Raw genomic sequence first — 72,089 nt, 5'->3', positions numbered from 1 at the left:
CCAACTGGCATTTTGTGATGAGTTACCATCCACCGATTGTTTGACGGTGCCGACACTCTGGTGGTGCTTTTTGTGTCGTGTTACCAAGTATGTCTAGATTCATTGAACCTAGGAAATTGGATTGTAAACCTATTGGACTGACATGAAATCAGATTCCTTTATAAGGACATCATGTCTAGGGTTTTAGGTGGTTGCTAGGGTTTTGAGGTGGTTGATGAGTTTTTGTAAGTACGATCTTAACTGAGAAGATCAAGTTTGTGAGTTGTAACAGAGTGATAGTTACTGAAGACTGAAGTAAAGCTTAAATGCATTAACTATGAGCCATAGTGGATCTAATCAAGCAACCTATGCCATTTGTTAGATCATTCACTTGTTGATTACTCACATCTTTACAAGTTTGAAGCCCTTAACCGGGTAGGCTCAGAGAAGCCTTTGTAAAATCCTCTAACAAGGTGGTTCACATCTATGGATCTAAAATCCTCTAGCAAGGTAGTCTTTGATCAAACTTATCTCCTAATAGAGATTGAGATTCCTAACAAGATCTGTTATGGTAAAGAACAGTGTATGACCTTAACCGGTCTAGTTCCTATTCTACAAATAGTTACTTGTGAGTTTCATCTCACCATGGTTTTTCCCATTTGGGTTTCCACATCAAATATCTTGTGTTATGGTGTTATTTCTCTTATGGGTGAATGTCTTATTTTCTATTTGGTTTGCATTTGTATTAACCGGTTTGTTTATTAAATTGTTTTACTGGTTTATTACTAGACTGTTCAAGTGTTTAAATATAGTGTTTTTCGGTATACTAATTCACCCCCCCCTGCCCCACTCTTATTATTCATCAATAGAAATGTATGGAAGACGGGTCTGGGTCCAAAACTACAGTAGAAGTTTCTCACACATTGTCTACATATGAGAAAGAAATAGAAAGAATAAGAAAAGAAAAAGAAGACCTACAAAGGGAATTAGAGAAAGCTGAATTAGAAGCAGCCAATCAAGAGGTTAAATGGAAAATTAATTATCTAAAGGCTCCTCCTATAATTTTTCCTTCAACAGACTTAAGTAAACCTTTACCTCAGCCTACTTCACTCCTTCCAGTAAAGATTCAATCAACCTTACCTGTGAGCACTCTTCCAGCTAATCAAGTTCCTATTACTAATCAAGGTAGCCAAATCCCTCTGACTCATTGTTCCAATGTGAGAATGAATATGGGTAATAACTCTAATGCTAATCAGTTCTAGAGAAGACCCATTAACTTGGAATTATATATACAACTCTTTTTTGATGGAATCCCAGGGTATCCTAACCATGTTCCTATTGAATTAAGGGATAGGCTTCATAAATTTGCTGGTAATAATACAATCAGTGTAGAAGAGCATATAAAATCATTTGGTGACCTGATAAATGATTATGAAATTGTAGATGAAGATATCATCATGAAACTATTTGTATAATCTTTGGTAGATGATGCAAGGGATTGGTATAGAGGTATGCCTGTGAATAGCATTGTCTCTTGGGAGGATTTTAAGAATTGCTTCCAGGAACAATATGGTGATAAAATAAATATGAGCTTCATGCTCAATGAGTTCAATAACATTAGAAAGTCTGACAATGATATTGTCATAGATTTCAATGCTAGATTTCAGAAAGCAATGCATAGACTTTACCAAGTGATGAGATTAGATAATAATATGTGTCTGAACACTTATTATAATGCTTTTGATTCAAAAATGGCTTACATTTTGAGAGATAAAAACCCACACAGTCTGGGAGATGCTTTTAGAATTGCCATAAATGTGAAAAGTAATAGGAAAGCATCTGGAAAGGTAGGAAGGAGTATCGATGGAAGGTTGTGGCAAGAATCAAAATAGCAGCCTAATAAAGTTGCCAAGGAAGATGACAAAATAGAGAATTTGATGACTGCCATGAAAGATCTTACTACTAAGGTAGGTAAAAATGATAAGCCTCACTACAATTGGCAAGGTATGCCTCCTAGATTACATGACATGCCTTACAACACTACTTGGAAGGATGGCAAACCTCAAAATGATAAGCCAGAAAACACTCAGAGCCAAGATACCCCAGATCCTTTTAAAGGAGGAAATGTTCATAATATGGAAAATACTCCCTGGTGCATGGCTTGTGATGGACCACATTCTCCTCATCAATGTGTTGTAGCTCAAGCCCTTGAAGAATCTATGAGAAAAGAAGGTGAGCCTGATATTAACATGTTTGAAACTATTATTGGCAATGATGATGAGTCTTCACAAAGTGAGTATACTAAGTGTGATGTGCTAAATAGTCATAAATGTTACCAAGGATAGTTGACACTTGATTGACATCCTACTTTGAATGTGGTACCTATTGAAGATGAAGAAGTTCATCTTCAAAGACCCAGTGATGAAGAGGTAAGAAATCTTACTAAGGCTGCCATAGCCAAAGCCAAGCATAATTACAACTTGAGAAGTAGTAAAAAGGATGAAGATCAAGGTGATCCTGGCTCAATGTTCATAAAGGAAGTATCTTAGAAGAGGAAAACAAGTAATGGCACCTTGCCTCAAGATGGTCAGGCAAAGAGTGACCAATTTAAAGATGTAGCCAAGAGTGTGGATAATAATGTTGTTGGTGATATACAAGGGATTGCCACAATGAAGAAGGCAAGTCAGCCTAAGGCAGAGAAATCTAAAACTAATACTAACTTAATTAATAATTCCACTTTTGATATGACTCAAGCTCTGACCCAGATGAAGGTTACAATCCCATTGGTAGAATTACTAAAAATAAAAGAACATAGAGAAGTTGTTGTATCTTTATTTTCTAAAATATTTGATAGTAGTACAACTTTGCCTTCATGTAAAATAAAGGATGAAAAGGATCTTGAGCTGCAAACCCCTGAGGTATATGTTGGAACAACTATTACACAAGAGCCTTCACAGGTTGATCATTTTTATGTAACTTTGTTAGTGAATAACCAGTTAATTAAGAACTATATGATAGACTTGGGTGAAGCTGCAAATGTGATGTCGTATGGTGTCATGAAAGAATTAGGACTTTTAGTAAGTACTGTGTATGGAAAGTGTTATGCTATGGATAATAGAGAAGTACTTGTAATAGGTACAATGAAATATGTGGAGGTAAAAATAGTAGCGTTTCCTGAAGAAACATATAAGATGGATGCCATAGTAATTGACACAAAACCTCATTATGGCATGCTATTATCCAGACAATGGGCTGCAACAGTAGGTGGGAATGTTCAGTTGGATATGTCATATGCTACAATCCCAATCAATGGAAGACAAGTTAAATTGTATAGAGAACCACATGCCCCTAGGGTAATTAAGAAAATAGACCCCAGTATGTTGAACTGCATGATTGATGTAGATTTTGATAATTTTAGAATGCAACCAATTTTACCTCAGTTAAAAAATACTGATTCTATTGTGACTGAATTAGAATCTCAACAAAAAGGTTTGTGGTACATGTACTTTGATGGAGCTTGTTCTAAAGAAGGATCTAGAGTAGGAGTTCTTTTTGTGTCTCCATCAGGTATAACTTTCAAATACTCTTTTTTGCTAGCCTTCCAATGTACAAATAACACTGTTGAATATGAAGCCTTGTTATTGGGGCTTGAAATCACTAAAAGGCATGGAATTCAGTTGTTAAGAGTGTTTGGGGATTCAGATTTGGTTGTTTCTTAGGTAAGGTATAAGTACACATCTAAGAATGATCGTCTAAAAAGGTATGAACATGTTGTTTGGGATGTGATTGAACATTTTTGTGCTTTCTCTATTAACTAGATAGAAAGATCAAAAAACATCATGGCTGATTTCTTAGCAAATGTCGCACTAAAGAATGATGATGTAACACTAACTGGTGTATCCACAATTGAGATAAAAGCTAGGCCTGCTATTCCTGATAATGTATATAATTGGCAAGTGTTTGTGGATGATGAAGATATTCTCAGATTCATACAATGCATTGATGACTATGATGGACAGAAAATTGATTGCAACGCATTGGTAGAAGTGGTGGAAGATAGAGAAACAGTGTTTGGAAATGACATGGTTCAATTGGAAACTAATGAAATACCCAAAGGATTAGTAGGATTGGAAGGTATGTTCAGTCATAGTGACAATCATTTGCATCAGAAGTCAACCACCAACTTAGATCAATTGGAGGATGTGAACTTGGGAACAAAACCATCCCCTAAGTGAGTATATATTGGAAAAAACTTTTCTCTTCACATTAGAGTTAACCTTATTAATTTATTGAAAAAATATAAGCATGTTTTTTCTTGGTGTTATGAAGACCTGAAGGCATATAGACAAGATTTGTTTCAGCATCAAGTCCGTTTTCTTTCAGATGCTAAGCCTTTTTGACATAAACAAAGACCTATCAACCCCCTTTTGGAAAGTAAAATGCAACAAGAGTTAACCAAGTTGAGGGAAGGGGGGATCATTAAGCCTATAAGGCATTCATCATGGGTGTCTAATTTGGTCCCAGTTAGAAAGAAAATGGGGACATAAGGCTCTATGTTGATTTTAGAAACTTAAATGATGCTTATTTAAAAGACAATTATTCTTCTCCCAATATGGAAGCAATGTTGCAAAGAGTAACTGGTTGTGACCTGTTGTCTATGATGGATGGCTTTTCAAGATATAACTAGGTATTAGTGAAAGAATTTGAATAGTTCAAGACTATTTTTACCACCCCTTGGGGAACATATGTATATGTAAGAATGCCTTTTGGTTTAAAAAATGTTGGAGCTACTTTCCAGAGAGCAATGGATGTAGCTTTCAAGGAATTCATTAACATTATCATGGTTTTGTACCAAGACAATTTAACGTGTTTCTCCAAAAGGGCGGATGACCAATGTGGGCACTTGAAAAAAGTTTTCAATAAAGCTTTGGAATTTGGTCTCTTTAAATCCAAAAAAGTGTCATTTTGTTGTCACTGAAGGAAAGCTTATTGGGCATATTGTCTCCAACGAAGGAGTTAGAATAGACCCTGAAAGAATTGAAGCTATAAACAATGTACGTAAGCCAAAGAGTGTCAAAGGTATCTAGTCTTTCTTGGGCAAGGTAAATTTTGTTAGAAGGTTCATTGCAAATTTTGCAGATATAGTTAAGCCTATTTTTAGATTGCTCAAGAAAGATACAAATTTTTCCTGGGATGAAGAAGCTTTAAAGTCTTTTGGTGAAATTAAAAGGGCTATTCAGGAGGCTGTTACTACTTATCAAATTGCCATTAGTTTTATATCCAAAGTCATACTATATATTCTAGTTGGTTAGTATTACTGAATCATGCAGTCGGTACACACAGAGAAGTCGGTATGAATAGTCTAGTTGGTTACAGAAGAAAGCAGTCACAGAATGCAGTATTCACCGAGCTGTTTACCGAGTATTGTTTCATGGCTACCGAGTTGATAATCACTGAGTGAAACATTTTACTAGATACATTGAACCTGGACATGTACATGAAAATGTGTTACAAGATCGAGGCACATCTAACCATTTTTACATTGGAAATTGCACTAGAAGATTATGTTTGATTGCAAGGTCAATCTAACCAATGAAATATTTTGTTTAGTTATTCATTTGAGGAATCTTTTTGTAAGATCGAAGCAATGAACTAGATCACCGCTATAAGAGATCTATTTATACAGCATGATTTTAGGGTTAGATATAAGAGATGTGAGATATGTGTGTGTATGCATGAAGGAAGACTGTTACAGAGACACAGAGAGGTCACCAAGAAGGTTATCAGTGAACAATTGAAGAACAGAGTAAATAGAAGGGTTTACTAAGTTACAATATGGGTTACCGAGGTATGCTACAAGCTAGGTAATCTTATTCTGAGCACATAGAATCTGCTATAGCATTTTAGATGTAAAGTTGCAGATATTTATAAAGTCTTATTGTAATATTTTGAAGTTGTAAGAGAAAAATTTAACAGGGTAAAAGACTCTAACCAAGTCTATAAATTGTAAATCCTCTAACCAAGTGCAGCATTTATATAGTGTTGTAAAATCCTTTAGTAAGGTAGATCTAACAGATCTTGATACTCCTAATAGGGTAAGCTATTAGAAATAGCTAAATGTAGCTCTAACCGAGCAATCTTTATTATTGTAGTAGTTAAGTTGTGGGTGCCATCCCCATCACAGTTTTTCTCTCCAACCAAGAGTTTCTGCGTGACCAAAATATATGTGTTATGGAGTGAATCATGTATGATTGTTATCTATTTGTTTTAACTTTATTTTATGTTACTGCACTATTTTGTTTATGCATAACAGTAAGGTTATTATTGAAGAAAGGTTTTGAATTACTTATTCACCCCTCCCCTCTCAATAAATTAGCTTTCCATAGTGGGCCTAACAATTGGTATTAGAGCTTGAATCTTGGAAAAGGGTTTAACTACCTAAAGAAAAAGATCTTATCAATGGAAGGCTACAAACAATCTCGGAGGATTGTGTATCTACAAGAAGAGATGGATAATGCAAATCAAGTGATTGCAGACATGCAGAGGCAAATGCAAAAATCTCTGAAATTAAGGAGAAGATTATCGGATGACTTGTAGGATTCTCAAGAGCTAGTGGAACAAATCAAGACATCATCTGAGAACAGTATATCTGAAGAGACTGAAGAAATGATTGGAATATTGAAAGAAAAGAACAAAACATTGGCTGATGAACTAAAAGCAATGAAAAGAGAACATGAACATTTCAGTACACAGATGACTAAAAATCTAGATGCATTAAGGATAGCTGAGGATAAAGCAAGAGATCTACAAAGAGAGAAACAATAACTTGAAGCTCTAGTATCTGATAAGGATAATGAAATCATAAGGTTAACTGGTATTCAACAAAATATGACAGATCAACTAGGGTATGTACATCATGAAGCAATTCTAAAGAATGATGAAAATCAATCATTGAAACTTGACGTATCAAGGTTGATTGGTGAACTTGAAACAGAGAAGAAATCCAAAGAATCATTAGAGAAAAGTTATGAAGCATCAAAAATGTTGGATGAGGAACTGAATACAAGAAGACCCTACAAAGATGGAGGACTCAGTTACAAAGGAAAAGAATCAACCGAGAAAGGAATTCATACTATCGAGAGAGGAGAATCATCAAAGCAAGCTGGAAATAGGAATAACATCAAAAGGAAAAATCCTATTTGCTACTACTGTGGAAATCAAGGTCATACTGCCAACATATGCCAGATCAGAAAAGGTAAGCAACCAAATTTCACTAAGTCCAATGGATATTGTTACAATTGCAATAAATATGGTCACACATCTAATCAATGTAGGACAAAGTCTGTTAACAACTATCAGAAGGCAAAATTCAAAGGATTTTGTAGAAACTGCAATAGATATGGACATAGTACCGAGAAGTGCTGGTCTAAGCAAAAGAACTACATGCGGTATCCACACTGAGCAAACACTAGAGGTTACCAATCTCACATAGATCCTTACCGACAATATGTAGCAGTACCATGGGATTACAATACAAGGATATGGTGTGAATGTTGTGGAAGATATGGACATATTAGTGCCAACTATTTTATAAGGTTTGGAATGAACAACCGGAGATCATGGAGAAATCCTGGTATGGCATGTTTTCATTGTCACAAAGCTGGACATTTAGCTGGAGATTGTAGAGATCAACCTAGAAAAGACACTGAAGAAGAAAAATTCAAGATGATTTGGAAAAAGAAGGAAATTATGTCAGATGAAGAAAGCACCTTACCTACCGAGTTAGGTGCACCTATTTCAAATTAGTCAGGAAAAGGTATGAAGGGACTGCATTCTCTAAAGGTTAAATCATAACAGTTCCTATTCTATTATGTACAAAATTCAGAATCTGCATAGTTAAGATGCAATTAGTCAGTTTATATAATATACAGGAAACCTATCAAGTTGGTGTATATAGGAAACCTGTCAAGTCAGTTAATAAAGGAAATTTGGCTACTCGGTTAAAACAAAAAAGGGAGTAAATCGGTAAAAGGTGAACCGAGTGCATTTAATGTCTTGACCTAACTTGCACGGAGCCCGATGAGGTATTTTTGAGTACTTAAAAGTGTTTTCGTGGTCATTTTCGTTCACCAAGTTTTCGAGAAGCAGAGAAAAGCGAATCAAAGCAATCAAACTTCATTCAAAATGAATTTAGAGGTATTTACATCAAATCTATTCACTGTTAAGCTGGTTTCCGATCTAGTCAAATTGCTATTGTCTATCGAGTGTGAAGCGTCATTCATTTGTAAACCCTAAGGATAATTTGTCAAATCTTACCTGAAACCTACCATGGCGCCCAAGATCCAAGATCCCGTAGTTGTCCAAAATGTGGAGAAGCCCTCGCTAAAATATTCTTTATATCCCAAAGTTGCCTCAGAACCAGATGACAAAACTGCATTTTCACTCATCCCAGATCGAGTCTTGTTAGTAGAAGATGTCAGATTCTTCACCAAATGCCATGTTGAGGAACTCGGTCATGTAGAGATTAGTAGCACATATGATGAACTTTGCATTGATGGCAAACTGGATAGCAAATTTGAGCATATCAAAATCAAGGGATTAACTGAAGCCCTAGTCTATCCCCATGTGTTCAAACCCTAGTGGGTTAAGTTTGTCTTGAGCAGAGTACATGATGATTTCATGTGGCTAGAAGAGTAACCGTTCAAGATCACTAAGGAAGGCATTCACCTGATCACTAGGTATCCCATCTATGATCATGCACGTGCACAGAAAATGATATCACAAAAGGAGCTAATCAGTCTAACCGGAGTAGAATCTGATTACCGAGGATTGAAATTGAATAATGTCACTGATGCAGAACTCAAGTTTGCAATTAGAGTTATTGGTTACTGTTTCTTCCAATCTGCAAGGGAAAACAATGTACCATGTGCTGCAGTTGACTTGGCCTACAAAATAGTGAAGAAGGGAATGAAAGTAGACTTGTGTAAAGTACTAATGAAGAACTTGTTTGAGAATCTAAACACAATAAGGAAGCCAAAGAAGAACAACTCGGCAAATCAACTAAAGTTCGGTTCATTACTTCTATGTATGTTTTTCTACTTTGAGAAGTTCTTTCCCTCAGTCGATAAAGTAGTATGGGAGCTACACCAACCCATTACCCATCAGATCAATGACTTCATCAAGAAGTTAGGAGATAACTTTAATGATATCATGGATGATTACTTCAGCAAATTCCAAGAGAAAATGCACAACAGGTACATGATTCCACCACAGCTGGTAGAAAAATACAAGGACAATATATGTTTTGAGGTTGACACTGATTATTGTTATGTAAATATTGTTGAACCAAGAACTCAATCATTGCAACCAATGGGCTATGAGATTGATTATGATATAACACAACAACAAATTGATGCCTATTTATCATTGCCAAGGCATGCAACTGAACTAAGGTATGGAACCTATGAAGAGGTGAAGGACAAAGTAAAAATGAGCATTGTAGTACCTAAGGCTACAAGAAAAGCTACAGAGATGATAAAGGTTTTATCTGAGAAATTTGGAGAAGAATCCTCCTCTACACCTGTCAAAGGAAATCTTGCCATTACAGAAGAGGAATCAAAAGCTCAAGAGGTTGCAATAACATTGAGCACAGAGTTGCCAAAGGGTAAAGTCCTAAAAAGAAAGAAACTGAACATCTCACAAGCCCTACCGACTCCACCAACAAAGAGACCCAACACTAGAGCATCAGCTGCATCACCGAGTAAGAAACAGAAGAGTGTTACTGCACCCAAGGTAACCAAGACTTATAAGAAATCTACTCGGAGACTCATTTTGGCAAAAGAGTCTAGTGATACAGAGTCTAATGATGCAAATAAATTCCAGATTGTGAAAAGAAAAAAGGTAAATATTCACAGTGTTGGAAATTTTTATGCCAATCTTAAAGAATACGGTGGATTTGCAGGATTTAGATATGTTAACTATGAGACTAGGAATAATGATGAGAAGCGACAGATTGAAGAAGCTGTCATCTATACACTTCTAAAGTTTCGGCTAGCACCATTGGAACTAGCAAAGTCACTTCTGAGTGAACTATACTTACATATTGATAACAGATGGAAATATGCAATGGACTCAGAGACACAAATAAGAGAAAGAAGTCTAGTTCATCTATTTCCTGACATGTCCGTGGTAGAAATCAAGGAGCATTTGACCACATACAATTCTAAATTTCTTGTGAAGCAGAGAGCCTTAAAATTGATGAATGGGCTATACATTGATGTTGAGAATGAGACAAAAGCCAAGTGGCAAGAGATCTTCAAACAAAAGGATGTCAGTGAACAATCTCAAATTGAAATTGTTGATGTCACTGAGCAAGATCCAGATGTCACCGAGCAAGGTCCAGACCCAGTTGACACTATACAAATTGATGAAGATGTAATGGATGAAGCAGCACCAGAGTAGGAGATGATTGAAGGCACTACCTATGCAAAACTTGTCTCTAGTGAATCTATCTTAGAACAAGTTCAGCATTATCCACCGGTGAAGCCACCTGTCTCAACCGAAGCTCCCAAGGACATCGAGCAAGGCACCGAAGGTACCAAATCTGAAGCAGCAGATGATACAACCAAAGATCAGATGTCTCAAGCACAGAAAAGCACTACAAATGTTAAAGCTGAGACCCCTAGCACCGAGACACCAAAGGACACTACAACAGCTATAGGAACCAACCAAAGTGTTGCATCTACTGAGCAACCTATCGAGCATCAGTAAGCCTCACAAGCACTTGTCTTAGTGCCTCTGACCAAAGGAAAAGAGAAGAAGGTGAGAAAGCATGGTTTCAAATTTGACTTGTCTAAACCGATCGTGTTGCCCAATGTAGACATCTCCAAATTGAAAGGGAAAGCACTCATTGAATTCGGTGAACTAAACAAAGCAAAGGCCAAACAGGAGAAGCAACTGGTCATATAGAAGAAGAATAAAGTACTTCAGAAGGTTAGGACACTACTCACAGAAATACTATCTTCAGCAAAAGTGTCAACCGATGCAGCCATCCATATTCAATTGGATGAACTCCTAAATTAGATTGAAACATCTAGATTTGATGCATCCAAGTACTTAAGCAAGCTCAAGGATAAAGAGCTAACTGCTAAAATGATAGAGGAAGTACAGAAATCCATTGCTGTTGGCAAGGTAAAACTTGTCAAATTCATTGCTGAGTTGTCCCCTCAACTCAAACATATTCTTTATTTATTCCAGAAATTGTGTACATTTTCCTTATTCATTAAAGATGTCAAAAATAAAACTGATGCAATTGAGAAAGAGATCACCGATCTCTCAACTAAGTTGACCACCGAGCCAAATTCAATTCAGAATTTTTATACAAAGCTTCAACAGCTCATGGCTCAATAGTTAGAACTGAGGAATGAAGAGCATAAAATCAGGATGGATATAATGACCCTTCAGACATTATTCCTTCCTCATCTCTCATCAGTACAGGAACAAATCAACCAAGCTACATGCTTATCAACTACATAAGAGGGAAGCACTCTTGATTGCTTAATATCACTCCTAGCTGATATTCAAGCACAAAATTCACTAATGGAAAGTGTAAAGGATTCACTCTCAATCGCCCTCACCAATGCCCAGACCAAGTATAAGTCTATTTTTGATCAGTTACCGCCTCCAGATGGAAATTAAGTTTTTGATGTTTGTCAAAAAGGGGGAGTAATATTATGATACTACATAGAGGAAAGTAATACCTAGCAAAGGGGGAGTAATGCTATATTTGGAGAGTGATACAATTTTGATAATACAATTTTGAGTATTGTATACAAGGGGAGTATACCGAGCAGAATATACAGAGCATTCAGAGCACACAAGCACAGAACAGAACTGAACATGCAAAATTCAGAGTTATGTATAGAATAATGATAAGGGGAGTATATCTCCATATATTATTTCATTGACTATTGTATATATTTTCAAGTATAGTCATTTTGCAAGTATATAGTTTTTGAGTTATGACTTTGACAGTAGTTTTTGTCAAACATCTCAACTAATGTCAAAAGGGGAGATTGTTACTACTTATCAAACTGCCATTAGTTTTATATCCAAAGTCATACTATATATTCTAGTCGGTTAGTATTACTAAATCATGTAGTCAGTATGAACAGTCTAGTCGGTTACAGAAGAAAGTAGTCACAGAACGCAGTATTCATCGAGCTGTTTATCGAGTATTTTTTCATGGCTACTGAGAAGTAAAGTTAACTCACCAAGTTGATAATCATCGAGTGAAACGTTTTACCAAATACATTAAACTTGGACATGCACATGAAAACGTGTTACAAGATCGAGGCACATCTAACCGTTTTTACATTGGAAATTGCACTAGAAGATTATGTTTGATTGCAAGGTCAATCTAACCAATGAAATATTTTGTTTAGTTATTCATTCGAGGAATCTTTTTGTAAGATCGAAGCAATGAACTAGATCACCGTTGTAAGAGATCTATTTATACAGCATGATTTTAGGGTTAGATATAAGAGATGTGAGATATGTGTGTATATGCATGAAGGAAGACTGTTACAGAGACACAAAGAGGTCAACGAGAAGGTTATCACTGAATAGTTGAAGAACAGAGTAAACAAAAAGGTTTACTGAGTTACAATATGGGTTACCGAGGTATGCTACAAGCTAGGTAATCTTATTCTAAGCACATAGAATCTGCTATAGCATTTTAGATGTAAAGTTGCAGATATTTTTAAAGTCTTATTGTAATATTTTAAAGTTGTAAGAGAAACCTTTAATAGGGTAAAAGACTCTAACCAAGTCTATAAATTGTAAGTCCTCTAACTAGATGCAACATTTATATAGTGCTGTAAAATCCTTTAGTAAGGTAGATCTAACAGATCTTGATACTCCTAACAGGGTAAGCTATCAGAAATAGCTAAATGTAGCTCTAACCGAGCAATCTTTATTATTGCAGTAGTGAAGTTGTGGGTGCCATCCCCACCACAGTTTTTCTCTCTAACCAAAATTTTTTGCATGACCAAAATATATGTGTTATGGAGTGAATCATGTATGATTGTTAACTGTTTGTTTTAACTTTATTTTATGTTACTGCACTATTTTGTTTATGCATAATAGTAAGGTTATTATTGAAGAAAGGTTTTGAATTACTGATTCACCCCTCCCCTCTCAGTAAATTAGCTTTCCATATTGGGCCTAATAGAGGCACGAGTGTTGAAGTCCCCTAGTTACAATAGGCCCTTTTCTTTGTTTTCTTTTTCTTCTTATCATACAGTGGTTACAGTTCTTCTACAAAAGGATAATGAAGGACATGAACACCCTATAGCTTTTTATAGTAAATTTGTACAAGTTGCAGAGCTAAAATATGAAATCATGGAGAAGCAAGCATATGCTTGGGTTAAAGTTGTAAAAGCATTTAAGCTATATCTTATGAATGCACAAGTAATTGCTTATGTCCCACATGCAGTTGTCAAGGACATTTATCCTAGTCTGAGGTCACTGGTAAAAGGTGTAGATGGATAACTAGAATTAAAGAGTTTGATCTAGAGATTAAAATTACTAAATTGGTAAGAGTTTTAGGTCTTGCTAAGCTAATGGTTGAATCCAACCTTCTTGATGTTGAGGTGAATAATGTTGAAATTAAGAATATCCTAGTCACAAGTATTGAGACACAACCCTGGTACTCAGAGATAGTACATTTTTTAAGGGATGCAACATTTCAAAAGGGATGACTCACGACTAGAGAAGGACATTGAGACTAAAATCTCAAAAGTATGTCCTTATTCAAGGTGATCTATACTAGAAAAATAGAGATGGGGCATTGTCGATGTTCTTAGACAAATCCCAAGCTAAAAGAATGTTAATTGAAATGCATGATGGGGTATGTGGAGGTCACTACTCTGCTAAGACCATAGCTGGTAAGATAGTCCGGGTTGGATACTATTGGCCTACTTTGTTCAAAGATGCCCATGAACATGTTCGAAAATGTGACTCATGCCAAAACATTTCTTCCAAATTGAAGTATGAGGGAGCTTTACCCCTCAACCTAGTTATAGTGGAAGCCCCTTTTGTCCAATGGGGCTTTGATTTTAATGGGGAGATAGTTAAGAAATTAGGAAGAGGTCACAAGTGGATCATAATAGCCACTGATTACTTCACTAAGTGGATTGAGGCTATACCTACTAGAAGAGCCACTAGTAAAGTTGTTATTCATTTCCTGATGGATAATGATATAACTAGATTTGGTGTTCCTATAAAACTGGTAATGGATAATGCCATGAGCTTCAGATTAGAGGAGTTCTCTGAATTTTGCACCAGTCATGGAATGATTATGTCTTGTTCTTCACCATATCATCCTCAGGGTAATGGGCAAGCTAAATCAAGCAATAAGAGCCTTGTGAATATTATTAAGAAAATCCTTGAGGAGAACAAAAGGTCTTAGGACCAGAAATTGAAATTGGCCCTATGACAGGCAAGATTACTATCAAGAAAGCAATTGGTGTGTCACTATTTGAATTGGTTTACAACATGCAATCTAGGGTGCTGGTCAACAACCTTCTTCCTATATACAATTTCCTACAAGCTGAGGATATGGAGTTGTCAGAACCTATGGAAGGCAGGATGATTCAAATGGTGGAAATGGAGGAAATTAGGAATTTGGCCCATAAGAGAAATCTGAAAATTCAGTTGCATTCCAAATATTTATTTGAAGAAATAACCTCATTAAGAAAGTTTCAAATTGGTGACATGGGTCTTCAATAGAATGTGAGAGGGAAAGATAAGGGAAAACACAAAAAAATTGAGTCACTATGGATGGGCCCTTCTATTGTTTATGATCTTAATAGAAAATATTCATATTTTTTGTAGACAATGAGCGACGAGGCACAGGAATTTCTAGTGCATGGACAATTCTCGAAGCATTACTTCTCTTGAGTCCATGCACACTAGGTTTTAGTCTATACATAATTAGGTTTGTTTCTATTGGTCATTTTTGGGCTTGTTTTTGGTCTATTCTCTAGAGTTTTCTATATTCTTGTGTTGATCTTGTGATCAACCTGTTGGCATTTTTGTTTTTTATGTTGTGATTGTCATTGATGGACACAACTTGTATTGAGATCCCCTTTATATGTATGAGCTCATGCTCAACCGGTATTTGTTCCAATCGGTATGTTGTATACTAGTCTCTAGACTAGTGATTTTGCAGAATGTGTTTCCTGGTCTGAAGCGGCTTGTCGACCCCAAGTGGTTCGTAGATCCCAAGCGGTATGAGGGAGAAAAGTGGCACAACACATTCTTACCAGTCTTCATTTTTGTCAAACCAGCAACTGGTATTTTGTATGAACCGGTAATACTCTATGATTAGTAACCAACCGGCATTTTGTGATGAGTTACCAATCCACCGATTGTTTGACAGTGCCGACACATTGATGGTTCTTTTTGTGTCATGTTACTAAGTATGTCTAGATTCATTGAACATAGGAAATTGTAATGTAATCCTATTAGACCGACATGAAATCAGATTCCTTTAAAAGGACATCATGTCTAGGGTTTTAAGTTGTTGCTAAAAGGGTTAATGTTGAGCTAGGGTTTAAGGTAGAAGTTGAGAATGATCTTATCGGAGAAGATCAAGTTGTAACTGTGAGAGAGAGAGAGAAGACTGAAGTAATGTTGGAATGCATTAGCTGTGAGCAATACTAGATCTAACCAAGCATTTTGTGCTATTAGATAGATCAAACACTTGTTGATTACTCACATCTTTGACAAGTTTGTAGCCCTTAACTGGGTAGGCCTCAAAGCCTTTATAAAATCCTCTAACAAGGTGGTTCACACATGTGGATCGAAAATCCTCTAACAAGGTAGTCTTTAATCGAACTTATCTCCTAATAGAGATTGAGATTCCTAATAGGATCTGTTCTGGTGAAGAACATTGTAAGACCTTAACCGGTCTAGTTTCTATTATGCAGATAGTGACTTGTGAGTTCCATCTCATCGTGGTTTTTCCCAGTTGGGTTTCCACGTCAAATATCTTGTGTTATGGTTGTATTGTTTTTGTGGGTGAATTCTTTATTCACATTTTGGTTTGCATGTGTGGTAACCGGTTTGACTGTCAGACTACTTTACCAGTTTATCTTTAGACTGTGTAAGTGTTTTAGTGTAGTAATTTTTGGCATACTAATTCACCCCCCCTCTTAGTATTCATCAATTGGTATTAGAGCCTACCTTTCTATAAGTTTAACCACTTGGAAAGAGATATGGGGGAATACACCTTGAGGGAACTTACTCAACAGCTCACTAAGTCTAAGCAAGCCTATGATGATCTTATGGTCAAATACAAGGCATCTCAAGCAAAAAGAAGAGAACATGCAGAGAGGCTGATGGAACTATCTAAAAGTAGTTTTGAAGATGAAGCTAACATGGAGGCCATGATTGCTGAAGTGAATAAGCTAAATGATTCAAATTCCAATCTGAGAAAGGAGTTGGAAGGACTGACTATTCGGTTTAGTCAAGAGCTTGAGAACTGGAGAAAAGCTGAAGATCTGGTAAAGGACAGAGATCATGAGGTCTCCAAGTTGAAACATGAGATTAGTGCACTGATTGCTCGCCTTCATGAGAGCATAATGGAAAAGGAAGACATGCAAGGAGAATTGAACATTTCCATCTCTGAAAATGCAAGTCTAATGGAGACAAACACTGCTATTTCCAAAGAACTCTTTGAGTCGAAGGAAATACTGGCTAAGTTTGGCAAAAGTACTATCAAGCTAGAGAAAAAGCTTGAGTCATCTAGACCAGCAAATAATACCAATGGTCTTGGTTTTTCTGGACATGAGGAAGGAGAATCCTTAGGAACAAATGCTGAAGCATCAAAGAGGCAACCGACACTCAAAGGAAAAGTTAAGCAAAAATTCAAACCTGTCTTCTTTAACTATCTTAAAGAAGGACACACTGCCAACGTATGTAGGAGTAAAGCCTACAATAATTTTCCTTATTTTAGCAACAATGTACCTAGATCCAATAAGTTCAATGGTCATTGTTATGCATGCAAAAATTTTGGGCATAGAGCATTTGAATGCAGGTCTATAATGGATAACATTGGAAGATATCCTCAGAGGACCCAAGGAATTGGTCCTGAACCTTTTATGAACTGGAACCACAACCAGTTTAATGTCTTCAATCATCAATCAAGAAGCGGTGGTCATCAAGCGGCAACTGGATGGAGAGAAAGTTGTATGATCTATCATGGTCATGGTCACACTGCTGCAACATGCAGAAGGAAGAATGGAAACATGTACAATGGACCTTGGAGAGCACCTGGACTTGTTTACTATCACTGCAACAAACCGGGTCACATTGCAAGATTCTGCAGAAGTAGAAAAAGTATATCTAATGATATACCGATCACTTAGGAAGGAGAAATAGATGTTGAAAAAGTTCAAGGAGACATGGAGAAAACATGGAAGAAGAAACCGATATTGTCAGAAGAGGAACTGGTTTTTGCACCTAGTGTGGAAATATCAGAATCGGCAAACTAAGCCTCAAAGGCTTAGGGGGAGCAAATGGCGAAATGCTTTCGAACCCCCAGTTGACAACGGTAAAAGACCTTAACCGGTATGCGATACCTATTGCTTGGAAGAAGACCAAAAATGGTAAAAAGGCAAATTAGGGTTTACACCCTAATAGAGGAGCATTAATGATGGTAGGTGAGAGACATGTATAAATGCATTTTTCAAATCATTTCTCACTATCTATTTTCGAGCGAAGAAAAGTTTTCAAGTGCAGAGCGAAAAAAGGCGATTTGAGCTTAGATTTCAAGAAATTGGATAACCTTGAAAGAGATTCAAATCTAGTTTGTAAGCGGTAGTGGAGAACACAAAGCGGTTATTTGGCATCCGATGGAGAGTGAAGTGAAGCAGAATCAGGAAGCCCTAAATTCGCATTTGAAAGGTATTTTTTGTGTTCTTGAAATACTCTTCAATGGCTTCCGCATCTCATACCAGTTCAAGTACATCCATTAAGTTAGAAAGTTTCATTTAGAGGAAGTCCAAGTATAATGCTTTATCACAAGTTCCAGCTAGAGTCATAGTCAAAGAAGGAATTTTTGATTATATTGATTACAAAATAGAAGACCTAGGGTCTCTAGCCATTCATACTTAGTTAGGTCTATTTTGTGGAAAGGACAAAAGGATCAAACCGGAATTTAGTGTCATAGAGAAGAAGAAATTCCACAATGCAGTATATTTCCTAGAAGACTTCATAGAGGATCACATCAGGATCATCTTGAGCAGAGTCCATGGTGACAAGATGTACCTGGAGAGGATGCATGATATCATGCCTCAGGCAATTCATGCAGTCATCGATTTTTGCAACACAGGGGAAGTGCCAACCCTGAGAAAAGTGAGCAAAACTAAAATGACCAAGCTCACCGGTTCAACAAGTGATTCACAGGGTATGATAGTCAATCCTATCAAGGATGATCTGGTGAAATACACCTGCATGGTGATAGGCTACAGAATATTCTCAGCCAGTAGGATTAATTCTGTATCTGCTACAGCAGTAAATGCCGCTTACCAAATGATAAAAGAGGATGCATCTTTTGACTTATACACCGGCATGCAGAGGCAACTCCTGCTAAATCTTAAGGCAATCAAGTAGGACAACTCACTGAGGTTTAAGTTTGGACAACTACTGGTAGGGTTATTCTTTTATTTCCAAGGCTACTTTCTGGGTGTAGTAGATGTCCAGTGGTCACCTGACCAACCGGTAACCAAGTAGATAAAGGAAAGCATGCAAGCCATTGGAACCGGCTATCCTGAGGTACTAAACAAATACTTTGATGAGTTTAGAAGAAAGATGAGTCAGAGGGTAAGAATCTCAGGTGACATAGTGAAGAAATATGAAGATGACATCTATTTCACTATTTAGGTGGACAAATGTCTAATGGAGGTTGTTGAGCCTAGAATGGAGGAAGTAGAGCCTATGGGCTATGAAGTCATGTTTGACATGCTGGAAGGGTATGCTTCAACCCTTATTGCCTTGCCTCTTGATCCTAAGGCCAAGAGGACCAGAACCTACTTGGAGAGGATTGCACTGGTTGAAGAACCATCGGTAAAGAAAGGAAAAGAACCGGTAGCTAAGAAAGCTAAGGCAGTGCTTGCAGCATCGGCACTGGCTACCACTGCAACTCCAAGAGTGACCAAGTGGTCACCGGCAAAGAAGAAACCAGAGGTAACATCGGCAAAAGTCTTTGAAAGAAAGAGGAAGACTAAGGCAAATGAACCGGACTCCGAAGAAACCGAGTCTGATGAACAACCAAAGAAGGCTAGATAGACAAAGAAGATGAAGAAGAATGAACTGACATCATCCGCACCGGTAAATATAGATATCTCCTCATACAAACCTTTGACACATTGTCAAAGAACAATAAAAAATATTAGGAGAAAGTTACTTCATGATTTAATAGATTATTATGATGAATTCAATAGTGAGGAAAAAGATGAAGTACTACAGGAAATCATTCTTTATTTATGTAAGAATGACCGGTCACCATCAAAGATTAAATCTCAGACACCGGATTCATTATTTAAAGCATTAAATAATAAATAGCGCATTGCCATTGAAAAGGAATAGGAGATTGAGGAGAAAGTTTTTGCATAGTACTTCCCTGAACTCTCAAATTCAGAATTATTTGATGCCCTAGATCAAAATAAAGGTCTCTTCTTCACAAGGAGAAGAAGACTCTGGTTGTTGGAGGGGAGAGTTGATGATGTTGAAAAAGATACACAGCAACATATGGCTCATGCTATCAGCTCTCACAAAGCATGAATGGCCAACCTCCAAGCGGAAAAGGAACTAGTTATTTCAAAACTAGATGAGGTCTTTGATGAGGAAGGAAACCTGGTGGAAGAACCAATCGACACCATCGATGTCGATGCCCTAGATGTAGAAGATGTCACTCAGGACATACCTTTTGAGTGAACAAAATAGGGGCAATAGGTCGATCAGGGTGGTGAACAAGTTGAGGACACACAACAAGTGGCAAAGGAACAGGAAGAGAAAAAGAAGAAGGATGAAGATGAGAAACAGAAGAAAGAGGAAGAGAAGAGAAGAGAGGAAGAGGAGAAACGGAAAGATGAAGAAAAGAAGAAGCAAGAAGATGATAGGAAAAAGAAAGAAGAAGAGGATAAGGAAGAAAAGAGAAAGAAGGAAGAAGAGGAGAAGAAAAAGAAGGAAGAGGAAGAGAAGAAGAAGAAGGAAGCAGAAGAGAAGAAGAAGAAGGAAGAGGAAGAACAGAAGAAGAAGGAAGTGAAAGAGAAGAAGAAGAAGGAAGAGGAAGAATAGAAGAAGAAGGTAGAAGTAGAGTAGAAGCAGAAAGAAGAAGAAGACAAGAAGAAGATGGAAGAGGAAGAGAAGAAAAAGAGAGAAGAGAAAGAGAAGGAAGAGAAGGAGAAGAAAAAAAAGGAAAAAGCAGACAAGACAATTGAAGCAATGAAGACCACACAGATGGAAACTCCTAAGGCAACCGGTAGCCAAGCCAAACTGGATACTATCTCGAGCCCCATTGATCTCCAAACTGCAAGTGAGTCTGAGCTTATGTAGAGCATCAAGGTTGCCCAAGGGCGCCTTGAAGGCATTCGCAGGAAAAGAGAACAAGATATTATTTAGGCGGTTGTAGACACACTTACCGATTTAATCCCCGGTACTAATCTTCCTGACACTGAATCATCACTAGCACAACTCAAACTTCTATGTGTTGTACTGGATGATCAGGTGCAGAGTCTAGAAGAAGTAACAGAGGCCAATGTAAAGAAAGAGCACCAAAGGGCTCTTAATGTTGCTCTAGTGAAGAAGTTGAATGAGCTTAGGACTGAACTGCTAAAGGATCAAAAGGACATAAGGAATGCCTTGGATGAGGGAAACTTGCTACTCAGCAAAATCTGTCAACCTCATCTATTCTGTGATGATGTGCTATCCAAGAAGCAATAGCTTCAAATGGACTTATAGTCTTACTTGGGCACATTCAAGACTCCTTATGACTCCTTTGCAACATATGGGCAAACCGTTCACCGGTTCCAGATCCAGTCAGCCAAGATGGAGCAAGAGATCAGCACACGGTCTCGAGATTTGCAGGAACTTCAACTGGTATTATTTCCATGACTGCAAATTCTTCAGAAGTGTTATATGAACCTGGATGCCCTGACAGTCACACAGGAACTAAGCACAATAGATGCCATGGAGGAATAGGTATCCCAGATGCAGACAGAGAAGGAAGTGGCAACCTCCCTACTTGAGTCCTGGTCCCTATCCATGAAATATTTTTTGCAGGACTATAAAGTAGTTTTTGACAAGTATTATTCATTATTGTCATAAACTCTTTTATATATATATGGAAATAGGTTTTTCAGCGGTACTTTGTCATTGTTGGCAAAGGGGGAGAAGTATATCTGGCTTTTGGTTTTCAAATTTTGAAATTTTGATATATCAGGGGAGAAGTATCTGTTTTGAAATTTTGATATATGTTGTGATATATGTTATATGCTCTGTTGATTATGCTTTGAATGCAAAATTTGCTATACACTCTATTGATTAAGGGATAGTGTATATGCTTAGGGGGAGCAATTTTGTTAATGGCAAGTTTTTGTTGTAAAACACTTAGATGTCAAAATTTTATTTCCCTAAGTGTTGCCATCAATGCCAAAGGGGGAGATTGTTGGCATTTTTGTTGTTTATGCTGTGATTGTCATTGATGGACGCACACTTGTATTGAGATCCCCTTTATATGTATGAGCTCATGCTCAACCGGTATTTGTTCCAACCAGTATGTTGTATACTAGTCTCTAGACTAGTGATTTTGTAGAATGTGTTTCCCAGTCTGAAGCGACATGTCGACCCCAAGCGGTTCATAGATCCCAAGCGATACGAGGGAGAAAAGCGGCACAACACATTCTTACTAGTCTTCATTTTTGTCAAACTAGCAACTGGTATTTTGTATGAACCGGTAATACTCTGTGATGAGTAACCAACTGACATTTTGTGATCAATTACCAATCCACTGATTGTTTGATGGTGCTTTTTGTGTCGTGTTACTAAGTATGTCTAGATTCATTGAACATAGGAAATTGTAATGTAATCCTATTGGACCGACATGAAATCATATTCCTTTAAAAGGACACCATGTCTAGGGTTTTAAGTTGTTGCTAAAAGGGTTAATGTTGAGCTAGGGTTTAAGGTGCAAGTTGAGAACGATCTTATTGGAGAAGATCAAGTTGTAACTGTGAGAGAGAGAGAGAAGACTGAAGTAATGCTGGAATGCATTAGCTGTGAGCAATACTGGATCTAACCAAGCAATTTGTGCTATTAGATAGATCAAACACTTGTTGATTACTCACATCTTTGACAAGTCTATAGCCCTTAACCGAGTAGGCCTCAAAGCCTTTGTAAAATCCTCTAACAAGGTTGTTCACACATGTGGATCAAAAATCCTCTAACAAGGTAGTCTTTAATTGGACTTATCTCCTAATAGAGATTGAGATTCCTAATAGGATCTGTTCTGGTGAAGAACATTGTAAGACCTTAACCGGTCTGACCTTAACCGGTCTGGTTTCTATTCTATAGATAGTGACTTGTGAGTTCAATCTCACTGTGGTTTTTCCCAGTTGGGTTTCCATGTCAAATATCTTGTGTTATGGTTGTATTGCTTTTGTGGGTGAATGCTTTATTCCCATTTTGGTTTGCATGTGTGGTAACCAGTTTGACTGTCAGACTGCTTTACCAGTTTATCTTTAGACTGTGTAAGTGTTTTGGTGTAGTAGTTTTTTGCATACTAATTCACCCCCCCTCTTACTATTCATCACAACCATCCCCAGTCAGAGTCGTTGTTATCACTGTTTTCAACCTTGGGTGATTTTGTTCCATAATTGGCTAAAGTCTACAAAATTGGGCTTAGCACTATTTCTTGCTTCTATGCTATGGGTCCGAAGGCTTAGGGTTTTTGAATTTTTACCTTTTCTATGTGTCGGATTCCATGTGTTCTTTTTTTATGTTACTTTTTCTAGTTAAGTGGAAGGGTCGATCCATCATGAAGGGGTTCCCCCTTTAAGTTTTGCCTTAGGTGGGTCTCTGTTAATTTTTTATTTTTTTGTGCCCTTTTCCTAAGTTTTGAGTTCCTTGTTGGGCCTCATAAAGAACACGCAAGTTTGAAGTTGATTCGATGGTATGCGTGGATTCACAGTCGAAAGTAGCCTGAAATTTACCTTTCGCAAAGTAGCGAAAACGTGGCAAGACTGAGTAAGGTGGTCACGAAAGGGCTAATAGACGATCATCTCTTAAAGGATCTAACGGTTTGTGTTGATTCATGAAGAAAAATTGTTAGGGATTTGTGCTTAGCAAAATGGCAAAAAGCTGGCAGGCCCCAGAAGTAAGCAGTTCTAGTGGCTAAAGACCAATCAACTCAAATTTTATCGGGCGGTCTACATTGGTTCACAAAGGGAAGATGTGTGAAGTTTACCTTTCAAGAAGTGGCGAAAAGGTAGTGGGCCCGACTTAAGGGTGACAAGGAAAGTAAAGAAGCTGCATCTCAAAACTGATCTGATGATCCGCGTTGTTTCGCTGAGCGAAGTAGCATGAAGTTTACTCTTCATGAAGCGGCAAAATGAGCTGGTGGTTACATGACCAGTGATGTGGCAATACATTTGGACATTCAATTAGGGCAGCAAGGTGACTCGTTAGCTAGACACATGGCTCCTAAGGATAGTGTAGGGTCCTCTTCAGTTAGGCGGCAATGGTGTTGAAATTCATGGTAAAGTAGAACATGTGGCAGTCAAGATGTGGAGCCCAATGGAGTTCTTGAACAAATAAATGACTGACACATAAGAATTATCTACCAGCTCTCAATAAGGCAGGTGGATTCTATGTGGAGGGCCCACTTCAAAGGATTAAGGGTGTTAAAGGTTACACATCTTAAGAGGGATCCAACAATGGGCATTGTTTCATAGCCTGAAGATGCAAGGTCCTTAAACTTTGTGAAGCAGTGAAGACCATTAGTGGTAATAACTCCATATGGTTATTGAAAAGATAAGTGGTCACTGTGTGGAGTAAAGATCAAGTGGATGGTAGAAGATTTGATTAATGATGCTATTTCGCATGAAAGAAATGTGCGAGGTTTAGCCTTCGCGAAGAAGCGAAAAGAAAGTGGGGCTTGGTTTTAAGCAACCCGACCCAGGTAAGGTAAAAGGCATGTAGGTTTCTTAGGATCCAAAGGACGTCGTTGTTACATGATGAAAAGGTATGAGGATTTTAACCTCTGCGAAACAACAGAAGGTGAAACACTTAGAAAATTTTATGATCCATTGGAGCCATTTTTCGAATTCAATTGTGAATTCAATTCTGAGTTGATTGCCGAACATGCGGTTTTAATGTTTCAATTCAATTCTTAGTTGTTGTATTAAACTTCACATTAACTGAACATTGACATCATTTCAAGAATTTTGCAGAAGAGCTGGTGCATAGAGCGAATTTCTTCAAGCAAGCAGTAAGTCTTTGCGTATTGCTTGTTAATTACAGTCTGAAGTATCAATGCATGCTTGTTTTATCAGAAGTTTATCCAAATTTTAATTCATATAACTACAATTCTAGGATGGCACCAAGAAGGGATTTCACAGGGAAAGTGAATTACCAGGATAGAGAGATATGTGATGATTTCTTGGAACAATTAAGAATGTCTACAAATGTTGCTGCTAAGATTAAAGAATTAGTGCCCAAGGCCCCCCATTTGAGAATTGGAGATGGTTTGTATGACAAAGGAAACTGGTTGAGGGATTCACAGATAGGGATATCTGGGATAGGACTTTTCAAGGTGGGTTTTGGTCAAAGACATTCCTCTACTCTGATGAACAGTATATGGGAATTAGATGTGGGAAAGCTCATAGTCCCTGGGGTTTTTATGGATGTAGATTTATTAACCCAAATTGCAAGTAATTATGACCTTGTTGCTAAATGTGTGAGAAATGTGAATGGGGGAGCCTTAATTGAGATCAATGATGATGAGTTTAGGAAAGTGTTTAAGCTCAGTGAGGTGTCTAATTATTTAGAGCCCATAAATTTTAATACACTGGCCTAGGTTTACAATGTGCAGAGAGATCACCTCAGGAGTGGCCCTTTGAAGGCATTTGTTATCAAAATAGGGGGTTAACTATTGTGGTCCCTAGTACCATGGAACCCTTCTCTCTGAATTTGTTTACTCTAAGGGATAAAGGGATGTATTGGTCTCTTTGTTAGATTTTTGGGGAAGATGCTGAAACCACCATGCCAACTCATTATATGCTAATCATAGCACAGATTCTGAACCCCTCTCTGGTAGTAACATTTGATTATGCACCTTATCTCATTAATGCAATCCATACAGGACTGATAGGGATAAAAAATGGTAAGGTAGATAGACCTTTTGGATGGTACTCCCTTCTCATGCATATGTTTTTGTTTAAAGGTGTTGTTTACTTCGCTAGTGTAATGGATTTAGTTAAGGAAAAGGATGGTGAACAGATGCTTATGAAATTGTGGAGCACCATATTGTCCTGGGATAGAGAGGATGCCAGCTACCTAAATTTTGACAGATTCTTTGCATCTAAGATCAGGATTCTCTTATGCTCAGAGAACTGTAGGATTCCCAAAGCTCTTATAGAATTCCTTATGCCTAAGGAATTTGCTGAAGGTATCAAGATTGTGCACAACTGGGGTGACATATACTTATACCCTGTCTCTACAATTTTCTAAATTTATGGTTTCAGAGGCACTCCATATTTATTTCCCTATCAATTCCCTTTCAAGATAGGAATTGCAGAGGTCCTAAGGCAAATTGGAGGTGTAGATGGAGGAAATAGGAAACTAAATCATGGATTTGGCTTCTTCCAACATCCAACAATGAAGTACCTGCAAAACACACACATGCAAAGCTAAACTAAACAAAGAAACACACATGCATTAACAAGAATTTGCCTCCATTGCTCTCCTATCAACCAAGATCTTGTACTTTTAAGATTTAGCTCTTAGAGCATTGTGCACAAGAGGCTATGGTGAATGGAGATAATTTTAAAATAAAGATGTGTTATTGATCAAAAAATATGAAATGCAAGAATGCATGAAAGATCTCAAGAGATGCAAGCAATGAATTTTAAATGAAAAAGTTGTGGATGAGTGCTCAAAATGAAAAGATGGTGAAGAATTCAAATTGACATAAGTTCAACGCATAAAGATGAGATGCCCAAATAAGAGAGAGGGGCTTGTTTAAATAGAATTTTTCCGGGCGAGTTCATGTTGTGGGATGAATGTGGGATAATGCAAGATGAGTGGCAAATGGGAAATGGTAAGTGGGAAATGGTAAGTGGTAGGAGGGGATATTTAAGGGTTTTATTAAATAAATAGAGAAATGTGTATAACGTGAATCCATGAAGGTGTATGCATGATATAATGTTTTATTTAATAAATTTAATGGATAAATGGAAATATATTAATAATAATATAATAAAATATGGAAATTATGAAGAATGAATTATGGAGAAATAATAGTGTAATAATAAAGACTCACCCGATATTTAGAGAAATTTGGAATTAAATGCAGACAAATTAATGGAAATTTTTATGTGTCTACATTTTGCCCCTCTTTGAGACAATGCAGCATGTCATGTTGTTTCAAAGAAAATGATCAACTGATATATGACCCAGAGGTGTCTTGGTAAGGGTGATGATTGTTTGGTTATGCCCCCTCGAGAGATTGATCGAACATATTGATGGAGATTGGTCTCTCGATAGATCATGGGAGAGAAAGATTGGATGATTGATATTGTGCAAGTGATTAGATTGAGATGTACATTTTATGGAAATGCATAGTTGATGAGGCGTAACTGAACAATTGATGGAAATGAATAGTATATCCAAATTGATAAGCTAATTGAGTTGATTGAGCTGATTAAGCTGATAGGGATTGATGCTAGCACAAGATAATGTGATCCAATGATTGATTGATTGATCCAGGGCATTGAGATTGCAAGAAGCAAGGTGGTTGATAAAGAGATTAAAGATTCAAAGACATTGCATCAGTTAGATAAAGTGTTTGATTGACCACAATGGAATAAGATGAATGAAGAAGATGATGAAAGAAATGATGGAAAAGAAAGATGAAAAGGAGGAGGAGAAGAGAAAAGTGATGAGAAAAAAAAAAGAATGAGTGATGAGAAAGATGATATGAAGGCAATGAGAATTCTTGTTCTTTTTAAGTGCTTGTATCATCATCGAGCTTATTATAGCAAAAGGCAAAAAATATTTGGACATCAATTAGATCCAAATGAATCAGTCACACCAATTGCAAGAAAGAAACCATATCAGACAGTAAAGGAATGCCTTAGTGTGTATCAGACCAATATGTCCTCGATGATCTTAAGCGATCATGTCCTAAGACATGTCATCATATTCCTAAGGAACATCCTGCAAGCAGCAAAAAAGTGAACATGCCCCATCCTCACCTTTCTAGTCAAAGACATCCTATAAAAGCTAAAAGACATGTCACCAAAAAGGAAAATTAGAAACAACCAAGAGAAAATAAGCAAATAATATGTTTCACGTCGAATGATTTTTTGTTCACAATTGATGGGTTCGGGTGTATAAGTTGATCAGATGTTGTCCTATTTGCCTAATTTAAGTCTTGTCCCATCATGAGTCCGTTGAAGTTCCAAAGTTGCATACTTGTCCGAAGTGTTTGTGTCATCGCAATGTTTATTGCATGTTTTTGGAGTTTTATGATTTTTAGGGTTTTATGAATGTTTTAATTTTTAGGTTTTTTTCAGGAGATTTTATGATTTTTTAAGATTTTTTTCAGGACATTTTATGATTTTTAAGATTTTTTCAGGACATTTTATGATTTTAAATATTTTTTCAGGACATTTTATGATTTTTAAGATTTTTTTCAGGACATTTTAGAAGATAGTTCCTCCGAACGTGAGACATCGACGATCCCAACCCATTCCTAAGTTTAATAAGATGCCCCAATGAGGGATAATACTAGTGTAGTATGCACGAGAAGCATTGTGCAGGGTATGCAAACAATCCACAAGCTATGGTGGGGAGGGGGGAGACTATCATGGAATGGGAGAGCAAATATGGATAAGGCATTGATCAAGTAGAGTATTGAAGGAAAGAGGAGCCAAATCTTTACACATGGCACTGGTTGCCCGGTTTTCACCATGTTACTTTCCCAAGGCGCCTGTTTGCCAAGTTTTCACCAATGGACGAACTTATTTTTCTTTACTTCTTTTTTTTTTTTTGATTTTTGATTTTTTTCTTTTCTTTTCTTTTCTTTTTTTCCTATATTTTTTTCAAGATCTTTTAAAGAATTTTTATTGAAATAATCAAGCATAGAATCTACGAAGGTGAATGCTATTGATTGGATCTTCAAGAAGTTCACCCTCAGGAGTCGCTAGTTGATATGCTCCTGATCCATACACAACAGTGATAATATATGGTAAGCCAATTAGGTTCAAACTTTCCCCTTTTCTCTCTGTCTTGTTGGTTCTTTGTATTTTCTTTAAGGACAAAATCGCCAACTTCAAATGTGTGAGATCTGACTCTGTGGTTGTAACTTCTACACATGCGTTGTTGATATGCTCTGAGGTGATCAAAAGCATGTTGTCTTATTTCATCCAGCAATTCTAAGTCATGCAAGTGGGAGACTCTGTAGTCTTCATCACTGATCAAGTTACGCAAAGAGACCCGTAGGGAAGGTATCTTGACCTCAATGGGCAATATAGCTTTAGAACCATAAACAAGGGAGTATGGAGTGGAACCTGTGGGAGTGCAGACACTCGTGCGGTAAGCCCACAAGGCAGGGTTGAATTGGATATGCCAATCATGACCAGCTTCATTGACTATCTTTTTGAGGATTCTAAGGATGTTTTTGTTAGAGGCCTTAGCCTGGCCATTACCTTGAGGATAGTGCGGTGTGGAGAAATGGTGCTGGATATGAAATTTATCACAAAGCTCACAAACATCTTGGTTCTTCAAGGGATGACCGTTATCAGTAATGATGGAGAGGGGGACACCATATCGACATATGATGTAATTCAAAATAAAGGTGGCAATTTTTTTTCCAGTGATATGGGTAAGAGGAATGGCTTCAATCCATTTTGTGAAATATTCAGTAGCAGTGATGATAAATTTGTGCACATTAGATGAGGGTGGATGGATTTTGCCCACGAGGTTGAGTCCCCACTGACAAAAAGGCCAAGATGTAACAAGTAGTTACAATTCTTGTGTTGGTGCATGTATCAAGTCTCCATGTATTTGGCATTGCTTGCACTTCTTAACAAACTGATAAACATCCTTCTCCATAGTAGGCTAGTAATAACCAGTACACAAGAGATTCTTAGCCAGGGTAGGACCGCTCAAATGCACCCCACATATACCTTCATGCACCTCTCGCAAGTCAGTGTTGGCTTCGTCACGCTCAAGACATCTAAGTAAGGTACCATCAAGACCCCGATGATATAGGGTGTCAGCTAAAATGGCATAATAGGTGGCTCGACGAATAAAAGTTTTTCGAGCTTTGTTGGATAGATCAGGAGGTAAGGTATTATCATGTAAGTAGGCATAAATATCTCCATACCAGTGGGAATTAGGACCAATGATGAGACATATCATTTCATATTGTGGTACATTATAGGCAGGCTCCAAGAGTGGTTCAACCAAAAACTCATAGTATTTGGCATTACTTGGCATTATTACAAGGGAGGCGATTGTAGCCATTGCATCAGCTGCTCTGTTGTTGTGCTGAGGAATTTTCTCAAATGTGATTGTGGTAAAGTAAGCCTTGAAATCATCCACCATTCTCTTGTATGGCATAAGTTTTTCATCCTTTATCTTATAATCATCATTAACCTATCTGATAACTAACTGGGAATCACCAAGAACACGCAAATCTAAGATTTTCCATTGTACAGCCATACGGAGCCCAAAAAGTAATGCTTCATATTCTACAATATTGTTGGTACAAGGAAATTGTATTTTATAAGACTTTGGTATGCAATCCCCTTGTGGTGTGACAAAGAGAATTCCAATGCCAAAGCTGCCATGTGTGAAGGAACCATCAAAATATAAAGTCCAAAGATTTGAAGATTCCATGTTAAAGATTGATTCATCAGGTAATTGTGTAACAAGTGGATGATCATCTGTGATAGGAGCATCAATGAGTTGATCAGCTATAGCTTGTCCTTTGATGGATTTTATTTCTACATACTCAATGTCAAACTCTCTAAGAATCATGACCCATTTAGTCAGTCGTCTTGTAAGAGCTGCTTTACTCAGAAGATATTTAAGTGGATCAATTTTTGCAATGAGCTTTGTTTGGTGTGTAAGCATGTAATGTCGCGGTTTCTATGAGGCAAAAACTATAGCAAGACACACTCTCTCAATAGTACTGTACTTAAGCTCATATCCCACAAGGGTACAACTGATGTAATAGATTGCACGTTCTTTTCCTTCAGAGTCATGTTGAGCCAAAAATGCCCCCAGTGCTGTAGCAGTTGTAGATATATACAGTAGTAGAGGCTTGCCATTTGTAGGAGGTGTAGACACCCAAAATTGTCCAGTCTAATTAAATAAATATTTTATTTATTTAATTATCTAAGCTTAATTCTTCTATTAATTAAATAAATCTTTATTTATTTAATTAATTCATTTATCCTCTTCTAGCCTTATTTCTCATTTAAATAAATACATTTATTTATTTAAATTATCCTTTTCCTAAATTAAATAAATATCTTATTTATTTAATTGATCTCACTCCTTCTATTAATTAAATAAATATTTATTTATTTAATTAATTCATTAACCTTTTCTACCCATGACACATGTCATTCATCTCTTAATTCATACACTACTTACCCCTTTCATTATTTTATTATTTCTTTTACCTACCCTCTAATCATAGCCAACTTCCTTTTTACACCTCTCAATCTTATCCCTCCATTTCATATAGTGTCTTCTATATAAGGAGATGCTTCCTTCATTATCAAGCCCCCCCAATTGACTACTTGACTACACTATGCTTTTGAACATATGCGATCCTACTTGCAACCACATTCCGTTCTTTATTGAGCTCTTGTGCACATAAAATCTGAGAGCAAATACATCAAACAAGATCAATGGAGATAGGAAGAATGGAGATCCAAACCCTACTGGACATGTGATGGTATAATCTTTGTGATTTCGTTTGATTTGCATTGTCTTAAGTAATCTTCATATATTATGGTGGATCTTTGTTGTTGTTAGGCTAGGGTTTTGTGGTTGAATTCATTTAGCCTTTCAATATAGTTATTATTGCTATCCATTTTCACCATATACATTTTGGGACGCCCTGTGGGACATGGATTTTTGTTAGATTTGTGTTTTTTTGCAAATTTTTCTAACCCTATATTGCTATTTTGTAAAACAATTTGGACAATAATCTTGTGCAGCTATGGTTTTGGACACAAAATCAAGATTTTGGAGAGATTTGATCATATCTCACAAATGACTCAGAAATTTTAGACCAAATGTTATTTGCAAGTGAAAGAAAGTATCAGTAGATCTCAATCCAAAATTCAGAATTTTTGGAGCACATTTTCATTTTCTATGAATTTTTTATGATTTTTCATAAAAAATTAATTTTGAGAGCAAATGAGAGAATTTTTAGGATTTTCTTAAATTTTTAGAAATCCCTCATAATTATACACAGGATCTATTCTTTGTGATTTTAATTTTGATGCAAAATATTTCCCTAAAAATCGGATCTTTAAAAATTAGGGTTTTTTCTTATTTTGATCAGATCTCACAAACGGCTTCCAATTTTGGCATCAAATTTTTTTTGCAAGTCAGGAAAAGTATTAGAAGGATTTAGTAAAAATTTTAGATTTGTTGGATCATTTTATCAATTTATATGAATTTTTTATGATTTTTCATAAAAAATTAATTTTGAGAGCAAATTAGCGAATTTTTTGGATTTTCTTATATTTTTGGAAATCCCTCAAAAGTATACATAGGATCTTTTCTTTGTGATTTTAAATTTTATGCAAAATAATTCCTCAAAAATTAGATCTTTGAAAATTAGGGTTTTGCATTATTCTACTCATATCTCACAAACTGCTTGGATTTGTTGTAGAAATTTTTTTATGCAGGTTTGGAAGAGCATCGGGACTCTCCAGTAAAAATTTCAGATTTTTTGGATCGATTTTGAATTTTATATGAATTTTTTATGATTTTTCATAAAAAAAATTAATTTTTGGAGCAAATTAGCGAATTTTTTGGATTTTCTTACATTTCTGGAAATCTCTTGAAATTTTACAGGTGGTCTTTTTTATGATGAATCAGATCTTTGAATTGGTCAACAAAATGCATTGTTGAAGGCCCCTATTTCACAAAGTCTTTTGGATCTAAAATTTACCTAACTTGTGTGCTTGCAGGAAGGGGTGATTATTTCAAACAATCCAAACTACTAATAAATCTTTGTTGCAGGTCTTTGGCAAGGGTTTTTGGATTTTTATTGTGTGCCTTGTTTTCATAGACTAGCAAACACTTCAATTGGTGCACTAAAATTGAATCATTGTCTTTTGTGTCTTGAGCAATAGGCTCTTTTTGTTTAATCTTTAGAGGGCCTGTCTTCCTGTGTGGTCATTAGGACTACTAGTGAGAAGAGAATGACCCAAGTGGTAGAAAAAGAAAAGCCATCTTCTTCCAAACCACTATAAATAATTGTATTCATGGTGAAAACTATGGATAACATGTGTTGATTAGTTCATACCGACACTATGTCTCCCCATAAACCAGTTTGATCAAATTTATTTGATCGGTTGTAGGGCGTAACCCCTACCGGCTGGGAGCCTTCTCTATTTATAGAGCTGAAAGTGCCGCATGTATGGCCACACGAGTGGATGCCCTTACTAGCACCTTTTTGTTTTAGAAACCCAAATCCTTCTAGTTGTTGAGGCAGGAGGTCGGACCTCTAGTAGCGGCCCACACACATACGATTCTTAGTAGAGATACAAAGTTTGCCACAGGGAGTTTTCATGGGGATTGATGCTTGGCTGACTTGAGAAGTGAGTGCTGAGGGTGGAGCCAGTGAGGTCAAGCATTTAAGTATCCGCTTTGAATAGCGTAGCCTCGGGGGTAAAACCCCATGTGGGATCAACAACTATTGTCTTAGCCAGCCATAAGAATTATGCTTGACTTATTTTAAACATTCAAAACATTCAAGACCAAATAGCAAAACATTGTGTCTTTTGTGTCTTCAAGTGTATGCAAAACATTTTTACATCAAACAACACACTTTTTTTTAGGAGTCATTTTTCGAGTCTAGGCACTTGCAAACATTAGGTCTTCATCAACACTGTGTCCTCTTGTCACGAAAAATAGTCAACCAGTCAGATTTGATCACAACAAAACAACTTCACAGATTGGAAAAAATTGCACAAATTTTGTAGAAATGCGTTTGTGTTGGACATAATAGTGTCTATGTAGTATAACCGCATTTGTGAAGGGCAGAAACGCATCTGTGTTTCCAGAATCAACAGTGCATTTTACAAAAATCTCAGAAACGCGTCTGTGTTAAACAGAACCATGTCTATGTCAAGAAATCGCGTCTATGTAGTATATAGGCGCATCTATGATCAGAATTGAAAAAAGAAAAACTGTTACAGTCCAGCAAACAAACACAGTCAGTTTTAGAATTCTTGAGTTTCCTAGGTTATTTCTCCAGGTTTCATTTAGCATTCAACCTGTCTTTGGGTCTCACAAAGTCCATCATTTCTTTACATCTTGCATTAAATTTACATTTGTCTAAACTTGAGTCAAAAGGTCACTTGCTTGTCCTCATCATACTTTGTCAACACACTACATACAACAACATTTTGCTAAGTGGTCCCTCATCAAGGTCTATCACCTTTGGGTCTCATTTGGTCTTACTTAGAGTCAAGGTAAACTTACCTCATCAAGAGAAACTATCCTCTCTTTGGAAGTCACACCTACTCTACTAAATACATAATTGGTCTTACACTTTGGACATTGCAAGTACACCTCAGATTCATTTACATTCCATCCATTTCTTGGTCTTCCATACTTTTTTCCATTTTCATCTATTCCAACACATCTTGGTCAATACCTAGTTCATGGTTGAAACCCATCTTCAAAAATCTAGGAGAGAAACTAAAGAGGCTCAAGAGTCCGCAAACATGAGTGTCTATGAGTATGACAATGATGTCTTTTTCAATACTGATCATAACACATTACCTGACATGGATGCCTATAGAAACATTCCAAATGTTGAGAACATGGACACTACAAACAACAATGATACACACAATGACAATATGGACAACTTTTGCGTACATTCAGCAGATGTGGAAGAATCCATTATGGACCCCCACTTCAATCGACTGATTGAGGAAATAATGAGGAGAGATAGACAATACTTCTTACAAATGATGGCACAAAGTGGAGCCAAGATACCTCATGATTTTGACATGTCTCAAATAATGGAAAATCAGCCTTTGCAACAAACTCACTCCAACATGGATCAAAGACGGCCTAATAGTGGAGGCAATAGAGGACCACATATGGTGCTTGAATCACCATCATCTTTGTTTCAAAAACTAGAGGTCCCACATACACATGGTCAAGTATATGATACTCACCTTTGCAGACCATTATGGAAGTCTTATGTAGAGAAATATGCTCAATCACATATCAATGCTAAGGATCAACCACCAAAGCAATTGGATATTCAAAGGCATGCTCAAAATTTGGACACAAGGAAACCCCATGTCAAATTTGGGGGCAACACATTAGAACATGACATGCCTGTAGAGTATGGTATACATGGACAAAATAGATATGGCGTTCCTCAACATGAATCTATACTAAGTGGTCCATATACGCAGCATCATTATAGACCTCCTCCATATGAACATGTGTATGATCAATATCACCCATATATGCAACATGCTCCTCTTGCAATTGGCACCTCAAGCATAGGGTATGGTCCAAGAAGTCGATCTCCACCTAAGAGCAATTTGGAGCAACAAATTAGGGACTTACAAAAGAAAATGGAGGACATAAATACACCAAAGCCAACATACACAATGAGAGACATATGTCCTTATCCATTTGACAAGAGCATTCCAATGCCTCCATTTCCTACACACTTTGTGACACCTAAGTTTGATAAGTATAGAGGAAAAGGGGATCCTAAGGCACACATAAGACAATTTTTCATAGCTTGCATTGAGGTAGCATCAGAAGAGACATATTTGATGAGATTATTCCCACAAAGCCTAGGCGATCAAGCTATGGAATGGTTCTCCCAACTTCCACCTGGTATTAAGTCATGGGGTGACTTAGCAGAGGCATTTATTCAACATTTCTCCTACAACATAGAGACAGACATATCAGTCACTACTTTGTGCAACACCAAGCAAAAATAGGGAGAGTCTTTTGCATCATTTTTACAAAGATGGAGAAATCTAGCTAGCAGATGCTCTTGTAAAATTCCACAAAAACAAATGGTAGAGATGTTCACCCAAAATGTTAACAAAGACATTGGCTATGATCTAAGGAGAGCTTGTTTTTCCACCTTCAAGGATGTCATTGAAAAAGACTTAGTGACAGAAAAGGTCCTAATTGAACAAGGAGTCATTAAGATATTCAAGGAAAACAAAGATGACTTTAAAGGAAAAGACAAGCCAAGATTTTGGAATAAAAACAAGAACATAGTCAATGATGGTGTGGTGGATGCAAATACAGTGTAACCCAAATTCATTTTTTCTAGATCAATCTCTACAAACAATCAGGTGAATACTCAAACAACTTCTAAATCACGAAGGAAGTACACTCCATTGGGAGAACCACTTGAGTCAGTTTTCAAAAAGCTAGTGGCAAACAAGGTAATCACTATTCCAGATTTTCCTCCATATGAACCAAAGGTTAAACCAAATTGGTGGAATGATGATGAGTATTGTGAATTTCATAAGAGCAAACATCATAAGACAAGAAATTGTCATCGGCTGAAGAACATCATACAAGATCTCATTGATAGAGGTGACATTGAGATTGAAGGGCACTCATCCAATCAAGAACATGAGATGTTTAAGGAACCATTCCCAAAACATGACAAAGGAAAAGCTAAAGTCATAGATGATCAAACCAACTATACCAGAGCATCCTACAACTATGATTCAACCATGAATCACATCTCGATGGACAATTATGTCTCTACCATTATCATCAAGGACAAAAACCCTAAGAATTATACCCAGAGACCCAAGATCATTCTGAAAGGCGTTGGATCTTCTTCTGAACCTACCTCTGAATGTCATGTTACAACTCATTGAGGTAAATTGACTTTGCAAGGTGCTCCAACTAAAAACACTACTTCCTCATCAACCAAACCTGAGTATGACCTTGTAGAGAAGTTAGGGAAGACACCCGCACTCATCTCCATTCTTGAGCTCCTACGCATATCCCCCGCACATAAATCCATTCTTGACAAAATCTTGAGAGAAACTATTGTTCCTACTGATCTGAACATGGACCAGTTTCAAGCCATGGTGGGATACCTTTCCATTCCACATTCCCTTACATTCACAGAAGCTGACGACGCCTCTGTAAGTCAGCCACATAATGCACCACTACACATTGAAGCCTTCATACACAAACATCGAATAAAATGAGTCTTGATAGATGGAGGAGCTGGTCTAAACATTTGTACATTGAGCACAATTAAACAATTGGGATATTTTGATAAAGCTGTGAATTCTACAAATCAAATCACTATCAAGGCATATGATGATGAAGAGCATTCATCCAAGGGCACAATCACCTTACCTCTCAAAATTGGGCCAGTTATGAAGGATGTGGTTTGTCAAGTCCTAGATCTAGATCTCACTTACAACATATTGCTAGGGCATCCTTGGATTCATGAAATGAGGGTAGTCCCATCTACATATCACCAATGCATTAAGTTTCCTCACAATGGAGTGGAGGTAATAGTTAATGGTGATCCTAATCCATTCATATACTGCAATAACCCGAGATCAAAAACTGAGACCATCATTCCCAGTAATCACGAAGCTGTTCCTTCTTCGGCATACATTGATCCTGAGTCATTAAAACCTTCAACATCAAAACAAGGTGAGCTTAAAGGCAAATTTCAGGACAAGGGCATGGGGGAATACACTTTAAATCAGACCATGTACTTACAACAAGTCATGAGTTCACCAAAAGAATATGGAAGACCACATCCTAATAAGAAAGTATCCATCATTGTACTTAAATGGGACCCTACTACCTTTCAAAGATGGGGCGAATTGGAAGAGGAGGACTTATACAAAATTCTTTACAAAGATCTTGAAAATGATACACAAGATCACATCAGTCTACCATGTGAGAAATATGGCAAAGGTTTCAAGATCCTACAAAAATTTGGGTATGATGGAGAAAGCCCTCTTAAGTTACAAAAGGAAGGCATCACTGAACCTTTACAACCTGAATTGACTTTCAAAAAGGAATGCTCGAAAGGACTTGGTTTCTTGACTTCCAAGGTCCACACTCAAAGGACAAAATAAGCCTTACAAATAAAAGCTACCAAAATTCAGCAAGAGGGTTGCTATTCCACTGACTCCAATGAATGGGAATGGGGTTCAGACAAATCCTCTAGTGACTACGAGCTCACCGAGATATTCAGAGAGCCAGATGAACCCACAGAAGAAGAGGAATTTTATAAAAAGTTCAAAGTTGGTCAAGAAACAACCCATGAGGATTCCACACAGTCCTTGTCTCAAGGTCCTAGGTTGAAAACACATAGGATGAGAACACTTGTCCCAGAATGCACTACTAGTGATGATAATTTGGATTCGTTCACGATTGAGACTGATGAGGAGAGTGCCATCGATGACCTCGATAATTACCTTGACATACTTGAATATAACTGCATCTTCACTCTTAGTACCGCTAACTTTGAAGACATTAAAGGCCTTCCCCTTGTTCACCACCAACTCATTGACTAGGATCATGAAGGACCTGCACAATTTGACACATTCCAAAATGATGAAGCTTTCATTGACTATCTTGGCATATGAGATGATCTTCCTCCTGGGGACCATAAAGTGGGATACACTATACAACTCAATAGCGTGGCATATTTTGGTGAGGGTGTCGGACCTTCCAGTCGCAAAAATGTGAAAATAAGAACAAACCAAGGGTCTTATGGTGAAAACCACATGGTGGCGCTGTCTAACCCCAATAAAGTAAAAAGAAAGGACATATCTGAGGGCAAAATCCTCTCTGAGGCACCCGAAGATGGAAGGCTCGACATTCTCCCAGCATCATATGAGGAAAAGTCATCCATGTTGGTAGAGGAGACTATCAAAACAAACATTGGTACAGAAGAGGTTCCACACAACATATTCCTAGCTCAATCGTTGACAGAGTCAGAAAGGTCAAAATTCATAAGTTTCTTCAAAGAACGACAAATCAACTTTGCCTGGTCATACGCTGATATGCCTGGATTATATCCGGATTTGGTAATGCATCATTTGACAGTTAAACTGGGGGCAAAACCAGTGAAATAGAAATTAAGAAAGATGCATCCACAAGTGGCATTACTAGTCAAAGCAGAACTTGAGAAATTATTGGATGTCGGATTCATAGGCCCAATTGATTATCCTGAATGGATCTCCAACTTAGTGCCTATCAATAAACCAGATCACAGCATTAGAATATGTATAGATTTCAGAGACATCAACAAAGTTTGTCCAAAGGATAACTTCCCATTACCAAATATTGAATTGATTGTTGATCTCATAGCAGGTCATGAAATGCTATCATTGATGGATGGATTCTTTGGTTATAATCAAATAAGGATTGCACCCGAGGATCAACACAAAACATCATTCACTTGTCCTTGGAGAACTTTCTGCTGGAATGTCATGCCCTTCAGGCTAAAAAATGCAGGTGCTACATATCAAAGAGCCATGACTACTATCTTTCATGATCTCATGCACGTAAGTGTGGAAGATTATGTCGATGACCTCTTGGGAAAATCAATAGATAGAAATACACATTTGGACATACTTTCAATCATCTTTGATCGGTTGGAAAAATACAAAGTAAGATTAAACCCCAAGAAATGTGTTTTTGGAGTAACCTCCGGGAAGCTCCTAGGATTCATTGTATCCAAAAGAGGAATCAAAGCTGATCCAGCAAAAGTCAAGGCCATCTTGGAGATGCAACCACCAAGAAATATCAATCAACTTTGGTCTTTACAAGGCAGGCTCTAGTCCATATGAAGATTCATAGCGCAACTTGCAGATAAGTGTAATCCTTTTCAGCACTTGCTACATAAAAACATCAAATTCAAATGGGATGATAACTGTCAATAGGCTTTCCAAACACTCAAATATTATCTTTTGAATCCACCAGTTTTGATGCCACCAATTCCAGATCAACCTCTGTTACTATACATATCAGCTACTCCAACAGAACTGGGGGCACTCTTAGCACAACAAATTACTGAGGGCAAGGAAAAAGCAATATACTATATCAATTGCACATTGGTGGGATATGAGCTAAACTACACACCAATTGAGCGTGCATGTCTCACCGTGGTCTTTGCTTCGCAGAAATTACGACATTACATTCTCACTCATAAGACTAAGTTGGTTGCAAGAATCGATCCATTGAAATACCTTCGCAATAAAGCAACACTTACTGGGCGACTAGCCAAATGGGTAATGATCCTGAGTGGATTCGACATTGAGTATGTGGACAGAAAAGCAATAAAAGGACAAGCCATCACAGATCGATTAGCAGATGCCCCCATGATAGATGATGTTCCTCTAACTTCAGAATTTCCAGATGAATTTATTTTAACAATGTTACATGCGAAGCCATGGCAACTATACTTCGACAGCTCATACACATAGCATGGGGTAGGAGCTAGCATCCTCTTATAACTCCTCAAGGGGATTCTATACCAAAGTCGTACCGCTTATCATTTCCTTGCACTAACAATATAGCGGAATATGAGGCATTAACAACTAAATTACGGATTGCAGTTCAGTGGAAGATCCAGGAACTTCATGTTTTTGGGGACTCTCAACTTGTAATCCGTCAAGCAACTGATGATTACCAAACAAAAGATGAAAAAATAATGCCTTACAAACAAATGGTGGATGACTTGAAACAACACTTCACAAAGATAGATTTTGAGCAGACACCAAGAGAGCAAAATTGAGCCGCAGATGCCATGCCTACAATTGTTTCACTGATTGATCTACCTCCAAATGAGACCTGCTATGAGTTCTTGGTGGATAACCTTTTGGTTCCTTCATATGAAATCATTCCTACTGAGATGATATGTGTCTTCGGTCCCGAGTCCCAGTTATATGGTTCCATTTTCACATACCTTCATGACAATATCCTACCTCCTGATCTATCAACTAACCAACGTCGCACTTTCATTCACCAATCCTCTCGATATGTCATATTAGTTGATATCCTATACCAGCGAGGTCTAGATGGCACTCTTCTTAGATGTTTAGAAAGCAACGAAGCTCAGATTGCATTACGTGAAGTACATGAAGGGATATGTTGTCCACATGCTAGTGGTCCTACCTTAGCCAAGAAACTCATCAGGACTGGATATTACTGGCCCACTATGGAAAAGGACTCATATCAATTTGTCAAGAAATGTAAGCAATTTCAAATTCATGGAGACCTCATACATGCGCCAGCGCAAGAACTTCAACCAATTGTGTCTCCTTGCCCCTTTTGTCAATGGGGACTTGATCTCATAGGCAAGATTCACCCTCCTTCCAATGGTCATAAATTCATTATCACTGCCATAGAATATTTCACAAAATGGATTGAAGTCATGCCTCTCACACAAGTCACTAGAAAACAGATTGCTACGTTTATCCTCAACTATATCATTTGTCGATATGGTATTCCTGTTTCCATTATCACTGATAATGGGCGTCCCTTCAAAAATCAGGATGTTCGTGAACTCTGTGATCACTTCCATATTTCCCATCATTTCTCCACACCATATTACCCCCAAGGTAATGGTTAGGCTGAGGTGTCTAATAAGACAATCCTTAAAATCCTCAAAAAGACAGTCGACGATGCTGGCCGTAATTGGCATATCCAACTTAATCCTGTACTTTGGGCATACCGCACAAGTGTTCACATACCCACAGGAGCTACACCCTATTCACTTGTCTATGGCATTGAAGCCATCTTGCCTATTGAGGTCAAGCTACCCTCTTTACAAGTCTCTTTGCAAAACATTATCAGTGATGAAGACTATAGGGTCCCTTGCTTACAAGAACTGGAACTACTGGATGAACGAAGACAAACTGCTTTTAATCATCTCAAGGCTTATCAACAATGAATGAGTCGTAGCTACAATCACAAGGTCAAGCCTCGCACATTTGAGGTAGGTGATTTGGTTCTCAGAGAAAACCCCCAAAATCAGTAAGACAGAGAGAAGAAGGGCAAGTTCGAACCAAATTGGCTTGGTCCTTACATCATCACAATAGCATATGGATCTGGTGCATATCAACTCTCAACCACAGAAGGTGAACCTTTGGAGGATCCTATCAATAGCATGCACCTTCGCAGGTTTTACACATAGCTCTTCAGAGTATCCTAATTCAAAAAATACAAAAAAATTCAAAAATTTTCAAAAATACAAAAAAAATTATAAAACAAAAAAATTGTTACTTGGTGAAAACCTGGCAAACAGGTGCCTTGTGACACAAAAACATTGAAAAATCAAAAAAAGTAAAGAGAAATAATTTCGTCCAATGGTGAAAACCACTTTGGTGCACCCTGGGCAAGTACCATGGTGAAAACTGGGTCACCAGTGCCATGCGTAGGGACATTGCTCCTCCCTCCTTCAGGATTCACTTTCATCCTTTCACTTTGCACACACTCACAACCTATTCGTTCATAATAAACTTACCCATTCCCATCATGGATCATTATTGATCTACCCAAGATTGGTTAGCCATTCATAATAAACCTCCCTTTTCACCTCCCTTTCCATCCATAATAAATCAGATCCTATCTATGGCTAAGGAAAATCCTACGTCTAGTGATGGGTGTTGAACTGAGAACATCACATGTTTCAAGGAGTACAGTTTCTTCCAGCTTCCTTCAGTCTATCCACGCACAATCCGCAATAAAGTTTCATCTTCTTCGCAATAAAGTATCAGTTTCATGGATTTAGTCAGTTTCAGATGAGACACAGCAGCAACAATGGGCTTCAACAAATCAAATCTTTCAACAGACTCAGACAACATATGGTTTAGTGCTATCTATCCTTTCTGTGAAAGTAAACATTTTGACCACAATCAAATAAGACTTATACAAGTGACAAGAGACACTAAACTTGAGGGCTACAGTGGATGTTGGTGTCGAGTCTTGGTTTTCTTTTGATTTCATCTTTTTTGGTGACATGTCTTTTATCTTTTCCGGGATGTCTCTGACTAGAGATTCTATCTCCAGGATGTCTTTGACTAGAAAGGTGAGGATGGGGTATCATCACCTATTTGTATTTGCTATGTGTGGATTGTCTTTTAGTAATGCTATGACTTGTCCAAGGATATGAGGACACTGAGAGTCTAGTGTGAATTGGGGCATTCCTTGTTTGTGACTGTCCTATCTCCATGCAAATAGGTACAATGACTTTCTGGGTCAAACATATGCCTCGATTGTCATAACCTACTTGCCATAATAAAGCTCAAGGATGATAATGCACAAGAAACTCTTTCACTTTCATATCTTCTATCTTTCATCCCCCTTTCTTGATTGATTTCCATCGTCCTTCTTGAGTCCACGTAGCCTGCTATCACATGACTAAGTATAATGACACACCAAAAACATTTGCATTTCATGTAGTTGCACCTACATTATCACATGTTAGAATTTCATACATACATATAGATATCACAATCGCATCACATCCTGCACACAACACATGTTAACACATTTTACATTTTCATCATGTAAATAGTTATTTGCATCGTCATATCCATTTGCATTTCTTACATTCACATTTTCATTTACATAACATATTAAAAACATAAAAGAACAAAAATATTGTATTTCATTATGTACATATTTGCATCCATATCATAAGCATCACATAAGCACATCTCATCACATAGGTACACATGCATATAGCTCCCGCAAAGATGAATCATCTCATATATATATATAAAGTGTCATGATACAATGATGTCAAAATCATATGGCTACAATCACCCAAAGGTGTCTACATCATCATACAAAAATGATACAATACTAATACATAGGGAGCCCTCTACGGCTGTGATGAACTTCCTCCCTTCGAGTTGCCTGGCCTCAACAGAATTTGAGCCCTCAAAGGACCCGCCCCAGGATCATGCCTCCTGTCCCCTCTATCTGGTGGTGGTGGAGGACCCATAACCCCACCACTAGATGTCTGTCTCCTTTGACTCCCTCCCATAGCTGTCGCTGTCCGCGATGGTCTATGGAAGCTCCTTGCCCACTGATCAGCTAGCACCGCACCATAATAGAGATCCCACCAATAACCAATCTCCTCCCCTGCCCATAGGATGTAGGCATATCCAGCCCCTGTGTCCTCTGTCACCTACCTCCCAGCCCTCAGTGTTGTCTCAACCTCTGTGTAGCACTGAATGGCCTAATCCTGCTCCCGCTTAGTATCTCTGAGCTGCCTCCTGAACCTATCCCTCTCCCTCTCCAGGTCCTGGATCTCATCTGCCTATCCCTAGCAGATCTCCCTCAGCTCTGTCAGCTCATCCTCCTCTACCTCAGCCCCCTGTGGTTCCCCCTGTAAGGGTGCCTGCCCCTATGCCTATGCCTATACTGGTGCCTGTGTCCCTATACCTATCCCTATACCTGCACCTATCTGAGACCTTGTGCTGCTAGCACTTGTAGCGGTAATCCACCGCAACCCCTCACTACCCGAGCCTGCTTGTCCTCTCCACCCTCCCTCCGTGGCACCACCCTCCTCTCTCCAACTGCCCCCCTCCTCCTCCATCGGGCTCTACCCCCATCATCTCCATCATCATTCCCATCCCCACCACCATCTCCATCTAGTAGCTCTCCTGGATCCGTCAAGCATGGGAATGGATGCTCGACCTAGTATGCTATGTACTCGACATCCATGTCGGCATCCTCAATCTCTGGCCACATGTCCCAAGGTAGGGGCATCATCTCTACTAGCTGTGTAACAGCCTGATCATATGATAATAAGGGCCCAAACTACACCTGATCCCTGACAATCTGTGCATAGATGCCTGAATCCTGTGGCATCCATTGAATCCTGCTGAACTGCCTGCCCACCCTATCCACTAGCTGCCTCTCCAGTACATAGGGCATCTACCCAATTAGATACCTACTTCGGAAGGTGTAGGGAAGCTCTACCGCATCATCCTCCCACTGCTCGCATCCCAGGTATGGCCTCCATATAACCATATTAATGTCATCAATCACCCGTCGCCAGTGCTCTAACCTGCCAATCTATGGCTGTGAAGTGATCATGTCGTACAAGTGTATGAAACTATGTCCGTGACCTCTGCCCCTGAAATATATCGGTCTCGTCACTGGCAGATGCTCATAGGCCCACACCTATAGCGATGTGACCCCGCAGCCCAATCCCACTGACCCATGGTACACAAACTGATGCAACTCGTAATATAGGTGTGCTAGCACACATGGTCCCCAGGCATACTGGGTGTGTTGTGTCACCAGTGTCTCCAATGCTCCTCCCTAGCCCATAGCCAACCCTCATGTCACTCTATCAGGACACCAGAACCCACTGATCGCTCCTCCTATCACTGCTGGTAGTACTAATCCTATCCATGTCATCGTGTCCCATGCCACATGTCCCACCCTCATCTCCAGTCCCGGATCCTAGAACACTCATCTAAGGGCATCCTTGTCTCTGTCTCGATCATACGGAATTAGCTCCCCATCAATTGGTATCCACAGAATCCTGTATACATCCTCCAGGGTGATTGCCATCTCCCCCATCAGCAAATGTAAAGTGCAAGTCTCAGAGTGCTACCTCTCTGCTAGTGCAGTCAGCAATCCCATGTTCGCCCAAAACTTTGGCACATACAAAATATGTCTCAATCCCATAGCCTCAATCATAGCTCGGTCCTCGGCTGTCAACTCAGGTCACAACTTCTGAGTCAATGGAAATCTCTCCCATGACTCCAACATAGGCAAATACTCTTGTAGTCACACAAATCAATCATCTCAGTCCTAGTGACACTCACTGTTCATCACAAAGTGTTGCTTCTATCCTAGTGACACTCACTGTTCATTACAAAGTGTTGCTATCTATCCTAGTGGTACTCCCTATTCATCACAAAGTACTATGTGTTTTGCACTCCCTGTTCATCACAAAGTGCTGCTCATAATTGCACTCCCTGTTCATCACAAAGTGTTGCTCATATTAGCACTCCCTGTTCATCACAAAGTGCTACTCATATTTTAGTACTCCCTATTCATCACAAAGTACTATATCTTGGTACTCACTGTTCATCGCAAAGTGCCTTGATCTATCCTATCCTAGGGCCTCTGCTTGAGTGAATCCTCTTGAGTAGTTTCCTAATTGGCAACGTATGTTCTATCACAGAATTGTCAATCCTAGACCTATTTGCTATCCTAGTTTTCCCTAGAGGACCTGCTTGAGTGTATCCTCTCAACAGCTTATCCAATCGATAGCATATGTTCATCACAGAACTGCCAATTTGACCTAGAAGACACAAATTCACATTTTTGGACACAAACGTGCTTTCATGACATAAACGCTCTTTTAGACCGCATAAACGTGCCAAGCACCAACGCAGATGTGCCTACACACTTTTGACATTTTTTGGACCCTATTATAAGTGCATTTATTACTCTACCTAGCATGCATTAATGACAACAATAAATGCATCAAAGTACAAGGAGGTTTTGTGGTACTTACTGGCTCTCCTGCCTCTGTTGGCCTCTGAAATCAGCAAACGCGATCGAATCTGTGAGCCATTGCCATCGCTGCTGACTGTTGCTGCTCTATCTCACTTTGCACTCTGATCTCTTGGATGTGTGGATGACAATGAGGATGTTTTCCCCTTGTGGTCTATTTTATAGACTACCCTAGCCCTAGTTTCCTGTGTTAGTCTTCGTTATCCCATGACTTTGTCACTTTATCTAGTCAGTCCATTCTAGCCTTTCTTTCTTATTGAGAGATTGTCTATGGTCTTTTCACAAATTTTCATCCAATCTCTCGAGGGGGCATATCATTCCCATCTTGGGGCAACTTTGTATCAGTCCATATTATCTTCTTTGAAACAACGTGACAAGCCGCATTGTCTCAAAGAGGGGCAAAATGTAGACACCCAAAATTGTCCAGTCTAATTAAATAAATATTTTATTTATTTAATTATCTAAGATTAATTCTTCTATTAATTAAATAAATCTTTATTTATTTAATTAATTCATTTATCCTCTTCTAGCCTTATTTCTCATTTAAATAAATACATTTATTTATTTAAATTATCCTTTTCCTAAATTAAATAAATATCTTATTTATTTAATTGATCTCACTCCTTCTATTAATTAATTAAATATTTATTTATTTAATTAATTCATTAACCTTTTCTACCCATGACACATGTCATTCATCTCTTAATTCATACACTACCTACCCCTTTCATTATTTTATTATTTCTTTTACCTACCCTCTAATCATAGCTGACATCCTTTTTACACCTCTCAATCTTATCCCTCCATTTCATATAGTGTCTTCTATATAAGGAGATGCTTCCTTCATTATCAAGCCCCCCCCATTGACTACTTGACTACACTACGCTTTTGAACATATGCGATCCTACTTGCAACCACATTTCGTTCTTTGTTGAGCTCTTGTGCACATAAAATCTGAGAGCAAATACATCAAACAAGATCAATGGAGATAGGAAGAATGGAGATCCAAACCCTATTGGACATGTGATGGTATAATCTTTGTGATTTCGTTTGATTTGAATTGTCTTAGGTAATCTTCATATGTTATGGTGGATCTTTGTTGTTGTTAGGCTAGGGTTTTGTGGTTGAATTCATTTAGCCTTTCAATATCGTTATTATTGTTATCCATTTTCACCATATACAGGAGGTACTAACACTAGTGGTGACATTAGGTATTCTTTGATCTCTTGAAAAGATTGTTCACATTTGTCATCCTAGTTGAATGAAACATTTTTATGTAGCAGGTGCTGAAATAGTTGACACTTATCTACCAGTTGTGCTATAAAGCGACGGATAGATTGGAGTTTCCCTTGTAAGGATCTCAACTGACGGATATTCCTTGGTGGTGGCATCTCAAGTATGGCTTTTACTTTTTCAAGATCATCTTCAATTCCATTAGGTGATACAATGTATCCAAGGAGTTTCCCAGAGGTTACCCTAAAGACACATTTCTTTGGATTCAATCGGACTTTATATTTTTACAACCTTGTAAAGATTTTATCCATGATTTCTAAATGTCCCTCTCTGGTGTAATATTTTCCAAGTAAGTCATCTACATAATCTTCCAAGTATATATGCATCATGTCATAAAAGATAGTAGTCATTACACATTGATAAGTAGCTCCAATATTCTTCAACCCGAAGGGCATGACATTCCAACAAAAAGTTCCCCACAGACAAGTGAATGATGTTTTGATCTGGTCTTCAGGAGCAATTTGGATCTGATTGTAGCCCGAGAACCCATCCATGAGGGATAACATCTCGTGTCCTATTGTGGAATCCACTATCATGTCAATATTTGGAAGTGGGAAGTCATATTTAGGACAAGCTTTATTTAAATCGCTGAAATCTGTGCAAACATGAACACTCCCATCATGTTTTGAAACTGGTACCAAGTTTGAAATCCATTCAGCATAGTCAACAGGTCTTATAAATCCAGCATCTAGAAACTTTTGCAATTTGGCCTTTAGCAATAGTGCCACATGAGGATGAATTTTTCTTAATTTTTGTTTGATGGGCTTTGCCCCCTGTGGTAAAGACAAGTGATGCATAACTAAATTAGGGTCAAGTCTGAGCATGTCTACATAGGACCATGCAAAATTAACCTATCTTTCCTTGTAAAACTGGATATGCTCTACTCTCTCTTCAGGGGTCAATGATTCTGCTAGATGTATAATCTTTGGTTGCTCTTTTGTGCCCAAGTTTGTCGGTATTGTCTTTTCCACTAACATAGATGACTTTTCATGGTATAATGCTAGGGGAAGTGTGTCAAGCCTTCCATCCTCAGGTGCCTTAGAGAGGTTTTCACCTTTCGATACGTCCCTTATTTTTACTTTTTTGGTGTCTAATAGTGCCACAAAGAAGTTTTCACTATAAGACCTATTGATATTTTCCATAATTTTGTGACTGAAAGGCTTGGCACCTTCTCCAAAGTAAGTCGCACTTTTGAGCTCTATGGTGAATCCAGCCCTATGATCTCTAAGGGGTAAACCACTTTGTGCTCCAAGAAAGTTTATGATTGCCTCATCATTTTGAAAAACATCTAACTAGGGGTCTCCCTCATGGTCCCAATCAATAAGTTGTGAGTGAACAAGAGGTAAGGGATCATGATTAGGTTCAAGGTTATGAACAGGCTCAAGGGTACAAATAGAATCATATTCATATATATCAATGAAATCATTAGAGTCATCGATGGTACCTTACTCATCAATCTGTGTTGCATTAGAAGACTCCCCTACCTCACTCGAGTTACCCTTAGTACTCAAGGTCTTATTGTTCTACGTATCATACCCTAGACCAGGAACCTTACGTCCACCATCAGGTTTAATCGGTTCAAGTATACCTTGTTTGTGTAAACCAAGAGGACTGTGACCATCATAGCCATATCTTTTGATTATGTTCAATCCCTTTCCATATTGCTCAGCTGGTATTTTGACTGCAGGTTCTACAATTTGTGCTTTCTCTGTATCTTAATATTTGTATAGCCATTTCAAGAGGTCCTCTTCTTCCATTTCGTCATAAAAGCTCCCCATTTTCGAAAAACAATAGGTTTACAGACTATAGTAGTGGTGTCTGATGTGGTCTCAGTCATTTGTGGTTTTCCATAAGTGCAAGGGGACAAAGGTATCTTTCCAATGTAGAGAGCACAACTCATAGAATACTCTCCTATTCCATGGTCTTTTACTTTTATTCTAATCTCAGCTTCATTGGATTTGGAAGTGGATGCTTTTAAGGATTCGGGATCAATGTATGCTTGGGAAGGAGGTGCTTCACGGTTACTGGGAATGATGGATTCAGTCTTAGAACTCAAATTGTTGCAATACATAAAAGGGTTTGGATCTTCAGGTATAGTTACTTCAACACCATTGTGTGAAAATTTGATACATTGATGGTAGGTAGAAGGTACAACTTGCATTGCATGGATCCAAGGCCTTCCAAGGAGAATGTTATAGGTCAATGGGAGATCAAGGATTTGAAAAACCACATCCTTCACCACTGGTCCCACTTTGATAGGCAATGTAACTGATCCCTTAGATGAGCATTCCTCTTCATCATATGCCTTTATTGTAATCTTTTTCTTTGGATCAACTACTTTTTCATCAGATCCAAGCTCTCTAATCAATTTTAGAGTACAAATATTTAGACCTGCTCCTCCATCTATCAAAACTCACTTGATCTTAACTCTATGGACAAGGACTTTAGTATGTAAAGGTGCATTATGGGGTTGTTGCATGGACAAGTCATCATTCTCGGTAAAAGTGAGGGTATGAGGGAGGAAATATGTCCCACCATAGCTTGAAATTGATCTACTTGTAGGTCTATAGGCACAGTAGTGGTAGCGAGTGCTTTATCAAGGATGGATTTATGATCAAGGGATAAGCATAGAAACTCAAGTATAGAAATTTGTGCAAGCATCTTCCCTAAATGCTCTATAAGGTTGTATTGTGAAGATGGTGTAGCAGGTTTAGAATTAGATCCCTTAAGAATAAATGTTCCTTTGCGGGTGGTAACGTTGCAATCAGTTTCTTTCCCCTTTATGATAAAAGTGTTCACATGATTATCGACCTCGCTAATGTTGTTTATGGTATAGTCATATTTAGCATTGGTATAATTCACACCATCACCAGATTTTGGGGCCTTCCCTTTATCTTGGTCATGCTTAGGGAAAGGATTTTTTAATATCTCATGATCGGAGTTACTGGATGGAGTATTTCCATCAACTGAAATTTTTCCCTCATCAAGAAGGTCTTGTATGACATGTCAGAGTTTATTACAACTGTTAGTCTTATGACCCTTGTGTCTATGGTAGTCGCAAAAGTGGTCATCATTCCACCATGGGGGTTTAACTTGAGGGTTGTATTCCCATATCTCTGGTAATGTTATAAGATTAGTTTCAAGGAGTTCTTTCAATGTTGATTCAAGCGGTTGTCCCAATGGTGTAAAATTTCATTTAGGGAAGCTTCTTTGTTTTTCTTTTCCTTTGTCTTAAGATGAACCCTTAAGGTTGTAAACAAGTGACGATGTTTTTGTATTCTTCGCATCAACAACTCCGTCATTAACCACACTCTTGTTCTTGGCCCAAAAGGGTGTTTTATGATTTGAACTTGATCCTTTGTAGTCTTTATCATCATTTATCTTTATAGTACCATCGTCTATAAGTGTTTGTTCAATGCGGAATCCCATGTCTATGACATCATCAAAGGTGTCCAAACACTTGAGGCAAAATTCTCTTCCAATTTCCTTGTTTAAATTGTGACAAAATAGGTCAACGAGTTGCTTATCAGGAATGTCATAAGGTTCCCTCTTGGTCAAATATCTCCATCTTTCTAAAAATGATATGAAGGATTCTCCTTGTCTTTGTTTTGTGTTGAAGAGGTCCATCATGGTCACCTCATGTTCACAGTTGTAAGCATAGTGTGAGACAAACTTATCAGCCAATTCTTGAAAAGATTTGATAGTCGGAGGTAATCACGAGAACCATTCCATGGAACTTCCTCCAAGACTATGAGAAAAGAGACTCAATAGGTACGTTTCATCTACTGTAAATTCTAAGGTAGCGGCACAAAATTCTTTCAAGTGATCTCTAGGGTCTCCATTTCCTCTATACTTATCCAATTTTGGTATTTCCCAATGACTAGGAAAAGGTGGCATCGAAATACTCGGATCAAAAGGATAGGGACATATGTCCTTAATAGAAAACTTGTGTGACGATGCCTTCTTATTATTGAGAGTGTCTATTTCTTGTCTCAATGCTCTCAATTCACTCAAAATGGGATCATTGGTATGCATAGGTCTCAATGTTTTCATAGATCTCTTGTATCCTAGTTACAAGTAGAAAGGTCTATGATCTTTTACCCTCTCCTCATTATTTGTCCTTGCAGGTCTAGACTCACTAACTCTTGGTTTGTCCTTAATTGTGAGCAATGATACGTCAAAATCAGGTGGCAATTTAATTCCCTTGTCAGCAAGGGCTTTGAAGTATGCTTGTGGATAACGTTTAACCACCTCTTTAAGGAGTTTAGTAAATCTATGGTTGTGAAACGCTTCATCAATAGTAGATTGATTTATTTCTTCATTGCTTGTTTCACTAGTTTCACTAGTCGCAATGCTAATGTGTTCTTCTTCATCAAAATTAATAAGGTCATCTCCATCTTGAAATAGATGATTTTGAAACATTTTGATTCTCGAGTTAGGAGACATAAATGATTGTTTTGATCTTTGACCTAGGACAATGTATGAGACTCTAGATGGAATGAAAACCCTAAAATGCAAAGGGGGAACTATATGATATGAGTGAAATTGGGATGCAACGAAGGATCAATGTAAAGATGCAATCTATTTGATACGACTACTAAAGGATCAATGCAAAAGTGCAGTTTATATGATAGGAAAGTGATGTGCAGCTAAACCTTAAATGGGATATGAGAATGAATGATGCTTGATGCAAGGACTAAGGATACTCTAGGTCTGAAAATATTTCCAATGTGGGATTTGACTTGTGCTATGATGGATACACACAAGGATAAGTTATCAAAGAGAGGGAATGCTATGATAGGAGATGATGAACTTCAAGTGGAATACCAACTCAAAGACACTGATAGATTCCCTAACTCAAGGAAGATACACCTCAAGTGATAAGGGGGATTGATGATCAAAAGTTGACGTTAGACCTACGATGAGAAATCCTAAGTGCAAGCAATGTTTTTGGTTTTTTTTTGGATTTTTTTTTTTTTTTTTGGATTTTGGTATGCAAATAATAATGAAATGCTAGGACCAATGATGAAATGACCTAAGGAACTTGTGCAACATTTAAGGTTATGTCCTAAAGTAATGATGGAAGGCTATGCAAAGATTATGGGTATGATCCAAGGGGATTATGCATGGGTCTTATCTAGGGGGGATATGAAAAGACTAGGTATGATTAAATAAGATATGCAAGGATGAAAGGTGCAACTAGGTGAAGACTATGCAAGGACCTAAAAGGGTATGGGAAACTAGAATGATGTGACTATATGAGGACCTAAAAGATCAAAACTCCAAAAGTGATGTCTCAAGAGATTTGAAATTATTGTTTTGAGAACACAAGCTCAACGTTTCAAGGACAATGTTGTTTTACAATGTGGATGGATACTTCAAAGCTTAGACCAAGGTTTTTGTAAAGTGTTTCAATTTAAAGTGTGGTGTTGATTGTGAAATGTTCTTGTTTGTTTGTGCTCACACTCTAAAAACATGGCAGACAGAATGTTTGTTTGATTTTGCAATAAAAACACATTCAAGCACAATCCTAAGGCTGGCCAGGACAATAGTTGTTGAATCTCACTTGGGGGGTTACCCTGAGCTATGCAATTTAGAGCAGATACTTAGATGCTTGACCCCACTAGCTCCACCCTAGGCGCTCACTTCTCTAGGGCAGCCAAGCATCAGTTCCCATGAAAACTCCTTGTGGAAAACTTTGTATCTCTACTAAGAACCGTAAGAATGTGAGCCGCTTCAGAGGTCCGACCTCCTACACCAACAACTAGAAGGTTTTTGGTTTCTAACATAAATGGTGTCTAGTAAGGGCATCTGTTTGAGTGGCCATACATGTAGCAGTGTATGCTCTGTTAAGGAAGGCTCCCAACCTATAGAGGTTGCACTCTATAGGGTTTATGGGGAGACATGTTGTCGATATGAACTAACCAGCACTCGTTGCTTGCAACTTTCATCACAAACACATTTATTTATAGTGGTTTGGAAGAGCTTGGCTTTAGCCCGTTACCACTTGGGTCGTTCACTCTCACCGAGCCTTAAGGGCTTCTTGGGAGGTAGGCCCTCTAAAAGGTAAACATAAAAGAGCCTAATGCTCAAAACACAAAAGACACTAGTTCAATTTTAAAGCACCAATTCAAAATGTGATCTAAGCTAAAAAATCAAACAATCTGTTTCAAATCACCATTTCTTCGACATGCGTCCTGCATCAAACAATGTTAGTAGTTTCAAGATATTGCCTTTGACACGCAAGATTGGATGTCACAAGAGAGAACCTACAAACAAAGCAATCAATCCTTCCAACCAACCTGCAAGTCAAATAGTTAAAAACAAAATGACAATGCAAATCAAGTGTTTTCTATGAAGCAAGTAGTAAATCTATGAAAGGACAAGAATGTATGTCCCACTGGGCGTGCCAATTGTAGATGGAGGAAATAGGAAACTAAATCATGGATTTGGCTTCTTCCAACATCCAAGAATGAAGTACCTGCAAAACACACACATGCAAAGTCAAACTAAACAAAGAAACACACATGCATTAACAGGAATTTGCCTCCATTGCTCTCCTATCAACCAAGATCTTGTACTTTTAAGATTTATCTCTCAGAGCATTGTGCACAAGAGGCTATGGTGAATGGAGATAATTTTAAAATTTTAATAGTAGTTATGACCCACTGTCTAGCTTTAATCCCTTTGAGGAAAAGATTAAATTCTTAATTCCTTATTTTGAAGAGCCAATGAAAAAATTGAAGGAAAAGAGGGAAGCTATAATAAGAGATAATACTCACAAGGCTAAGTTGGTTCTAGCCAAGCCTAAATTTGCTAAGGCCATCCCTCTGGGTAATTATGTAATGCATAACAACCCAAAATATAGTGTGTTGGTGCCAATAATAGGTGAACCCTCTACTTCAAAAGAGAAGAGAGTAATAGAAGATTTCATTGACATCCAAGACTCCCCTAAGAGACAAAGAGTGGGAAAAGAAGAGCAAATAGGTGAGTCTCTATACTCTCCATCCCTATCACCTATCCATATAGAAGATGAATAGGCAATGGCCGAACAATTGTTGCAGTTAGGGAGTCTCAGGGAGATTGCCTACACATATGAGGAAACACAAGAGGGGATGCCAGAAGAGCCACCAAGTGCTGAGACGAACTTAACTACTGATGAGTTCAAAGGTAAAGAGCTAGACCCTACTGTCAAGAAAGCCAGTGAGGATTTCCTGGCTGATAGTAATTTTCTCACAATAGGGGCCTTCATGCAATTTCTCTAGAAGCAAAATATTGAGCAATTCAAGGAAAGGTGTGAAAAGAGAAAGAATGAGCAACTCCACAAAGATAAAACTTTAGTGGAGGAAGAAGTGAAGCAATAAATGATGGTAGAATTCAAAGCCATTACTCCTAAAAAGGGGAGAGAAATGGTGTCAAAGGCTGGTGTTTTAATCCTCCATGAATGGGATATAGCAGATGTCTTAGTACTTGAAGCAGCTAGAAAAGAAACCAAGCCTATGAAAGGAGTGACATTCAGCAAGGATAATGTTGCTTTGGTCATGTGGTCCTTAAAGAGGGATGAGAGTAGAAGAAGAAAGGACACCTCAGAATCTAGTTACTTAGGAGGTATGATAGTGAAGAGAATCTAGGATACAGGGGTGGTGGAAGCTGCTAGCACAGTTTTAGAAACTATAAAATTTAATGTGGTAGTGGTTGAGAAAGAAGCTAAGGAGAGAGTTAATCTCCACGTAAAACTAGAAACTATTCTAAAGTCTTATAATAAGGCCAAAGAAGAGATAGCCAACAGGGATAATATTATTGCTAGATTACAGAGTCAACTGGCAGGACAATACCAGAAGGGTGAGTCCTCTACTCTAATGATTGCACCTTCTCCAGCAAGACCTCCACCCACTAGTCCCATCATCCAGTTTCCCCCTTATCCTGTGTCTTCTAGCTTTCAACCAGCTGAGACCATTCAACATCAATTGAAAAAGTTAAAATAGGCTCAAGCCCTATTTGCAAATAAATATGAAGAAAAGGTAAAGGCCACAGTTTTGACTTTTACTGATACAGTTGGAGCTCCTATTGTGCACACTAACATGAAAAGAATTTTAAATATTTTGAGTGGGTTGAATGAAGACAAGGCTACTTTGGAGCCACTTTGAATAAGTGGATGCCTAGAGAAGTGGATTTAGAGCTTATGTGTGCATCTTATGATGAGGTAGGATCTGATGCCATTATTAAATTCACATTTGAGTTAGCAAAAAGTATGACCAGGATAGCAAAAGGAAGAGTTGGTGTAGAGACAAAAGCCAATTTTTACAGGAAGGAATATACTGAGCATAAGTTTAAAATGTTTCTTGGGGGTTTTGTTACTCCAGATCAGTTGAAGGACAAACAAGTATGGCTTGATGAGCTAGGAGAGAACTTGTCTCTAAGGGTGAATGAAATCATCAATATAGATGACATATCTCTATTTGTCAAGACAATTGAGGAAATAGAGAAGATAAAATCACATTATGGTTTTTTGGAATCAGAGGTTGAGAAAGTGAGAAACTCTTGGAAAAGGATAGTTAAATTGAAAGAAAAAATTGTTAGCTTCTCATGGCATGCTGATGACATGTTCCAAGAGTGGATGAGAAAATATGCAGTGCAAGAAGTAGAGGATCAAGAAGATGTTGCAGTGGAGCAACAAACTGAAAGGGCCGCTAGTTTTGAAAGAGACTTGTAACATTTTTTGAAGGAAATTGCGGTTGTAACAAACTATTCTTAGGAATTTTTGAAGCTTGTTTGCATCCATTTTGTTGTAAATGGATAGCAAGACTTAAGGATAAGGGATCACAATAATTTGTAAAGAAACTTTGCTGAAATCTATCTGGGGATTTCTAGTTATTACAGAAATACTTTGAGTTATGTAAGTTTTTTCAAAATGAATATTAATATATAGATCAGAACTTTTTGGGCCTAAATCTGTGTTGTCTTATGGTGTGTGTTCAATATTTTGTTGGTTTCATTTGAATATTCTAGGGTTATTCAACTTACATGAATTGTAATACAATCTTATGGATATGTATTTAGCTTTTCTCTTTAGGAGAGGAATTAAATATGTATGAAACATCTATGTCAATACATTACTTGTTTGCCACTTTGAATTTGATAAATGGTCTCTAGTTTAATAGGAAATAACTCTTAAATATATCAGGCATGTATAGGGTCAATAAAAGTCAAAGTGATGAAATGTATGGGAATGTTTAATTTTGGAACCCTTGCTTCATTTGGGTGACTTTGTAGCCTGGATAAGGCACTGGTATCAGTTGTGGAATTATTTCTATCTCTCTTGGGGATTAATACTGAAAATGAACATAAGTTTATTCTTTAATGTTTCAGTTTTATTAAGGTGATGAAGTCCATAGGTTTTCGGCATTGGTTTACTATGGATCTCAATTTTAAAAGTGTGAAAGTATTCACAAAAGGTATACCCACCTGAGCTTTGGATAAGTTCAAAGTGTAGAAGGTTTTGTTGAAACCTTGTTATATGTTATTCTAGAATTCTATTTTCTTGGTGCCCTCTTCATATGCAAACAGAGTTATCAAATCTTCTTACATGGAGGAAAGGAGAGAGAATCAGAATTTGAGAACAACAAAAGTGGCGACTCTACTGGGGAGAGTCATAGTGTGTATCTATGTTATAGATTGGTGCTTGTATTAGCTTAGGAGTTTGTTTGAATCTCTTTGTGTTTGTGGCAGACTGCATTAGCTTTCATTTTGTGCCATCTCTCTCTCTCTGAAGAACTTCTTGTTATCTAAGTCTTTGCAAGTGATTTGTCAAAACTTGTTTTCTTATTTCCCCACATTTTAATTTTTGTGTGTGGTCACTTTGACAAGTATAATCAGTACTATTCAATAAGTATAACTCTTTTAAGAGAAGCAAGTATAATGCAGAGAGGAAGAAACACTAGGTCATTTATGAGGAAACATCCTCAAGAGACATTGCAGGAGGGTTTACCTGAATAGGCACAAAGAGGCCAGAAAAGATCAGTTGCACATGAGCCATCTAGTGCTGCCTGGGTACAAAAGAGTATTCATATGGGTAAGTTATCTGATAGACCCATATATGCAAATTCAAATTCTTCTTCCTGTGAATCTAAGCAGGACATTTGGATTTCCATTCTGGTTTGTTTAGTAATAATGAGGATGTCCCAGTATTACCAGACAATTCATGAAGAGGTGGAAGGATGGTAAGGTGTATTTTTTGGGTAGGGTGATAGAGATTAATGATGAACTCATAGCCTAAGTGACAGGTATATCTATGGAGGGGATTAAATTTAATAAAGATAGAAAAATATCTGATGCTACTGTGAACAGATTCCCCAAGAATGAGGAGCGTGAATGCCTAGTGAAAGATAACAAGACCCATTTGGAGGGGGCTTCTAAAGAAGATTATGGAGTTTTTTACTTTGGATGGCAGGTTCACCAAAATCTATGAGTATCATTTTGTGTTCCTTAATCATTTTCATCACAATGAGAAATGTCTTTTCCATTTTATCTATTTTCTTCATTGACTACTAGCATAGCTGATTTTAAGGAGAAACCCCCTATTAATCCAATTTTACACCAATGTTTAATCTCTCTTATCTTTGATAATTTGAAATCTAGTGCTACTGAAAACCCTAGAAAGACCTCTCTTGACATAGATGTTTCATGCATATTTAATTCCTCTCCTGAAGAGACAAATGCCATGTGTGATTTTTATATTGTATTTTATTGTGTCACTTGACACATGTGATGATTAGTGTCATTGATTTTGACTTGTCTCTTGGAGGGAGTTTTGTTTCTACCAAAGCCATTCAAACAAATGAGTGTGGTCCCAAATTTGCCTTGGGTAGGGAGTCTTGGGAGTGGTCAACTCAGGTTTGACCCGTAGGTAAACTTCAGTTGGGTTTCTAAGGGGTTAAATGGACTCCTAGGGTCAGTTTTAGGGCTTTTCCAAAGGTCCAAAGGGTATACCTATGGGTTAGGGGTATTTTGAAACATGTGACTACTCCCATGTGATTGTTTAGTCACCTCAAAAAGTGGTTTTTCCAAGGTGAGCGAAAATTCAACTTAGAAGGTTCCTCCTAGGATAGACAACCTTCCCTTTTGATGTCAAACTCTCTTCCCCATCTTCTCTCACCTTTTCCCTTTCCAGTTTTAGTAATGTGTAAGAGTTTGGGAAGAGAAACCAATGGGAACTCTCACCTCACCCAAGGGGTTGGGAAGTGTGTGAGAGGCCTTCTTAGGCAAGGATTAGGGACTTAGTGAGTAATCACCCACTCTCCATTGTTGGAGATTATGCATTGTTTTTGAAAATTAGTTGTAGAATAGAATTTTTGGGAGAGATTGGAGAAAAGTTTGTGTGGATTTGGGCAGCTCATCCCCAACTAAATCTAACATACCTATTGGCAAAATAAGGTTGGTTTTATTTCCTCTTATTTATGTTGTTTATGTTGTTTTGTTGAAGGAAAGAAATGCTTGTTGAAAAAGATGTGTTTATGTAAATTGTTGTTGGAAAGAAAATAAAATGTAGTTTTCATTTCTATGTTTGGTTTATGTGTTCTTGTTTGTTTTTGGGAGTGTCCAAGATCTCCTACTCTTGGGGGAGTAGGATGGTCTTGGGGTGGAAGGAGTATGACAGCCTTGGGTGAGAGGCTCTCCTTATGGAGAGTGATCTCAAGGGTGTCCTTTGTGACCCTTGCTGCATAGCCTTGTGTATGCATTTGGAGGTCATAAGGGGAGAAAATATGGCCTTTGAGCCTTTGGGGGGCATAAGGTATGGAGATGTATCTTTGTTGTATTTTGTATTGCCATGAGGTGGCTTGAGTTGTAAATTTTTTTTGGCTTGCAATCTCCCCAATGGTACTTGGTCCACTTCCACCCATGGAAAGATCATCACAAGATGTGGTGAAAGTGTAGCTTGGGATGGGAAGATGCATGTTGAGTGGTTGCCCTATTTGTTGTGTTGTTTTCTTGTTTGTAACCCGTCTAGTGCTTGGTTCTCCAAGCTCGGGGGTGGCTTCTAGTAAGCCTAGGCTGGGAGGTGAGCTCTCCATGGTCAAGTTGTGTTTTTTTTTATTGCAGGTTGCTTTGGATGGGAAAAGAAAGAATAAAGAGCTTAGTTGTTGTTTTTGTGTTGCAGAAAAGTTTTGAAGAAAAATATGTATTCAATATTAGCTTGTAAAAAAAAAAGGTGTTTTGTTGTATTTATTTTTTTAAAAAAAGAAGTGTATATATTGTATTCATATTACGATGGAAGGGAAAATACTTGTTGGGTTTTCATACCTATTTGTAATCTTATTTACCTTGTACTTAAATTTGTAAAAGAAATATATTTTTCCTACTTGTGTTAGTATTGCAAAAAAGGAAGGAAAAATGAAATTAGTTTGTATTTAAATCTTCATAAAAAAAAAGGGGATGTTGTTGCATCTATGTTTATTTGGCAATGAAATTAAATTTGCTTCTAGATGTTCATTTAGCTATAATAATGCTGCTGCAAATAAAACTGTCATTATTTTTCCATTGAAAGCATAAATAAATCTTATTATAGTTAGTCTATTTCTTTTCAAAAAAATTAGCATTTAGTTTTAGTTTATTTTGTTATCAAAAAAATATATATATATTTTTCCCCATTATTCAATCTGCAAATAACATTAGGAAATCCTTGCTTGCATTTTAGAGATACACAAAATAATAATAAACTCAAAAAAAGGCCTATATGGGTTATAGATTAAAAAAAAAAATAGTAAAATATATATATACACACACACACACACACACATATATATATATATTTAAATATTTTATTTCTTTAAATGTTATTCTGATAATTCTGTTTATAAACAAAAAAAAAAGTGATGTATTTCATGTTAAATTTCCTAACAAAAAGAAAGGGGGATATATATATATATATACATATATATATACATATATATATATATACATATATATATATATATAAATATATATATATATACATATATATATATATAAATATATATTTAAATGTATTTTTGTTTTTACCACATTTTAATACAAAAAAAAAAATTAAAGTCCCAAAGGGCCGAACCCCTATGAAAATAGGGGACGGCGCGGTCGTGGCCGCACTGTGATTACTCACAGTGGATGGCTCGGCGCCGCCACTGTGGGTAACCACAGTGGATGGCACCGAGTCCCCCACTGTGGGTAACCACAGTGGTGGTGGCTCCCGGTCCGCCACTGTGACTACCCATAGTGGACGGCGCTCGGCCACACTGTGGGTAAGCACAGTGGCACCCAGGGGAAACCCCCGCCCACTGCCGCTCACTCCCACTCTAAACACAAAAAAAAAACCACCTCCACCGCCATCCCCCAATTTCGCCACCGTCTCTTTGGCCGCTCGGCTTCCTCCGCCTTCCTTCCTCCCTCCGCCATGAATCCCGCTCTGGTTTGGCCCTGCGTGCCGCCGTGAGTAATAAAAGAAATATGTTGCCTTCCATGGCTGCCGCACTCCCACACCTGCACACACACACACAAAAAAAAAGGTCATTCACACACACAGCACTCAAAAGAATAATAGATGTTAAAATATATTTGCCCTAACCCTAGATTCCGGTTAGGGCAAGCACATTTGGTTATGGTTTTTTTTTTTAAAAAGAATGTGTGTGGGAATGGCTTAAAAAGGGGTTAATAGTTAAAATAAAATAGAAACCCCCCCCCTTCTCCTTGGAATATCTTCATAGGCATACATATAGATTTATAGGTATATATATATATATATATATAGTTAAACTCCTATGTTTAATCGAAATTGAATTAGATGGTTGTAAAGACTAAGTAGAGATTTCCTTAGGTTTTATTTAAGAGCTAGAGTTAAATTTATTTTTGAGTTAAGGCTAGGAAGAAATGTTAATAATTACCCTTGCATTAGGAAGCTTTAGAAGTTTAAATATCTTGGCCCTCATAAAAAAAAAAAATTATAGCACAAATGCTATTATGGGATTAATTTGACCCTCTAGTCTAGTGTTAGGTAAATTATTCTTATTGTTAAAATAAGCTAAGGATAAATTAGTCAGTCCCTAGGTAGTTAAAGAACTATAAGAGATTATTGATCAATTAAATTAAAGATCATGTATTACGTTTGAGATTAATTGCTAAGGGAAAATTAATTATTTAATAATGGAGATTAGTGATAACTTTTTGGGGAAATATTAGCTCGCTTATAACTTGTATTAATTATCGCTTAATTAATTTAATTGTTTGATTCACTCAAAACTTAGTTAAGGCCAAACTAGTTTGCATTATTTTAATAAAGTAGTCATTCTAAGTTAAGTATTTAAAAAATTAAAAAAAAAAAATTATTCCGTTTGTGCCCAAAAGTTTGGGCATGACAAGTGAGGACTTGAAATCAGAAGGTTGGAAGATTGATAGTAATGATGGGGATTTCATCCCTCAAACCAACAAAATGATAAAACTGGGCTTAAGGTGGTTGATTCAAGTGTTAGTAAGGGGTCCCCTGATGTTGGTGCTGAGGGTTTTAGCAAATGACCTAAGGGTAAATCTTGGAAGGCCACTTTGAAGGTTTCAAACAACACTGATGAATAGGATTCCCTTGACCAAACTCATAATGTTGAGATGTCCTCTTCCTCCCATGGCTCTAAACACAATTCTCAGGAATCGATGGATTTTACTCCATAGGATTTTCATCCCAAATATGATATCCTGTTTGTTGTGATCCACATTGCAAAGAACAACTCTGTAGAGGTTTTCTATCTTTTCAGGTGAGTGTTTTATGAGATCAAGAACATTGATTTCAAGTAGCGGTCCTTATCTTCCAAGATGGAATTTATGTAGACTAACATGAGTACTGAAGATATGTCACATGTTGGTACTAGTAAAGAGGTGGTTAAGGGAGCTTCGACAGGTACTCTTTAGACAGAAAGCGAAAAACAAGTCATGACTAATTGTCTGGATAAAAACATGGAAGCCACCCAAAGAGTGAAGGATATTTCTGATTAAAAATTTGTGGACATGGAGGCTAGAATTACCAAATGTGAGGCTACCCTCTATGGTCTAATGGAAAGCAGTCAGAACATTGTCAAGGTTTTTGTCGAAACTATGTCTACCATGGTTAGCAAGCTAGAGAAATCTCATATGGAAAAGACTATGGTGGACGTGGACAAAGATATGGTTGCTGGTGTCAAAGATTTAGGTCCTCCAGAAAAGTGTACTTGGGCTAGATTGAAGAAGAAAGTCACTGAAGTGCCCCAGAACATCCTGGAATTGAAGAATGTTGCCAAGAAGATGCATCTGCTTAGTGTTGATTTTGTGGAGAACATTAAAAATTTGGGTTGATTTTTTGTTTCCGTTGTTGGGCCTGTGTTGGTAGTTTGCTGGTTTTTAGCTGTCTTTGTGAGCTTAGTGGACTTTTTTGTTTATTTTTGTTGTCTTTCAGCCATGTGGAGTTTTGTTTGTTAGTTTTGTTCTAGTAGGGCATTAATTGATCTATCTTATGTAATCTGATGTAAAGGGTTTTGGGATCCCTTCAAAACCTTCTTTTTTCATAACAAAAAACTCTTATGTAAATTAAAAAAATAACTCTTTAAATAATAGTTCAAACAATGTAAACAAACTAAAATAATTCTTACATAGTTCTAAGAAATAAAAAAAATCTTTTAAGTAAATGTTAAGGTGGGTGGCTTCTTTGATAGAGATGGAATTCTCCATGCCCTCCTTCTTTGGTGGGTGATAATTGGAATGGTTTTGTCCTTTGGTTAAATAATGTATATCCTACCATTGGAGATTACATGTTTTTGAATGATAGCAATCTATTTAACTCTATGCATCAACTTATAAAAAATGTGGAATTTGACCCTCGCATAATTATCCTATGTTTTCATCACATTCCAACTTGCTAGTAGTTCTCTTGCATGACCAATTCTGGACATGCCCATTCTCTAATTTTTTGGTTTTTTTAGTGCACACCCTTTGCATCAAAGGCATTTGATATATCTATTCAGGTGCATCCATGTTTTGGTAGCACTTTTGTAACTAGTGGTACATCATGTAAATCTCCATTCTATAATATATTATAGTGATTCTACCACTTTTGTGTGTGTGTGTATGTGTGTGTGTGTAATGCCCGCCAAAATACCCTAGAGAAATAAAACTAGCATACAATAAAAATAATAATTTATTTATTTTTAAATACTCTAATGCAACACATAAGAATAATATAGATAACACATAAGATTATTTGAACACCTTTAACCATGTATATAACCAACTCTTAACAGTCATAAGAAAATAATACACAAGCAAAAATAAACCATATCTCATCTATTTCATTCCCTAGGGTATCTCAACATCATTACTTAAGTAACAACAACATAAAAATAACCACCTCATATCTAATCTACATTTATCCTATAATCATTCCATCTAGGATCATAGCAAGACATTGTCTTAATGCATATACAATACAATCCCAATCATTCCTAATCCTAGGTTCATTTTAAATGCACCAAATCCAAATGTTCCTATTCCCATTTTCTTAATCACCCAACTATTATCATCAATTATTATTAACATTATCTATAACACATCTATTTCTTTTTTCTTAATTATGAAGATTCATATAACCCAATATATCACCATATACATGTCATAAACAAGAGACGAGTACAATGGAAATTAACTTCTTTCCAAATATGAACGTGTGTCTTATCCTTTCAAACCAATCCCATGACATGAAAACCTCATTAACCAAGTATCCAATTCCTTACTTTTATAAATGATCAATATCCCAATATACCACATAGAATCAACAATAAATACAACTACATAATCTATTACAATAATCATGAACACATACATCATTTCTCATTACTCATGAATATAATATCTATTTACATCAAGGTAGTCCTCAATCTAAGAATATAACCACACAAACCATATTACATCAATCTGCTCCAAGAATCCATCCACAACTGAAGAGATAAGAAATCCACAACCATGCATGAGAGCATCCAATGAAGAACATCCCAATGGAAGAAGACATCAAACCACCCAACCATGTGGAACCAATAAGGAACCACCCCCCATGCTAGGAGATGACACAAGGCCCTACACACACTCTAGACCTAGGCTGGCACCTAACAACCAAATGAACTCATCAGGGCAACTGTAACTGAAAAGTAACCACATAGACCATTAATACAAGATACGTCAAAAGACTGAAATCAAAGATATAAAACTCCTAGAGGAATATCAACAACCATGGGATAAGGAACAAGGACACATGTAAGGGAGAGTGTCATCGCATGTTGTAGACACCTAAACCTTACACAACTAATTAAATGAATTTATATTTGTTTAATTACCCTAATCTGCCTATTGACTAAACTAAGGTTTAATCAATATCCCTTTTCTTCTAATAAACCATTAATCAAATTAAAGATTTAGTTAATTCCCCCTTTCTTCTATCTAATCCATTTTAATTAAATTCAACATTTAATTAAATATCCCCTTCTAGCCATTTTAATTAAATTCAACATTTAATTAAATATCCCCTTTTAGCTATTTTAATTAAATTCAACATTTAATTAAATATCCCCTTCTAGCCATTTTAATCAAATTCAAGATTTAATTAAAATCCCTTCCCATTTAATTAAAAATCCATATTTCCCTCACCCCACATGCATTTTACAACATATGGAAGTTGCATCTCCTTTTGGCTAAAATAAATCTTTTATTTTATCTAAAAATTCCTATTTTCCTCCACCCATTTGCATTTTCCTACAAATGCAAGTTGCACCACAATTTTAAATTAATTAATTATTTATTTGAAATCCTATTTATCCCCACCCACTTGAAACCTTTAATGGCTTACCTTAAAGTCTTCAAGCCTTTAATGGCTTCCTTCTAAAGTCTTCTGAAACCTTTAATGGTTTCCCTTAAAGTCTTCTTAAGTCTGTAATGGTTTCCCTCAAAGTCTTCAAGCATTTGATGCTTTATCCCCATTTTTCTCATTTAAAGAAATTAAAATTTATTTAAATAAAATCCAAAATTCACATTCAAATTTAAATAAATTAATATTTATTTAAATATGTATCCAAATGCAAGTTGCATTCATTTTAGTTAAAATAAATCTTTTTATTTTAATTAAAAATTCTTATTTCTCCCACTTGCATTCTCCTACATTTTTCATTAACTTCCTAAGCATTCTTCTAGAACCTCTCAAAACCCACTTCATTAGTCTAATTCTTCTATCATGGTCACATCCCTAAATTTTGGAGAAGTCACTTTGAATTTTGGAAGAAAGTCTTCTAAATGCATTTAAAGTTTTATATTTTCAACAAGCTAACTTTGTTGAGTTCCCCAAATTTGTAGGACTCTCACAAAATTCTTGAAGGTTATTTAACTTCCAACAAGATAACATCCAAGGTCTCCAAAGAGCTTTCAATTCTCTTACAAAACTTCACATTTTCAACACATTAAGCTTTGCACAAGATTTTGTCCATTGGACAATATCTTTATTCATTGGATAAAAGCTTTATTCCATGAATTTGCCCACATGGTATTAACCATTAAGTCTTCTAAAGAATTTAATTCCTCCCCCCTCTCCTCTCAAGAAATATCATGGTGACACTTGTCAACATGGGATTGGGTTGAAAATCGCACATGGATTGATAGCTTTCAATCTTGACCCTCCTTAAGCCAATTCAATCTTGGCCATCCAATTGTCCAATTCTTCTATAAATAGAGCCCATTTCTCCTTTAGTTCATATCTCAATCTTGTGCATCTAAATTATAGTCATTTTGTAGGTTAAGGAGCTCATCTTGTCATCTTCAAGCATTCAAGCGATCTTCAAGAATCCAAGCCATTTAGTATTAACATTAGCATTTTAGCTTCATTTAATCATATCATCGAGTTAATTGCATATCACCTCATAGTATTTTATACTCATCTAGTTTAATTAACTCATCTAGCATCATCTAATCTTGAATTTGGAATATACTTAATATCTTAATCATCTAGTCTTGCATCTTGCATACTATCTTCATCCATCATATCATATTAGCTAAGATCTTAGTTGCATCCATTTTGATCTTAGCAGATCAATAAAATATCAATCTCTAGGTTGTCATCTAAGAGATCAAGTGCTCTTCCAAGTGAGGGCCACCTCAAATCTTGAAGATCATTAGAGATAGAGGACAATGCGATTTTAGGAGTTTTAAATCCACTAACTTGTTTATGATTTCTAACTCTAATGCAATGCTTCATTGGTGTGTTTGAAGTATTTTCCTTCTTGCAAGTTGAAGACCACATTTTTGGCATACATTAATTGGTGCCCACCATGGGGCAACCCACAAATTTCTAACAATTTTTCTGCAAGTTCATGCCCAGATATTCTAGTGCATATGTGTACCTTTCTAATCTAATCTATCTTACTTTCTATTAGCACATGGAATCATCAAAATAGCGCATACTTTCTCCAGAGTAGCACTTTTGTAAAAGGAAGAGAGATAATTTTTGTAACACAAGGAACTTTTAGGCTTGTAAAGCCCACCATATGAACTAACTTTTTGAGAGGTTTTTGCAGGTTCCAAGGAGTTAAAGTAGATTTTGATTTCTTTTCTCAAATTTTTTTTTTACAAAGGGATTTAAAAAAAAGAACTGAGTTTTATTTTACAAGGACCTAAAAAGAACCTCATCATTTCTTTGGTGTTTAAAACAAGACCTCACTTTCTATTTTGCAAAAGGTTAAAAAGAACTACAAACAAACCTTTATTTTTATAAAGTTAAAAAGGATCTCACTTTCATTTTGGTGCAAACTAAAAAGAACCCCATCATTTCTTTGGTGTTTAAAACAAGATCTCACTTTCTATTTTGCAAAAGGTTAAAAAGAACTACAAACAAACCTTTATTTTTGCAAAGTTAAAAAGGATCTCACTTTCATTTTGGTGCAAACTAAAAAGAAGGACCTCATTTTCTTTGGTACAAAATAAAAAGAACCTCATTGACAATTGGTTACACGGTTTTCATTTTGTTGACCAATACACAATTTTATTTTGTTGACCATGTTTATTTTCCAAAGTTTTGAAACACACATTTTGCTATGAAGGGATAAAAAATAACACCATGCTTGGTTGGAGCAACATCTCCAATTAGAAGTTAGAAAATAATTGCTTTGAGGGTTAAAAAAATCATTGTTTTCTTTTTTTTGAGTGGTAGGTATATGCTCTCCCCTTAATTAGGTGATCAAAAATCCAAACCCACTCTTTTATGATTTTTTTTACTTCAAGAAAAATCCTTTAGAGGGCCTACCTTCCCGAACCCTCAAAAGGGCTAGTGAGAAGCATACAACCCAAGTGGGAAATGACTTTATCGCCAAGTATTCTAACCCACTATAATTAAATGTGGAGGCTGATGAAAATAGCCTCCAACCATTTAGCTCAGTGATTAGCCTTTCCGTAGTATCTTTAAGATACGTAAAGCCTTTGTTCTAAAGGTTAGGAAGCCTCCCGAGGGATTTTATCACTGAAGACCAAACAAAAGTCTAATTACAAACCATAGAAGTAGAAACTTTGAGCCAAGTCAGTTGCCATACATTGGCAATATCATAGTGTAAGGGTGAGGAAGAATCCACCCCCAAGATCACTCACCACATATCTCCCAAGATAACTACTCAACTATAAAGCAATTCACTTTGGGTTAATTTCTGGCAAAAGGCAAAACAATGGGCAGCCTCTAGGGGGTGACAAGGTTGTTTGAGCTGATGGAGTATTGAGACTAGTGGGCTATGATATTGTAAATGACCTTTTAAATAAAGAGTCTATTTGATGTGTCTTTTGTTGTAAATCAAACCAGTGATAACATCAGGGACTTGAAAACATCCTCACAAAACATACACTCAATGTTTATCATAGGGATGACCATTGTTTTCATGTGTGCTATGTCTTCTTGTCATAAACATTAAAATATCTTGCAAATCAATCAATTTCAAAACAAAGAGCAAAGAACATCCTTAGTGAGAAAAATAATTTCCAAATCCAGCTAAGCACCCTTAGAAAAAGGTATCAAATTTTCAACTATATCGAGATCAGATTTCATCCAAAAAAATTGAGGAGTATCAAAACAGTGACCAAAGGTTCCACCATCCAACAAATCCTATCAAAACAAATACCTATTTAGGTTCTCAAGTTGTCAAATTAAGTTTCTACATCGTGAAATGACTCATATCATTTGACACACTTTTTCATGGAAGTGAATCAAACTAAACTTCTACTTGACAAGTAAACTTGAGTTTCCAAAATGAAGTATCCATATCCGACATCAACATCAAAATTGATCATTTGTGTATGACCACTCCCCACATTTTGGGAAGAAGAAGTCTTCATCAAAAGACTAAGTTGAAGAAGAGACCACCTAGTTCTAATTCACTTATCAAGAGGAATAAATTTCTCTATATCAACTGTCGACTCTTTAAATCACATCGCCCATTATTGTGTCATATGTGGTTGTATATCCAAGAAAAAACTAATGAATTTGATAAAGAACCTTTGAGAAGTAGGGCTTACATTCAAAAAGTGGGATTCAGCCAACACCTTAATAATGGAGGAAGGATTAACCCCGCTTTGTTTCCAAAGTTTCTTATCACTTACAACAAAGCTCAACCTAAGCCACCAACTCCACCAAGAACCCCAATAGAAGAAGAAAAATTCACTATGATAGAGACATATTAATTCCCGCTATCACTCGATCTCAGAAAAACAAAAAGATGGAATCACAACCAGAATCAAGTATAAGTCATAGACTGTCCAATCATTTTAATGAATATGTGAATATAGGAGAAAAAAAGATCACCAAAGAGCTTCTCCAAGAATGTCAAGAGAATGTCAGTTTCCAAAAACTCATGGAAAGACTTATAGAATCAGGTAAGAAAAAATATCTCCCCATGCTAACTAGTAAAGGAGTCAATATTCCTATACATTTTGACATAGAAAATTTAAGGAATACTGATGAGGGAATTTCATGAATGAGGACAAGAACCTATACTTACAATACCCAGAATCAAGAACATTTGAGAGGAGAGGAAACACGTGATCAAGAAAACACACACAATTGAGATCACAACCATGTACAAGAGAACACTCATGAACAAGACAATACCCATGATTGTGACAATTTTAATGAATGAGGGGAAGCTCACCATCGAAGGACCAATGCACCCCTAGCTATTCTTACGCAACAACTCCAAACACTTCAATGACAAATGCAGGACATGTAAAAAGGGACCACAATAAGATACTCATTGGAGGACATTTGTCTGTATCCTTTTGATAGGAGATTAAAAATGGTAGCTATCCCTCCAAATTCAGATATACCAAAGTATGACAAATACGATGGTAAAAGTGATCCCTGTGATCGCGTCTGGGAATTTTATACTATGAGCTTGGAATTCACTCACAACAACACATACCTGTAGCGTCCTAAAATTGCGACACTTGCAATTTTGACTGCATTTTGGTCTTCACGATGGCGACGCAACATGCAACCTGAATGGAGACCCCAAAACCTGATTATGACACTGAAAACTGCATTTTCTTGCACCTTGGCCTGAACCTCCTTTGCACCCTGTTGTCCCGGGAGGTGGGACCAGAGCGCCCAGCACCCTGGTCCTTCAGGACTAGGGCGCCCAGCGCCCTGGTCCTTGGGCCTATTTTGGGCCCGGTCTCCTAAGGGGTCTCGGGTCTTTTTGTTTGCAAATTGGAAATTGCATTCCCTGGTCGGCCTAAGGTCAGGAAAATCAGTCTTTTAACCCTAATTGGCAAGTATATAAACTACATTTTTCTCTCTCATTTGGGATATGAAGAGGATATGTGTACAAGTGTGGAAACTATACTCAAGCATTCAAGCATTCAAGCATTCCTTCAAGCATTCCTTCTAAGTCTCCATTCAAGGCTAAGTGTTGCATTCAAGACAAGGATTCAACCATTGAAGAGGAGATCACTTACTACATACTACTACAACATACAAAAACGACAACATCTAAACCTTTGCACATAAGGATACAAACATCCTTAGAACAAGGTATTAGTACTTGTTTTACATTACAGACATTTACATTTACAGTATTTCTCATTTCTTGGTTAATTCCAAAACCGGGGTTTGACCTAAAGGCAAACCCCTAATCCCTAACCCCCCAATCATCTTCTCTTTTCTGTGTGTAGGTTGCAGGTACGCGGCTGAAATTGAAGATCTGGAATCCTTGTGTAGAGACGAACAGATCCCCCTTCATTTTGTGGATTTTTCGGAGGACCGTGGAGCCGGGCGCCATCGTCCTGACAACTTTCGCTCAAATTTGCAGGGCAGCACCGTATCGACATTTTACTGCTAATTCCAGGTCCGCAGCTTCATACTGTATTCCTATCTCAGTTTATAAGCGAATCTTTCTCACTTTCTATGCATTCCTAGCTTAATTCTTCTATGCACATTCTTTACAAAAGAGGGTAGCCTTGCTGTCATAACCCTTGAAATGCATTTAGCATCCAATCTTGCATTGCGTGGGATTGGATCTTGTGGGTTTCAACCCCTCTTTTGAATGTAAAGTCTCTCCCCTAAGTGAAAACCATCAACCCTAGCGAACCTCCCTTCTCTCTCCTTGGAGTTGGAAGAGGGGAGTGTAACTAGGGTTCGATTGCGATTTTCCGCTTTACATTTTGGTGAACCTGACATGAACATCCTTTCTGATTATTCATAATTAGATCTGAAAATTGGATTCCTTGATTACATTTCCATGTTTGATCTTTTACAAAATTTTAGAGGTTAATTGCATAAAAACCCTAAATTTTCTTTTTAGTAATTAAACTTGTGAAATGTTTAATTGTTAATGCTTGTTTCAGATCTGCCCTTCTATTACAAATTATCAATTCATATCTATGCTTTAATTTTGAAAATTAAGTGGTTAAGTGTCAAAACCCTAATTTTTGAAACCCTCTTGATTCAACCTTTGTTCGACAATTTCACTGATCAAAACATCTCCAAATCGGCTGTAACTTTGGATTCCGCAATAAAATCATAATATCTTTCATCCCTGAAAATTTGGAAAAAAGTTGCGAGGACCGTGTGCACTCCGAGCGCCATCGTCCCCGACATTTTTTCCAAAATTTTGGGAGCAAGATCTTACTGTATTTTTCTGCTAAAATCCAGAATTTTGGCTGATTTTATCAATTCTAACACCTTCAAAATTACAGTCAAAGTTGGTCTTATGATTGCTTGGTTTAGGGCTTCTAATCATTCAAAAATCATCGAAATTGAAATTTTGTGTCAAAATTGTGTTTCTTACAGTCCTAAATCTGAAAAGTGTGTTTGCATTCATTCGAAATTTCAGTGCTTTATTCAAATTCTTACAATTTGTGACTTTTGAAATTAAATGCTTAATTACAACAACTTTAATTTCCGCTTTCAAAATTGAATTTTGCGTGAAATTGAGTCAACTTTTGAATTTCAAAACTTGCATTTCTTTTGGTATTCCTTCTAAAATCATAAAATTCAAAATTTCAGTTTCCCTCTCTTTTTCAAAATTCAAATTTTTGCATTTTTCGACAATCTTGGTAGGGTTCAATTTCGAGATCGCAACTTTAATTTGGCCTATCTACAGATCGTAAAACCACTCAATTTTTTCAGATTAGCTCCAAAATCATCATAACTTTCATCCCTGCAAATTTCAAAAAAA

This window comes from Cryptomeria japonica, chromosome 10, assembly GCF_030272615.1.
Source record: "Cryptomeria japonica chromosome 10, Sugi_1.0, whole genome shotgun sequence".
NCBI classification, from domain to species: Eukaryota; Viridiplantae; Streptophyta; class Pinopsida; order Cupressales; family Cupressaceae; genus Cryptomeria; species Cryptomeria japonica.
Note: the sequence above shows the minus strand (reverse complement) of the source record.